This window comes from Glandiceps talaboti, chromosome 18, assembly GCF_964340395.1.
Source record: "Glandiceps talaboti chromosome 18, keGlaTala1.1, whole genome shotgun sequence".
Taxonomy (NCBI): domain Eukaryota; kingdom Metazoa; phylum Hemichordata; class Enteropneusta; family Spengelidae; genus Glandiceps; species Glandiceps talaboti.
In genome coordinates, this window is record NC_135566.1 from 14,889,791 (window position 1) to 14,942,025 (window position 52,235).

Sequence of the window (52,235 nt, forward strand, 5' to 3'; positions counted from 1 at the left end):
GTGAATGTTCGTTTGGGGGAGGGGAAGGGGGAGGGGGTTTTGCTTCTACTGTTTGCAGACTGAATAAGCCAAGACTAGATTCTAACACATCTTCCTTCTCCAATAGAAGGAAAGTTATACTTCTCTCTCAGAGAAACAAACAAAGGTTAGAACTTCATGAGTCCATATAGTTTGCTATCAAGTATTATTATTGTTGTGGTCATGCATAATTCAACATTTAGTGAGATATTACACAAATAGAGATGTCTAAATCTAAATATACAATAATTACATGTATATCATATCATATGTCTTTACCAAATATAGAAAAGACAACATACCCTTCATGTCACACATCACCACAACCTAACATTATAATTGCATAAAAATATATATATAATAAATATATACATGCATGCATGCATGCATGCATGCATGCATGCATGCATACATACATACATACATACACACACACACACATACATACATATATACATACATACATACATACATACATACATACATACATACATACATACATATGCTTTGCAATATTCGTAAATACCTATAAATAACGTACAAGTGTCTGTGCCCCCATGTGGGCTGGGCTGTTGTGAAAACTGGGATAATGAACAGCCCATGTAACGACTCCGTATCAAAATCAAACTGTGGTGGCAATATAGACTAGAAAATTGAATCTTGTCATTAGAGAGACCATGGATGTATTAGGGGATATATGTCTCCAATACATTGTAGCAATATACATATACCAGCACACACTCTAAATAACGTCTTCCCCGCTACGATTTCCTACTTCGTGTCCGTTAGCTGGAACATGGAAGTCCATTTTGTTTCAGTCGCAATATTATTACAGTGTTTCATCTCAGATCTGCGTTAAATTTCACCGTGCATACTCACCTATGATGTTTGGAATAAACAAAAATATATTTTCCGACATCTTGCTGCTCACTTTCGCTCTGTACGAAACGTTGTTATTCACAATCAAACCAGTTCTTACTGGAAAATAGCTCTACTTGTCGTTCGATCCAGCGTCATAATACAATCAATCAATGACCTCATATATCAACAGCGCCCTCTATCAGGTCATGATATATTTTTTCGTTTAAAAAAGGGACACCCTTCTGGCATGTCTGGAGACTGCCCGGCCGGGGAGACTGCCACATTTGTGACGTTGGTACATCGACGTCTGTTGGTGGTAACAAAAGAATGTAAATACTTTGTTATTGAATATTTTTATTTCTGGAGTGTGTTTTCTACAATATTTGTAACGGATAAAGCAAATATTCGTCTGATGAATATGTCTGATATAGTACGACAAAATGATTGCGTTATTTATAACAGTAGACAATGAAGGTAGTCGAATCTCTCACACTCACCGATCTTGAGATCGGAAACCACGAAAATCATCTAGACCGTAATATGAAAGACATGTTGAGCTGAAACAAATTTTCAATGCATGAGGATCTGAATTAATGCCAAAACCAAAGTTGAGAACATGTATTATGTACCAAAAAAATGTACATGAGAAAAGGCAATTATTTTACTATATTTCAACCACTCCGCGCAATAATAGAACAAGTTAAAACTTTCTATGGAGTTGAAAGGGAAACTGGTCCATTCTGTCATCTTGTTAAAGACACAAAACTTATATGAAACTTTTAAATGAAGATGGATAGCAGTTTATATTTTTTTTATTGTAACGTATGGAAAAATAGGAAAACTTGTGTTGTCCAAGCAAGGTAATACACGTGATAAAATTCTTAATTGACACTGCAAATTTTATTTCATATATAGTATGATTCATGTACTCAGAGGAAACACTTATATAAATATTATGACCATGCGACTGATTCATTGTTGAATCATATTTTTTTAATGTACGTATTTTTCTTTATCTTACAAGATCTTATAATTCTTGTCTTTTTATGGTGACTTTGCATCGTATATACTGCATTGTGTATCCTGTATGTGCAATATTTATTTATTCTGTATAAAATGCGAGCTTAGCTGGTTCCCTAACGGCCATGTAGAGAAATCTTTTCGTTTATAACAATCCCTCTTGTAAACTTTCGTCCTTTGTTTTTGTGTATAGTGTTAGATTCTTTCTCATTTAATTATAATTTGTTATCAATTATATTTGCATACTTAACTTTTTTGTTGATTTTAATTTCAAATTGTATAAATGTGACTCCTTTACTTTTGCAATAAGTGTTGGCGCCACTAATTATTCAAAATAGATTCCTAAAAAAAACATCTAAACGACAATAAGGTAATGTGCACTACTTCTTACGTCGTACGTTTTTTGAGTTTACACAGGTAAAGCAATCTGCATACCCAACAGGCCGGGTACATGCAAGTACACGCCCTCCGGCTCCAAGTCATAGCCTTGATTTCACCAACGAAACAATAAACAAACATACGCCATCTGCGTAACAACAAATTATTTATTCAAAATGGCGAGAAACCCTGTAGACGAAAAAGATGTGCGATTCTGTAGATTTACCGCCTGAAAACCACCGTCTTGCTCTGCTGCTTGCACGTGCACTTAGACAGGCGGATGCCGACAGTTTCCTTACAGTTTACGACGATATTATACCGACAGATTTACCCATAACACAGGTAATGTTTTGGCGAGTCTCATTCGCCCAATCTCTGTAACGTTAGCTGGTCGCCGCTATCGTTCACACACATTCCTGGATAACTCATGTTTCGTACAGAATATAAATGTCTGAATGTAGATTTTTTTTGAAATGTTAATAATTCTTTTTCACTAAGTTCTTGGCAGTGCTTGGCTTTAGATTGCTTGTCATAACTATGGAGATTTTCGTTAAATTCCAAGCGTGAATTTTGGCACTGTAATTTTGTAAGTTTTGTTTCGTCTTGTATGCATCTGCTCATCCCAGGGCCTTACAGCATAATATCTGCCATGCCTGTGCATGAACGTTATATTAATTTCAGTCCTTTGTGATAACGGTGTTTTGCATATTTACTTTTTTTAAGCAAAATATTGTTTGAATGGCGTGTCTCCGTTCTTGTAATAATATACAGCTCGCATCAGATGTTACTTATCACGAAAAAAACATCAAATCATGATGACAAACCGATGCCCTTTTGACCTTTGTTGAATCAGACAGCCGTTTGTTGCGCCTGCTCTGTTGAGGTCTGCATACTGCCCTGTTAACACGCACACACTTCGCTCTGACAACCGACCCGAACTTTCCAGTAAGAAATTTTCATCCTAATTGCATTTTTTGTAACGTTTATTTGTTTAAAATATTTTTTCGGTTTAGTAGAAATATTTTTTTTCAGTTCAAGTGGGCGTCTTTCAAGTTTCAATAGGTTTTACGTGAGCATAGCACATTACCGTTGCGTTACACATAGTTTTCCATATTGTTTGTCGCCAACATGGATGAATTTGATTATGTTACAGGTTACAGTCGTTATCTTACGCTTAATAGACATATTATTACTGACTGATATGGTGTATTGTTGTTGTCATTAGGGTACTCAAATACAGATAGCTGGTTTGAGTCAAACCAAATTAGCTCTCTAAAAACAGAAACCACTGTGTTAGTTGGGGAAAAAAACGAGAGAGAAAAAAATCGCAGAGAAAATGCTTTTCAACATGCCAGCTATGTACAGAGGTATTTGCAGCAGAGTTCCAAACTTGTTGTGGTATTGGATTTGAATTTCTTCAGATAGAGACATACAGATTACATACCATATACAACGGCTAATTAGTTTATAATTGCAGGCAAGTTTTCTATACCCTGTGATAATGTCACTAATATTTTTATAATGGTATTATTTAATTTAGACAATATCTGAGTGAAGTACCCCTGATAATACAAAATTAATCATATAGCATATTTTCTCCTTGTTTTGTTAAACGGATTTTACAACACAGATAATAATTTCCTTTTTGTCATTTTTTTTCAATTACGGGACACTTCAAAACATTTTTAAAAAAGGGGGGGGGGGTCCCCATTCATTTGATTGACCCCTGTTTGATAAATAATTTTCATCATATTATAAATGTATAACTTATGAGTTAAACCTGCTAAGTCATCTTTCGCTGTCCTGGTACACAGTAGTATCCATTGTATTCCAATATTTCCCACAATACACTGACCTTCCATAATGACAGGTTTCAACCAGCTATTCAGCAGTTAAAATTTATTTTACATGGATAATTTTATATCTGTGTGACACATGCATATATTGTGTAATGTTGTGGCCTTGGAATTATATGCTTAATGGTAGGTGTCATTGAAACTGCATACGTACTACAAGACTTCATACTGCATATAAATTATTGTCATTACTAAGGGAGATTTTCCAAATCCTCTTAACTGAGCTTTTGAAACCAGCCATTGCTGTATAACACCATGCATCATTACTGTCTTCCATGTCGGATACTTCAGTTTGTTCTCTGACGTTAAATTTATAGATTTTATGTTGTATGTTTTCGCTGTGATCTTTCTGTTGTCGTCATAAACCACTCAGACTTACAGTTGATAAATTGTTATCACTCGTACAAATGCCGAAATACAAAGAGAGGTTAGCACGACATGTGTACCTTCATTATTAATTATGGCTCTGTGTATACATATATGTAGAGCCTGTGGTATAAATATAGATACTAGTAAACACAGGTGACATTTATGATGACGACTATAAAGTACCAGGAGAAAGTGAAATTTTGTGTTACCGGTGTTACGGTAGTCAATGTTTCTATCTTTAATTTATAACATAGAACTCAATTACAAAAGAATTCATTGTAATACAGCAGACTGTTGTAAACTATATCACATGTTAAAATATAGAAATTTGTCTTGAATGTAATGTTTTTGACATGGTAAGTTGTTGAATGTGATTAACAGCAAGTTTGACAAATTACAGGGCAAGTTTATGAGCAATATTATGTGAAGTGTCATTGTGTGTCTTGCTTGAGGTGTTTCCGATAGCTTGTGCTCATATTGACTTAAAATAGAAGTTAAGTGTAACTTGATTTAAAACTTAGGGTATATTTTTTTGAATTCTCAATTAAGCTTCCATCATGTAGCACACTAACCTTTATATATGACACAGGAGTGAACCCTACGAGACACGAGTGCATTATTATGTAAGGAACTCTGTACTCAGGGTATTTGCATGAATGCCTGAGTGTGTTCTCTGATATGTTCTCTGTGACCATACTTTTACAAATGAAGCAAATGAATAATTCAGCCGTAAACACCATAAGCATGACCGCAAATACCCCTGCATATCCAAACTCGTGTTCATACGTCATGGGGTCACCATTTTGTTTCTATTACTTATGGTTATGTTTGTCTGTTCTTTTTAGTGCGTATGAATTTTAGAACTTTTTACACATATAACCGTCTATCTCAATCTCGCACGGTTGTCGTTCTATTCCATAACATTCAGATATAGTCAGGTTTATAACCAACTATGTCAAGCCTAGCATACCTTGAAAAATAATTTTTTTTCAAAACGTCGCATTGCATCGATTTATTTAGACTTTCTCACGCGTTCCTTTTCGAACACTATATGTTCAAGTGTTTTCATGTGCATGGAATGCTTATAATATGCTTATTTGTGTATAGGTATACAATCTATGTTAATTATAATTTCACAGTGCAAATACCAATACATGTAGTATCATGTGTACTATGAAAGGAAGTAAACTGGTACATACATGTAATGTAATGATGCATTTCGTAACAATATCAGTATATTTTAAAAAATCAGTCCTTCACTGACCAGATGGACATAATTGTGTTTAGAAAAGAACTCCAGTTTAATACTCACTGCATGACTTTGATCAGTTATGGGCCAACCCATGTCAGATGAAATCAGATTTTTTTTTTATTTGGAATCAATTTTTGATGTAGGTATTAAACATGATGATATAAAATGGCGATTATTTTCTGTGTCATGACATGTTTCTGACCTGCCAAATTGGCTCTCATAGTGAGCACTGTTTGAAAAAATTTTAACCTGTGTATTGGAATGTTCCCAGTGTTTTTCTAAATCCAAACAGTAGTCATCCATGTGACAGTTTTCATCATATAGAGTTAACTTACAGATCCAATTTAGTCATAAGTTCCATTTTCTTAAGGAGAAAATTTCCAACCTGCTAAATCCAGCAGATTCAAATTATATTACAATATATGTACATTACCAACATATCTGTTTGATGACCTGTAAGGTCAGTGTTTGTGGTCGGGGCGTGAATTTAACTCCTACGCTTGGTAGTCAGATTTAGCCAAGTGAATACTTTCATCTACAGTTTTCTATTGATATCCATTAATCTAAAACTACCACCATGTAAGGGATGATCGCACAATGTCACACAAGCTCAATAAACAAACTTCATTTGTCTTCATTCCTTTAAGGGGTATTGGGTCTGGCATCAAATTGATCAATGCTATCGTTGAACTGAATTTTCGCACTTCTAACCAAAATTTTGAAAACTTTCACACCTTCAATTATAACAGGTTCTGTATTTACTACCAAGATGTTGATAAGTTGATTAAAATTGACTTCAAATATGATATACAGTATTGGGTTTCCAGTAGTATTTTAATGTGTTTACCATCATGTTTTTACATCGCATCGACCGTAGTGGTGTGACCGCTACAATTTTCATCATGGTTTACATCATATACAAATGTGTCAATGTTGCACCTGTGAACGTTCATTCAGGGGGAGAAGGAGGGAATTTTACGGAGTTCGTTTATTGAACTTGTGCGACATTATGTGATTGTCCCAAAGTTTGGTTGTTTATCATGTGATGTTTATTAGTCTATATGTGCCCTGAGCTAACCCTAATTTTGAGTGGTGTTACGATTATAGTAGACTGTAAGATATGTCGTGACGTGGGTTGGCCGATGTGTGAGGGTGCCCCGTCACGGCGTACTTTACAGACTACAATTATAGTTGTTAAACCCCAAATGTCTGAATCCCACAGTCTTGGATTAGTACTATATCCTATCAGTATTGTGGAATTACAAGGGTTAATTTGGATCATTCCTTTGTCCAGGACCAGCTTTGTCTACTTTCTATCACTCTGCTAGTCTAATTCCTATACGGTATCGTTAATTGATTTATACCAGGGCCTCCACTCACAGTATAGTCAAAGTCATTACTCTAGAAGTCCTGAGATACATGAGATGCAGTTTAAAATTCATCCACAGCCACCCACACAGTCCCTCATAAAGGTCTAGTGTTTATTGGGGCAGTTACATAATGTCCACAGTTGGAATTCACTGATTGGATGAATAACTTTTTGTGCTGATTGAGGGGCTTTGACCAGACGTGGTTTAGTTGGAAACAATGTTGGCATCCAGACTATCACTCTGCCAGACTACTAGTTTTCAAAGTAAAATATTAATCCCAATTTGCCAACATTTTACTTTAACAACATTAATGTTAATCTAGTTTGCATTTTTAAGAGACACTACCACCAGTAATGCATATTTTCTGTGTCATAAATTTTCCTATTTTTAGTACTCTGAGTATAGCTGTTAAAATCAATTGTCATTCTATACCCACAAAGCTGGTCATATTTTGTTCTCGATTACAGGAAAACACTTTCAATGTATGAGGTGGCACCAGATGTTTTGTAACATTTGTTCAGGGATAGCCATATAATGTTGTCTCCAAATATGAATTCAAATGCAGAAAATATGAAATGTTTTTTTAATGTAACTTGGCATTTAAGGCAGGAAATGGTGCAGGTTTTCTTCTGTATTATAGCTGTAGAAAGTCATACGGTTGTAAGGAAATAGAAGGTGTATAAAATATTTCAATTATATTTAATAAAAGTGGTATGTTTCTTTCTAAAGGTATTGTTTGCAACACTTTTTTTTTTCCAGGTTGAAATTATAAAAGAAACAGCAAGGGAATTAGCTGACCTTCCACAGGAAGAATTCAGGGAAAAAGAACAATTTTACATCAGCATGAACTCTGTCACTGACCCTGTAGACAGTGGGCTTTGTAGTGTTAGTAGCACCAGTAGTATACACAGTCAGGACTATCTAACTGAAGAGAGTGACATATCCAGAAAGGGACTCAAACATTCAGACTCTGTAACCAAAGATGAAAACGATACATGGGAAGGTGAGCAAGAAGGTGCACCATTTGGATACCCACCGTCATTTCCGGCTGTGATGAAGTCAGCCGCTGGACTCCTAAATAACGGCAGTACCAGTGCAAGTATTACTTGTCCTCCAGCTGAACCCATCACTGAAGCAAACCTCATCCAACAAGTAGAACAGCAGTTGAGTACAGAGAAGTCTGTACAGCAGAGTGAGGAGGAGGAGAATAGAGGCTATAGATGTGAGGTGCAATCCAGCGAAGATATGCTACATTCTGGAGATGGGGAGGTCACAGGTGATACTGGAACCGCAAAGAAAAAGAGGAAAAAGAAGAAAAAGAAAAAGAAAGGTATGTGAGTTATGGATTACTCTAATCTTTGTGGTGGAAATATGTCTTTGTGGACTGTGGACTGTGGTTGCGAGAGAAGAACTCGATCTTAGAAGACATCTAAGTTGTATAGTCAAGTGCCGCAACACATTCAGAGATTTTCGTCAATACTTTGAGACAAAAATGTTTGGATGGAAAACTTGTATCATGCATGAGGTGCCATGAATCTTACTTTTACATGTAGTGTAGCTTTAATTTTGGTGAGATGAAAAAACATCTAACTTCAAATCTGAGGATTAATATTTTAAGACAATAGTTTTCAATGTAGTAGTATGCCTAGTCTACGTTTTGTAGTTCCAAACAGGGACAGTATTACATATTAAAAACGTCATCACTTTCCCAGTCTAGTCAAGGCCCTGACGAAAGGTGTTAATTGTGGTTCTACATTGTGGTTCTACCCCATAGTGAGCGAAGTGCGAACGGCGCATGTCAGTAGTAATCCATCACAAATTGACAAGCTGTCATCATCATTCTCATGTTTCTAGGAGCTAGGATGGTCCAACCAGGACTCCACCTCTGAATATGTAATACTGTCCCTGTCTGGAACTAGACTATAGTATGCCAAAATGTGGTACAGAAATTAGATTATGGACGTATTCTTTTCCTTAGTTAATACATATATAGCACATTTTATCCAATACATCATAGACCCTAGAGTTAAATGGTTCACTCCAAGGTCTATGAGTACACCATATACCAATAGCCAGTTTACAATCCAAACTCAAGATGCCAAGGATTGTGGGATCATTTGTAGTTTGAGTAATTTTGAATCTAGAGTGATCAGAATGATAATAACCTTCCTGCGAGGGGTGGGTAAACAAGACTAGACTATTTGTTTTTCAAAATATTGTGACAAAACTGTTTATAATTGTGATTGCTGTAATATTATTAAATGAATGAGAGTATGTTTCCCAGAATGCACCATTCTTGAATCATGATGTTCAAGATGGCAGGTTCATGACCTTGCAAACCCTCCATCTTGAATGGTGCATTATGGGAAATATGAATATGAATCAATCAGTGTTGTAAAAATATTGTCATATTCTGTGTAATCACAAATAATCTGGTCTTGGGACCCTTACAGGAGGACTATTCTATCGATCACCCCAGATTAGGTACTTATGATAAGGGTGAGGTTTTTTTTTTTTTTGTTTCTCATCTCCAATGGAATAGTCAGGCGGGGCGGGTGGGCGAAATAAAAAAAAAAGGGGGCAAGAAAAAAAAATCTATATTTTTTCAGTTCTATTCTCTCTCCTTTCTGTCCTGTCAGGCTCTCTACAACTTATTTTCTCTTCTCTTTATTGAATTCCTTGTTACAAGTCTCTTTCCTTCATTTTAGCAAGGTTGACAAGTCCGTATAACAACTTTGTAAGAAGATGATTGAATACTTATCATCCTGATGGGTGTATATCTGTAGCCATGAACTATTGTATGATATTATCAGGAGTACTAATACATTCGTCTTATTAATCAAAGTGGTATTGCCATCGTTAACAAGTTATTTTCAGATTTTCCAATTTGAACTTCAGTGTGTAACTTTTTGAAACACTTATTACATGATTGTCATCAGTGTGCGAGATGAATTTTTATTTATATAAATCATTACTTCTATGAAACATTTTTCTTCAGTGTGAACTTGTCAAAATAATCCACCAGATAACATGTAAACATTTCTAGAACTCAGAACTCCTTTGGGATTTACTGTTTAAAAGTAATTACAAGTAATAATGTAAACATCGGAATCATGCATGTCATGGGTCATGAAGTCGATCATTTCCCCGATGATACATTGTATAACTGATTTAAAGCTAAAAACTGGTCAAGAAATTAGGAATGCAGTATGACTTTTATCAATTTTAAGCATAATTTTGAAAATGATGGAAATATTCTGAGCTATTATTACATTGCAGCAAAATGTACTGCGCGACTGTATTAATTTCGAGCCCTGTCCCTCATCAAACCTCAACGGCTTCAGCCATGATGAAAGACACATGCTGCTCTGATGTAACAAAGGGGTGGGGGTGGGGGGGGGGGGGGGGTAGACGGCAGTGTTCTGCCAAGGTTTCCAACAAGTGGGGACAAAGGCCCCTTGTTGCAAAAAGTGGTGTCATTTGACAGGGAGTGGGGTCAATTATTATTGTCTATGAAATATTCATATAAATTATCCCAGACCACTAGAGATACTGTGGTCTGAGATATTCCATTACGTATAGACCGTTACCTAACTACATAAAAAATTCCATTCATAATAACAGTTCCCAGTAAGCTATTTTTTGAAAATTGTGTACTACACATTACACCTTAGAAAAAGAAGGCAATTAAGATTATGTAATTTTAAGTCATTTCTACAGAGTATATTATATATTGTTTAGAAAGATTGGACAGCCAGTTAGTCACAATTTTTAATCTGAATATCAATGAATAGCTGTGCTCAAATTTATAATTCCCTTTTTTTCAGACAAGGACAAAGAACAACTTCAAAATAAGTCACAGTGAACATACGATTGAATAAAAACTTTGAGAAATCCTAAACTTGTAACCACTTGTTTCATTTTTAAAATTGTTAGTACACTGCTGTGTTTATTATTCCCTCTTCAAATTCATGACATTTTGAAGAAAAAAAATCCCTGACTTTAAAAAGTACCAAATGTGAACGAAAAACTTACAAATAATAGTCAAACAAACTTTAAAATAATTTATTTTTTATTAATTAACCGTTACTGGCTGTGTATCATGATTTGGTCCTGCTATATCAAATGACAGCATAGCTAGTTACATACTGTAAACTTGATACGGAAAGCTGACATTAGGTGTCCTTGAAACTCAGAACTTGAATCTTTAACTAAAACTATCAACAACGTCAAAGTTGGGATGCTCTGTAAATACCACATTATTTTTTTTCTGATTTGCACAACAAGTTCGTTCTTCATGTGTGACCGGGCGCACATGCATCGGCCGTCTATAGTGGCCATGCCAGTGATCACGCATTGACGATTCAGTGCCCAACATTCACATGTCACTGTCAACATCATGCAACAAGATCCCCCAACACAACTTTTTCGGAATCAAAATACACATGTACTCATTTAATTTAACCCATCAACAAATGGAAATCACAACCTGTCCCATAAATTTGGTTTACTCAGGCTTCTGAGCTGTGGCAGATAGATGTTCCTCGTTCCGGTAGCAAGTTCAGTGTTTCGCACACGTCAGTGAGTAGGTCAGAGGTCACGACAGTGACGATAGACAAAACATGTGAGGAGAGACGTCCATTTCGACGTCTCATCTACTCCCTCTAATGTTTCAATTTGTAGATTAAGTTTATAAAAGTTGATCTTTTTGTGGCATTTTTTATGTTAACAATAGAACTGTGCGTTGTCACTGTATCTTATATGATGTCAACAAAACTTTCCCTTATGCAGTCAGTATACTTCTTGTGGGATTGACGTCGAGTCAGAGCCTGGCCTGGTCCGGCCGTGGACTTAGATAATTTTGATGTCTGCCGTAAAATGACGCAAGGTGGGAAAATTATTGCGTCATTTGTAATTTTAGGGGGCCAATGTCGCATGGTCGTGGCCTCGGCAGAACTGGTCTAAGATGCCATGAGGAACCTTACAATTTTGCTGTGCTCAGGGGTCGGTCGGAAATAAAAAAACTTTTTTTTTTTCTGATGTCGGAGCTGCAAATTAGGGTCGGTCGGGAGATGAGAAACAGAAAAATAAAAAGGGCCGCCCTAACTACAGATAATCCCATAGTTCGTTGCCTCTTTGAGCGTGCTCTGGTTGGAGTATGTAAATTAGAGGAAGAGGTGACACCAGATGACAACATATGTCCATAGCAAAAGTGCGCTATGACAGAAGCAACGGAGGTTTCGGCTTTCTGATATAGATGCAAATTAAAACTATCATTGTTACATGGTGATAAAAGTTATTGAATTAACAGTTTGTTTAATCACACTCACAGTAGGGTGGTGTTTCTGATGACTTCCATGATCTTGCACTGTATGTTTTGGGGACTTCCAGCGTTTACACTTATATCCACACAACAGGGGCTCATCTATCGCCCATTTGTGTAATCCATCATTTTGAACAACATTAGTTTTACTATGTGTTTTACTTTGTGTCTATCTTACCCCTGAGTATGTAAAGGTATCAAGGATAACGTTTAATTGCTTGTTTCTTGATAGTCATGGATGATATACTTGTAAATGTAATGAGTATGTTTGAACCACTCTCTAACTAAGACAATGGTTGCGTTTGCATTCCCCAGAAAAACACCAAGCAGGCTTTTATCCAGGCCTTTCTACCAGGGGCATTATGATTAGAAAATTATTAACATAACAATATAACACTTTGTTATGCTAATTTATCACTGCTCTATGATTACTTTCGGGGGGGGGGGGGGGGGGACGACACTGACCTACTAATTATATGGATGCCTTTAATTTTCTTTCCCCAGTGAAGGTGCTCAGGCCTCTATAGAATTTTATTTTTTGAAGACCATAACAATAATGTCAGCAAATGATTTTAATCATTTTCTTTCAGACTAATGCATATGCGCTGACCTTTACATGATGTGTTAGCCTCCAAGGGAGAATAAAAGCTTTAGACTTTAAAAAGAAAATGGGTTTATTTTGGTTTCTCATAATAGTTGATAGCTCGTCACAGGAAATGATCAATCCATCATTTGTCATATACCCTCGTTTTAAAAACATTGAATCAAAAGTCTCTGTGACATAGTTGTCAGAATACCTTGTTCCGTTTGATGAGGCCAAATGAAATTTGTCTGATTCCTGTAACCTAGCCTCACTGCATGAATATGATTGCAAAATGAAAATGTTGTCTGATTCGTACAACCTATATTGTGGACCTGCTTGCATGACCATGACTTCAACTTGATTCTAACTGTTGTTGCTTCATCCCAGCTTTGCAAATATATGTTGACGTTCAGAATTTTGGTGATATATAAAATACTGTATTAATTCAGTTTCTTACTTGTACTAGCAATGTGACTTCAGTTTTCCATTGAAAAAAATGCATAGATTACAATTTTGTAAATTTTTTTAAAAATTATCCAAAGTGCACATTTCATCCTTAAACACTGTACACAGGGACATTCAGCTCCCTTGACTATACTATGAACTGTTGTGAATGCAATATAGCTACAACAGTCTGAATGGAGTCACGGAAGCACAATCTGTCATACACTGGCAGACTAGCAACAACCCTACCTTCTTTTTCACTTCCAACCGTGATATGGTGTGTAAGGTGATTCTTTGACAATAACGAATTTGGCAAATATCATCACGTTACCTTTTTGGAATATAGTTTTGAAGGGACTACATAGCATTTGAAATTTTGGCAAAATTATTACCAAATCTAGTGTTTTATTTAAGGGCGGTAAGTAGGTAAAATCTACCGGGGTTCCCACATCATTTTACCGGGGTTCCCCACCAAAATTATGATACATTGCATGGGAAGCACTACCAGTTTTACCTCTTTCCCCCTTTCTGTTACCGGGGTTCCCAAACCTTAGCAAAACACTATATCGCATCACAATGATACTTTCTACTTTTGAATTTAATCAACTACACTTACAGAGGGACAAATGTCTATATTTTTCAAAATGAGACCATTGAATGGTCTCATTTTGAAAAATATAGACATTTGTCCCTCTGTAAGTGTAGTTGATTAAATTCAAAAGTAGAAAGTATCATTGTGATGCGATATACTACTAATAATAATGATAATAATAATGGTATATAAATACCCATCAAATGCCTTTAACAATGAATGTCATGATCATAGTGCTGTAAAAAATTTAAAACCTATTAAAAAAACCTGTCACCACAATGGCCCTTTATACTTTCCTCTACTCTCTTGAGAGCATACAGTCCATGTACACAGCCTCTGTAAAAGCATAGGGTAAAAGTATTCACCTTTACACATGAACTTCTGTTCTACCAGGTCCCATTTAATTAAACAGCTGTGTTGACTGGAGCACAGTCGTTCAAAACTTTACCAAAGGACTCTAGCTATTTATACAAACAAATAACAGCAGCAAGGCTCAAATCAGTAACCTGTAGATGTAGATTCCAAGCCCATAACTCTAATTATTAAATTAAATATGACTCGAATCCATCTAAATTATTGATGCAATACTATATTCATTGTAACAGTCAGAATATAGAAAGGATATTAAAAAAGACAATTTCTGTTTACTTACATGTTCACCGTACCTATGACTATGTACATGTACGAGTATCCCATTACACTGTACATTGTACTCATGCACTGCACTTGTTACCTATCTACTTACATACTTACCTACCTACCTGCTAACCAACACTGAACCCATGAGGGATGGCCCTACTTGTGCACTGCACTTGTTACCTATCTACCTACTTACTTACCTACCTACCTACCTGCCAACTAACACTGAACCCATTAGGGATGGCCCTCACTAGACATCTTGGGAGATATGTGTTTATATACTAGTATGTAAAGAACTAGCCAGTATAAATGAAGATTATTAACATACCTACCCACCCACCATAGTGTTCAAGGGCAGAGTAGATTCAGAATCACATCTGCAGGCAATCTGACTAAAATAAAATGTAGTAAACTTGGTGGGATTCATTTATTTATCTGTTAATTTTATTGTTGTTTGTTCTTTTTAGTTCTGTGAGCAGGACGGCACCTTGTACCTATATCTGACTCAATACCATAGGAGTTGTATTACTTAAATGTAGCCAACAAGAATCCATCTTACAATATAACACTTAGTGTTTGAAATTAAAACAAAGAAAATCACCAAACAATAATGAAAACGTCATTGTCTGTGCTCAAGCTCTTTTCGAACAGTGTTTTGAAATACTGTACTCGTATATTTTGGCACATTACGCGTTCTCATTCAAATAATTTTACTCAGCACTCCCGTTTTGTACGAGAACTCCTATGGTATTGTGTCAGATGTAGGTATAAGGCGCTCACAGAACAAAAAAAAAGAACAAATGACAATAGAAATAGGAACCGAGGTAAATTATCATGTCAAGTTCGTACATCAGATTGTAATCAGACTTCCCTGCATGCAAAGGATACGTTTACGTGTGGGTATTGTTATTTCTAAATTTATCTTATGCATATTTGACACAATTTTGAAATATGCAATTCCGGAAGTGTTTTTTTTTTTTACAACATGTATGTCCTATGGGAGGCATACAGCACAGGAATAGTAAATAAAACTGTGTTATGTATTACTGTATATATGCTGGTACACTTGATATTATTAGCTAGCCACTCCATACAGTCTCGCCATTTCACAAGGGTTCTTAATACAACATCACCAAGTGCAAGTAAAGAACATGTACAGACACCATTATTACAATTTATGGCTTTTTATTGATGTCATTTTATAGTGTAGTTAAGTACTACACTATAGGGACCTAATATATTTGTATTACACATCATTTATTATGAACAGTAATAAAGTCCAAGTCAGTCGTTCTAGTTATTGCCATCTGAATTTTACAAAACAAAACAGCCTGTTGTACCACACCCCTGATACTAAGAAACGCTGACGAGATGTCAGCAAAAATTTGGCGATTTATTTCCAATTTTTTGACGGAGTTGAAATTGTCATTTGATATTATGAATCCAGAATCCATGAACATTTATTCTCGAATTTGAATTCTGTCTTTTAAATTTTAATCAAAGATTAAGCAGTTGACATACTGAGCTTAAAGTGGTTTTCCAGATTTCTATCGTATCCTAAGTTATGTCATATGAAGAATCACTAATAATAATATGATTTTGTACATACTGACACATATTTTATCATTTCTAGTCACCAGGAAATCTGTATCACGCTAAGCAACCCACATGAACAGTTGGGTGCGTGTATAAGTTTTTATGACATCAGAAGGTGTTATTGACATTAAAAGTGAAGAATTACTCATCATGACTTTAAAAATGAATAACCACTAATATGTTATTCTTTATACTTCATCATTATAGTCACCAGGAAAGCTGTATCATGCTTATGCAATCTACATGAAAAATTAAATAATTTTGGGTGCACTTAAAAGGTGTTACGACATCATAAGTAGTTATGGCATCATGATCTCAGAAAAAACTACTGATAACAACATTAGGGTTAATCTGACCTCATTTCAATGTACAAATTAATATGAACATAAGTTTTATATATCATTGATTGCAATGTTAAAATGTTGCCAGGATATCATTAGATATCATTTCCCAATATTTTAGGTCCTTTAGCCAAGGGATATATGAGTGACCTAAGGGTCCGAGGTACTATTAAGTCACTAGATGAGTAGTGACAGACCCTTTAGGTCGTGAGTAATTTTTCCAGTCAAAAGAAGAAAAATATTGAAGAATAATATAATTTACCCCCTCAAGTATAATTATGAAAAAGTGATAGCGATTAGAACGTTTCAACTCATATTTGTACCACTGTAGAACCAGTGATGTAAGCACAGGTTGTCGTGACATAGAATTACCAGGGTGTATAATCTATATTTTAAGATGATATCCTGGCTTGTGCATGGTATAATTAGATGTTAATTATTCCCCAATATTTTTTCTTCATTCAGCCAAGGAAAATATGAGTGACCTAAGGGGCCTGGTCACCATGAGTTTGAGTTGTGACAAAATGAATATTTTCCAGTTGAATGAAGAAAAATATTGGAGGATAATGTAATTATACCAGTGCCAGTAATATAAATCGGGGAAAGCAATGGCAGTTTTGAACGTTTTGACTCATACTTCGAACACAGCAGAACCAATGACATAGTCACGCATTGCAGTGACATAGAATGATCAGAATATATATTCCATATTTTTTGTTCATCTTGGATTGTGCATAGTATAATACCATAATATACAAACAGTGCTAAACCTCAAATATGGGATATCTATCTGAGTCTTGGAATTCCTTTATCAAGACAACATGTGTTGTCATAAATATTTAATATAAGAACTTTATATTAACAGTTAATTTATTAGTATTTGTGTGCAAGGGACATAATTATTATTAATTTACTATGTACTACCTTAGTAATAGTAGTAATTTAATTCAGGGGACTTATAATTCCTGTATTAATACTCAGCTGGTCAAAGAAAAGTCTCAGCCATAGTTATGCCGTTCTATTGTTGTATGCTGTACAAATATCAGTATTGCTACATGTATTCAGTTGTTCAGTTTAATATGTATTGAATTTCAGAAACCTAGATATTGCTCACTATTTTACATGACAGGGCAATCCTTTAGCTGGAGATTGTTGGCTGATGAGTTATGTAAGAATTATTTATTAGGTAGAACGTTCTCTTCCCCTCCCCAAAATATATTTCCGTTAATCTTGTTCAAACCTTGTGAAGTGTTATAGAATGAAAGGAAAAGTCAGACTTATTTTTACCTCTAGTACATTTGTATTGATTACAGCTATCAACTTAGAGGAAAAGTCAGACTTATTTCTGTTTTTATTGATTACTGCTATCAACTTAAAGGAAAAGTCCAGTCAGACTTATTTCTACCTTTAGTACATTTGTATTGATTTATACTTCTATCAACTTAAAAAAACAAACGATTTGGATGATAAAATAGCATGTCACCCGGTCAGTAACTTCTTCAATTTTGAAATATTGTAAATTTAGTGAAAATAGAAAAATGTAATTGCCAGCTAACTATATCATGATGTTAATATATATATGATGTTAATAACATCAGCAATATTATTGTATTGAAGAAAACATTTACAGTCAAGATTAGATTGTACATGTATGCACAATCTGATTAAAATCCAATGGTAGAGTACATGTACATGATGCAGTTTCTTTTTGGCTGTTAACATTTACTGTCATTTGTACTTTTTTGAGCACCCATTACATACATCTGACACAATACCATAGGTTTTCCTTAACCTAATCTCATACTTTCGAGCAGCCAATCGGAATCTGTCTTACAATAATAAAACTCTATGTTCGAAATTGAAAGAAAGAGAACCACGGCATCAAACAATAATGATCACATTGTTGTCTGCGCTTTGTGCCCGTGTTCTTTTCGAACAGAGTGCTCTGAAGTACTGTACCCATATGTATTTTTGGTGCATTGCACTTTCTCATTCGTTGAGTGAATTCCCTCAGCACTCTCGTGTGGCTTGGGTGTGTCAGATGTATATAACAGGTGTTCACAAAAGAACAAATGTCAGATAGTAAACGTAACAGCCAAAAAGAACTCATACCATGTACACTACATCTGATTTTAATCAGATTGATGTATGTACATGACATTACTTATATGTATTTTACTTGTATCACAACACAACACAACACAACACAACACAACAGAACATTAATTCAGTTGTAGAAAATATATCATGCCATTGGACTATCATAGCTTCATGTCACAAAAAATGATACATGCTTGTTTTAAAATCTGGAACTACAGGTTGTGTACACATATCTTCATACCTTTTTTTGGTGGAAATGTCATTATTTCCATACAGACTGCTATAATTGATAATTTTACTCTTTCTGTGTATTATCTATAATACCACTCATAAGCCATGCTGAACATGTTCAAACACATAATATGGAATTTATACCCCAATCGTTCTACATCAGACAATGTGTGTATACATCATTTGTTTTCCAGTCCTTGAAATATAAGTCAAAGCATTAAAAAGAGTAACTATTATTCTTCCCAATATTTCATAAATTATGCTCGCACAGATATAATTACATTATTCCCCAATATTTTTCTTCATTCAGCTGGAAAATACTCATGACCTAAGGGTTTTGTCACTGCTCATCTTTCAACTCATAGAGACAAAGCCACATAGGTCACTTTTATATTCTTTGGCTGAACGAAACAAAATATTGGAGAATAGTATCAAAATACCCTGGAACCACGTCATGTGACGTCTTCTAGTCATGAAAGATGAGAGAGGTATAAGTAAAGGAGAAGACTCAGCTAATTATCTCATATACTAAAATTACATTCATAATTAATGTTTAGTGTCCTAGCGTTAGTTCAGATGTTAACAAACATTTATCAAGTGTGAATCAATACAAGGACATCAGTCACTAGTTGACATTTTCAACCCTTGTAATCCACAACATTCCAAGATATGGCTGTATTAAAGCGTGACCCTTTCTATTAGTTTTATGTTTCTCATCACAGTGGCCATATGGATGAGGGTTTGGTATTTATTTTGGATTTTTAATTCATAAAACAATATTACCAATATCTACTTGAAAAATCAATGTGAAACAACATATGCCAAGTCTTTGTTTGTAACTCAATAAATGGCTAAAAGATTAATAAAATATGTAAAATGTTTGTTATTGTACATACTCTGACAAACTTTTTACACATTTTTTAACTTTTTTGCAAAGTATTTAGATACAAACACAGACTTAGTCAATGTTGTTTCACATTGACTTTTCAAGTAGGAAGCCGTGATAAAATTGTTGTATAAATCAAAAATCAAAAATAAATACCCAATCCTCATCTATATGGCCAGTTTAACACCTTTAAAATAATGGTTGGTTGGTTGGTTGGTTGGTTGGTTGGTTGGTTGGTTGGTTGGATAAAAGAGGAAGAAAAAAATGGAAAAATTGTATGTGCGTGTGTATGTTGTGATGCTTTCAATTCTTTGTGTGTGACGTTGATGCCCTAGAAATGTCAATTAAATTTGAAGTCACTAAGAAAGTTAAGAAACATTTCCTTAAATTAATACTAATAGTCTCGAATTTCAGTGTTGCCATCAGTGACCCAATAATCTTTTTTACCCTGGCCATAGAGGATGTCAATCTTTTAAAATGATTTTGTTGAATCAAAGATATATAGGATCAGTTGGGTCATAGGAAACATAAAATAAAGAGAGGCCGCCCTAAGCTAACTTTGTAAGTCAGTTTAGTTTAGCTCACGCTTGTACACTGACGGACATGATGGAGATGTTTGTTTCAGGTACATGGTTGCCCTTTGACATTTCATTTGAAATGAATCATAGTTGTACACTTGTAAAGCAACTGCCTTCATGGTTACACGATACCTTTGACTGTAAAGATTACATTCAATACATTCAAACGCCCACTTGTCAGGACATAACGTCTTTAAATTCATAACAAGCCTTTGGGGAATTATGAGTGGTATTTCTAGAAAGGTTCCACTATGGCAAAAGAAAGTGGGCAGAAGGCTAGATGTTGTTACATGCGTTCATGTTATCATGTATGCAGATGTTGTTGGTAAAGTTCATTGGAATAGTCAATATATGTACTTTGAAGTAAATATATTTGTAGACTACTTTTGACAGACCATCAACTTGTATTACAAGAGGAAATACAATTAGATAGTCATCTCAGAAAAAAATTACTGGGTGCTGAAGGATTGACTTTTCACTATTTTGTATTCGGCAATGTGAACATTTCAAGGTGTCTTGTATGTATAGGAAATGTTGTCTAGACGCTCGTATAAACATCAACAATTGACTTCACAGCCAAAGAAAATAACCTTTATCAACACTCCTTCATATCTTTGCATACACACACACACATATCATGTGCATGCAGTCTCAAATACTAAATTAATTTTCCTCATATCATGCACGCAATCTCAAATACTAAATTAATTTTCCTGAAATTGTGTGCTTGTAGACCGTGAATTATACATGTATAGTGATATAAATACATTTAATGTTAGGGACGATCGCAAAATGTCACACAAGCTCAATAAGCGAACTTTGTTCAATTGTGTTTACCATCTGATCATCTCAGTAAATGGGTTCATAAGGTTGGAACTTCATGTTTACCATCATGATTTTACATAGCATCGATCATAGTAGTGTAACTGCTACAGTTTTCATCATGGTTTACATCATATATAAACATGTGATGTCGTTTAGGGCGAGAGAGGAAGGAGGATTTGTCTTAAACGAACGATGTTCATTTATTGAGCTTGTGTGACATTGTGCAATCGTCCCTTATGTTATGTTGATGATACATGTACATCTAGCAAGGTGGACAGACAGTGTTTACTTACAAATTAATTGGGCCATGTTCCCCCTCTCAGGCTTCACTGTCTAGTCTAGTATTAAAGAACAATGTTTTTTTGAGGACTACATTGTTAACAGTACCTTAGTTTAAATTTGAATTCATGTTCAAATATGCAGTAGATGTATGTTATGTGTGCTTCAAGGTCCAACATTTCACAGCTGTAAAATTTGCATACTTATTGAAGGTCACTAATCAATGAGTCTAGTATGTGTGTGGCTTTTGGATTGTCAGTAAAAACTCTGAAGTCTGTTGTCGTAAAAAACGCTAGGCCTGTTTGCAGCAATGATAGAACATGTTTTTTGTGTGTGGGCAATGTTTCTAAGGGAGGTCATCAGTCTATGTTTTGCTTAGTCATAAAAAAACTCTTTACTACATTGGTAGAACATATTTTACAAAAACCAAAAATGCACCAAAGCTGAATTCATAGTATGTTTCACAGTCTGTTTCGGAGGAAGTTCACTATTGGCAATGAGTCTATATTTTTCTCTGTACACGTAAAGCAAGAAGCTTCTGCCGGTATGTGGCAATGGTGGAACATGCTTTATAAATATAGGAAAACAGCTGGTGTGAAAATCACTCTGGATTTATTATAGTAATGTTGTTTCACATTCGCTCTCAGACACTACAGAAGGTCACCAGTGAGTCAGAGTATGTATAAAAACATTCGCTTTGTCATTAAAATGCTTTGTCATTAAAACCTATTGCGGCTCTGTAGAAGGTGTTTTCTGAAAGCAGAAAACTACTCAGACTGGCTGATTGTGATGATGTTTGGCAGTCTGCAGTTATCATTACTGAGTCTTATGTTTGGCTGTACTGGAAAACAAGAAGCTTCTTATATGGCAAGGTATATTCTAGATACTACACGTGGTATATATCGAGTAACCTCTTTACCAGAGAGCTCTTGAGATGCACGGATAGCACTAGACTGTGAGGGTACATTACAACGGTGTCTTATGAAAACAGCAAATTACTCACTCTGCACTGACTCGTAGAATGATGTTTTGCAGTCTGCTTCTGAGTAATTGTAAGGTCACTAGTAAGTCTGTATTTGGCAATTTTGTTAAACAAGAAGCCCTTTTATGGTAAAGGTAGAACATGTTTTAATGAAAGCAGAAAACTATTTATACTCAGGCTCATACTGACAGTCGATCTCTTAGCTGTGCTTTGAATCAGAGAATATGAAGGGAAATATTATTGAAACCTTTATATGTGAGCAATTACTGTATTTAAAAATCTAACTGCTGTCATATGATTTCTAAAGGTCAACTTTAAGTGGTGCACTAAATCTGTGTAATAAAATATGTGGTCATTGAACAGAATATAGTCATCAAATTTGTTTGATATGGGAAATTTAGTGTATAGAAATATTTTTCAGTCAAACTTTAACATCTCAATAAATCAAAAACAGTTTTTATGGCTCAAAAAATTTTTAAAAAAAACATTTGACTTAAAAAGAGGTGAAAGGATCCCCATTAATCATATATAATTGGTGATTCAATCATTACAAATTAAAGACATCGTATTAAAAAAGAATAAAATTGTCATTTAGTAGATAAATGGTAATAAAATAAACACATTTATCAGTACAACAAGATGAATTGGTGACAGATTTATAATGTAATGTAGTATTAAAAACAAATATCAATTCTATTTAGTTAAAGCCCCCTGTAACTTTGAATTGAATTATTTTTTCCCTAATTTTTGTTATATTTATGATGTTGTGCATCTTAAATTAAAAGCATGATCAATCACAATTAAGCTGTATTGTCATCTGACCAATTTATAATTCGTTGATGAATAAATGATCAGTCAGGACTTTTTATTCTATAAATGTCTGGCAGGAACCCTGAAAGTACTTGCTGTAATTCTTGGTACCTGCAATAGCATTTGACCTCAAAATAGAACAAGAAGGTTGACTTATTCTCATGCACGCCTATAGTAATGCATGTGAAGCGTGTGTTATGAGGTGGAAGTTATGGTTATGATGCACCTAGGCAGTAATATTTTATTGCAGGTATGGAGAATTGTTTCCAATAGTCATGTAAGTTTATATACTATTTCTGTAACAAGTTTGCTATGTTGAAGTGTATACTAATGAATTTGTAATATTTATTACATTCAGCTGAAACACCAATGGGCTATGTCCATCCATCCATCCATCTGTCCGTCTGTGCATGTGTGTGTGCATCTGTGTGTCTATGCGTCTATAATGCGTTATTTCTCAGACACGCAATACCCGATTTCTTTCAAACCGGCACAAAGGTGACATGTCATTTGGGACATGTGTATCACTTTGTTTCGTGACATATGCAAATTTGTTCGAAAGGCAGCCATATTGGGAGTTAAAAATGAAAATAAATATTTAAAGCATGACTCAAAAACTAATACATAGAGACTCCATTCAAGTGTCTCTCTGGTACAAGCTTTCCTTTCAAGACCTTGACCTTCAGAGTCAATTATCAAAATCCAGCTATTTCTTGACAGACACCTTGTCTTATATATTTGTTGGCAATTTCTTTTAAATGATGTGACATGTTGACAGGTAATGTAGGAGAAGAAAATAGACACAAGGTTTACTTTTAGTGCTCATCTCTTTTACTAAATGATGGCAAGCTATTTCTCGCATATTGCAGACATTCTAGCAGTCATGTGTGGCCAATTTCTTTTAAACAGATATCTGAAGGTAATGCAGAACAAGAAATATATATATGATATATCCTTACTTTTGGTACTCACATATACTTTTAACTGAATGGTGGCCATATTTGTAGTGGACAATCATTCAAGCGTCTATTCCTATATTATTTGGTGTAAACTGTCTTTCAATATCTTTACCTTTGACTATGATTTTTAACTTTCAGGGTCAATTATCAAAATCTGGCCATTTCTTGCATATCACAGACACTTTTTGGTTTTATTTGTTGCCACTTAAATCATATCTCCATTTAGTCAGATAAAAATAAAGTATTTGAGGGGACTGTGTCTTGTTAGTACATTTTTTCACTTTTTCAGTATAATGACAATAGAAAAGACACATCTATTTGTACGGATGTATATTCAGCCTGTTAACCTGTTGCATTAAAAAAACATATTTTATTTATCAAATATGTACATTATGCATAAAAGAATACCATATTTGAATAAAATGATATATATACATGTATATATAATTTACAGAGTACCGGTAAGATGAATTTTTCATAGAGATATAAATTTGACTTTGAATAAACTGGACTTGATTCCTACTTTAATTTTAGTTATTGTTCCTTTTTTTCAATTCAGTAATCATTTATACGGGTATAAAATATATTTATTTATTTAAATATACAAATGTACTTTGCCTTTGTACATAAAATTGTATGTTTAGGCCATATGATATTTGTCATGAATTCCTTTTTTTTTTCAAGCATTAAAAAGGGAGATACTGATATTTTTTGAGTGTTTACATTTTTTCGAGTCATGACATCTCTGTTAAGTGTGTTATTTTTGTAAAAATTGATTTTCACATCATTATTGCAATATTTTTCTGAAACTACGTAAACAAGGTCAAGGGTCAGGATGGAAAAAACTAAGGAGGCGCTAGAAATCAAACCACACAATTTATTTGTTTTATTTTGGCTGCAGTACAAGGTGCACAAGTTGTCGTATAGCATCGTGTATTCTCATCGAGAAATAAATTGAATTGCTGCTACCTTTTAATCTGACCATTTTATTGATATGCGTTCAGCCATGGTACATTTCTCTTGACGATGTTGAATAATTTGTACGGTCCACTTAATTCATGTATGAAATATACATGTACTATGTCGTTAAAAAAATATATGTAGAGGTTAGGCCAATTGAGCAGGTCACAGGGGTCAAGTATTAAAGCATGGGGGATTTTTAAACGAACTGATATTAGCAAATGTAATGAAGGGGTAGTCTGTGTGATAACATATCTTATAATCTCATCTGAGTCTGGTTTTTGAAGCGCAATATGCTAACGGCAGTCTGACCACATTACATTATTAAGTGCATAGCAAAGTACATTTATCTGATTCGTTTTCCCAAAATTTAATCAGAGATACAGTTGTGTGTGAGATTAAGGAATGGGCTAATGTTGTTAAATGATTTGATTATCCAATTAATATTGGTGTAAAATAATGATAGTTAGAATCTGTTTGGAATAGTTATTACCATTATGCATATATCCACAGCTGAGTTAATCCCCAAGGGTCCATTTATTTTCATGCAGCAGGCAACATCTGCATTCATCTGTACATGTTCTCTGTGTAATTATGCATACTATGTGTCGCTGCCTGTACTATATGCAAGGTCAAAGTTCAGGTAGTGTCGTTGTTTCCTTCTGTTGTGTACCACATGCTGGTGACTCAGACAGAAGAGGTCTTCACCATCAAGTTGGATATTAGAAGGTGGATACAAGAATGAAATGAGCCACTAATGTAACGATCAGGTTAATCAGTTATAGTATGAGGTAATATACGGATTTATTGGTGCTTATTGTTTTGACAGGCGTAGATTTACCTCGCAAATGAGGAAATGGCTGCTGCAGGGTGAAATGCCATGGACGTTGTCAGACTGAAAAATGTGATTTATTGTATCATGCAACATTCTGACATAACTGATTTGCATAAACACGCTGTACAGTTTTTGCAGTATGTTCCAGGGAACAAAAACCAGCCTGCTTTGCCCATTAGTCTTACGTCCTTGAGACAAGAGCCCCCAATGGAAGAAAGGTATGGTAAACATCTTGTGGAATTGTTCACATGGACCAACAATGTGTAGGCAGTGTCTGTGACCCACAGTCAATCTTATACTCTGTCAAGATTTTGAGGTTGCTGGTAAATTAAATTGATAGTACAATGCTACTCAGGGGGAATCTAAAACGGTCTGTGTTTATGAAAATTGAACGCTGTAGTCAGATATTCACAGGTGAATCTGTTGTGGGTTGTTCTGGGACCAACAATGTTGGCTCATCAACAGTCATTAATATACATGAAGATTTGAGGTAACGTTTTAAGTGGTTCAAGGGGAATTCTAGTCTCCGTTTGTGAAAATTGAATGTTGTAGTCGGATATTCAAGTGAATCTGTTGTGAGTTCATGAATATCATATGTGTATGTATGAAGGGTGTATAGAACTGTCATCTATGATATAGTGTCATGTGTGTATAGCCTGTATCAAGGGTCACAGATCGTAAGACTTAGTAATATCTCTGTTTCCACCATTTTGACAGTCTGCAAAAATAGAATGTGAATCCTGTAGGATCACATGTCGTAAGTAATTTATCTTTTTCACTGTGTTGAGAATCTACAATATAAAATGTGAATCCTAAAGAATCACACATCTTACAAATTGTAAGTATTATGTTTGTTATCACCAATTTGTCAGTAAAATGTTAATCCTAAGGATAAGAACAACAATAGTTTTATTTTCCTCTAACTTATAGGATTGCACATAACGTGTCTAGAATGTGCAAATTAATATAATAATAATAATGATATGATCAGACATCATAAGTAATATGTCTGTTTCTACTGTTTTGACAGTCTTGGATGTAAAAATACAAATCCTACATGTATAGGAACAGTGATGATGAGTTCAAAAAATGACAATTCTTCTCCTATATGTATTGTAATATGTGTAATGTGGTTTTGACAGGTCTAGAGTATGCAATTATAAGGGATCTCAAATGACGAGTTACGTTTCTGTCTCTACTTATAAAATATAGAGCCTACAAGATCACAGGTTGTAAAATGTCTTACTGCAGTTTTGACAGACTGTGGTATAAAATACAAGTCCTGCAGGAACACTAGAGCGTATAAGTAATCTACTGTTTGAGTCTACATTATATAAAAAATGCAACCCTATAGAATAACACATCATGATGCGCAATATGTCTATTTCGACTGTTTGAGTCTACAATATACATGTACGTGACAACCCTATATAGAATCACACCTCACAAGTACTGTACAGTACAATGTAATGTGTCTAACTCTCCAGTTTTGACACTCTTGAATATAAATACACAAATCCAGGTACTTCTCAAATCTCCGAGTCGTCTTATCCCTAGACCTTCACAAGAGAACTATGAATGAATTTGAAGTACTGCAGCAAGGTTTTTTTCAATGCATCGAGGAAACTAGGTCTGATTGCAAGTAGCTCTAGGCAATATATTGACATGCATTATCAACATTTGAGATCTTGATAATGGTGTGTAGTCATACACTGAAATGTGTACAAGAGCTTTAATTGTCATTAGATCTAGGTTGTCATGACAACAAGTATGCAAATTAGCTGGACTAATAAATTTGTTATACCAGTGGACGTTTACATCATGAAAAAATCATCATCACGTGTATCAGATCAGTCTTTATTATTATACTGTACAATAGTGTAACATACTATATTTTCGTACAGGAATGATTTACCTCACAGAGTGCAATTATCCTGGATTTGTATTTAGATTGAGGAGAGATATATTTTAGGGGTGCATTTAACTCACCTCAATAATTTGATCATAAACAGTAACATGTGACACAATATAATGAGAGTATTTAAAATGAGAACCTACTGGTTAATTTAGTACAACCCATACTGTGTTGATTAACCATTCCAATTAATCTTTGACTTCTTTCTCTTTTCTATTAACATTTAGAGTCCTGTTAATCATTTTCATGCTTGTGTGTATTCCAAGAGCTTATTCTTCAGGATAAGGCATCTATGTAGTCATTTCAGGAAAACAATGGGAATTCATTAATATGAAATGTAGTCCATTGTATGTTAATGAACCACCATGGTCCAAGAATAGTTTGAATATAATGGGAGTATTTGACATGACATGGATGTGGTTTATGTAGACTAAAGGCTATCTATGGCTTCAAATCTCTTCTCATGTCTAGCTTGTTGAGGTGCTGAGATGAAATTTCAAAGTTAAATGAAGCCATCCGCACAGTCATTAACATCATGTCTTTGTTAATTAATCACAGAATTATGTCCAATGATGAGTTAGTATTTATTGTGGACAGTTGCATCATGTCCAAATATGGTATATTTGTCAGTCCAGGCTGCTACTTATACATTGTTTACATCATTCTAACATTTGGGAGTTTATTTTGATATTTGCATGAACAACTTTTGGTTCATGCTTTTTCATTGAGCTAGACAAGGTGGAGAGAGATCTTGAGATTCAAAACCATGGATAGCTAGACAAATACGAAATTGATATGGTATGTTTGACTTTTCATACATTTTTGTACGAGATTTATTTGAGTTCCACCATATTGATTTGAACCTTCATAATGTAATTCTTGATTTAGCAACAACAGGCATTACAGAGAGGGCTATCAGGAATGAATGTGCCCATCTGTCTGTCTGTCGGTTGGCTGCCATCTTTTAGCCATGCAAATTTTAGTTTAGCTCAGAGACTTGGATATCTGGCTTGAAAAATGTTGTTTGCCAAAGCAAGCCAGGATGTCAAGTCAGATAGACAAGTGTCTAGGTAAAGTTTATTTATACTTCAATGGTTGAAAGGATGCACACTGTAGTGAGCATATGTGTACATATGTGCTGCATGCAAGTATAAGATACAACACTCATGCCACACCATCATCAGCCAGCTATTACTCGCATGTTTTAGAACCCTGATAGGGCTGAACAACACAACATATCTTACAGTCTACATGCAAGTCTTACTGTGACTTTGTTGAACCTGTTAAGAATTACAGAATGGCAGCCATTCTTGTGATGAAAATGCACACTTTTTGTAATATCTAAGTAACATATAATAACAGGGAGACTACTTAACGCATAATAACACAGGGAGACTACTTAATGCATAATAACACAGGGAGACTACCAGTACTTTTACTAGAAGTGTTTTCGCTATATCCATCATCCAGATTGAACAGTCTTTTGATAATAGCAAAATTGAACTTGAGCTTCAAGTTTAGGTAGGCATAATTACAAACACTACACTACATGTATGTGTTATTATTTGCGTCAGTATGTACGTGTGCATACTAGTGGTATTTTCACTGCAGTGAAATACTGCAAATATTATTGCATAACTCCATGCAAATGATATGCAAATGAGAATGCTATCTTTCTCTACACACAAAATTGCGTCATCGCGTTGTATAATTTTTATGGAAATTTGCCATTTCAGAGAAAATAAACATAATGTAATAATAACAGAACCTAATGTCATGTGAATAACTATAAATATGTGTTAAGTTTTTGCCATTTTTCTTCTATGAAATGTTGTATTTTGAATTTTTATATCAAAGTTCGGAGCATAACTGTAAACTAATTGTGTGGTTTTTCGTTTGGATATTTGCGGGGAAAAATGGCAAAAATACAATGTACTGATATGTATAGAAAAAAAAGTCGTGTGTATGTGTGTGGCCTTTTGGACAGAAGATTTCAACAGGTGCATGCACATTCCATTGTCTTTCACTTTTGTGTTCTAATGTGTAACTAAACACAACTTTGTACGCGTCATTTCGTGTATGCCTGCACAGTAATGCTCCTGTACACGTAGGCGTTCAAACGTGTGTCTAAACCTCTCGTGTCTCTAAACCACCAATATGGTCTCTAAACATGAGTGGAGGTATAAATCGTACCAATTTGATATAGACTTTTAGCTTCAAATCTCTTCCCACATCACGCATTGACATCAGCATAGAATAGTTTGATCAAGGTGTTATGCAAGAATTTTTACGTGACTATTAAAACACCTTATTTATAAAGTCAACCTGTGTCACAAAAGTCTATTTTATACTCATAGACCCATGCTGATAGTGTTGAGTGACTAATAGTTATATACTGCCCTAGGTGCACCATTGTAAATAACCTTGAATTTGAGGCTTGTAATAGTAAATGTCAGCATGAAGCCATTTCTGTCAAAACAACAACTGTAGTGTTAGTAATAAAATATATGGTTATTGAATGTAGTCCAGGGATTTGCCTGTTGTGTTCGCTGTCTTTAAGGCTATTCATTATCAGGTCAGACAGCCAGGTTTCAGAGCTGTACAGAGAGCTCCAACTTCTTTTTTGTCTAATTTTCGTAAAGCACTGATTTAAACTTTAAAGATCTCTCCAAATACCTATAAATTTGCTGTTCATGATCAATCAATCAATCAATCAAACAATTTATATAGCGCCTGAATCCATTACTCAGAATGTTCAAAGGCACTTTACAGGACACTAAAAAGAGTTCTTATCAAAATGCTCTCATAAAAAGACGAGCCTTAATATATATGGTTAATATTATAACCATATATATTACATTTGAGCCTATGACTTTGAGAGCCAGTGTTGGGATCTAGTGCTTGTACTGTTTTTTGCTGTTCTCACTATGCTTGTGAATGTATGGCTGTAGAGAATGCCACAATTACTAGAGAAAATACCCCGAGTATACCACACTTGCATAAATTTGGATAAATTATGTAAATATACCTTGGGGTTCTGTCATATCACTGTAATACCTATAGGGTTCACCTCAGAAATATGGTTCAGAGTATTGAAATATATGAAAAGATTACTGGATTTCCCCAATTGTGTTACAGGGGTTCTCAAACATTAGTAAAAACACTGAATATCGTTTTATGAATATTATAATTCAAGATTTGTTGTCAAAGTCTTTGATCACTGGTTTTGTTTTTCTCTGTTGACAGCTAAAGGAGAGGTATCATCAGGGCTTGTATCACCAGCAGAATCGGCCTCATCTGACCAAGCTACTAACCAAATAGAGACTCAAGAACACATACCAGGCAGCCCTAACAGGATATCCATCGTTAAAGTGGATGGGAAATATGTTACTGACGTTAATGTACAAGGAAAATATATGATTAAATCAAGAATGAGACCAGTTAAACAAACTGAAAGTGTGCAAGAAGCAACCACAGCCACTCTGAAGAGTGCTCAGGAAATTGAACTTGATAGACAATCATATAGGACTAAAAAAAAAGACACCAAGTTTGGTGATCATTCCGAGATTAAAAACACCAGAGAAGTCGAAAATGACACTGCCAAGGAAGAGGCAGGTAGACCTGTCTCTAAAATAAGACATAGCAATAATGTTATGCTGAAAGACAAAGATAGTAACGTCACGACTAAAACAGACGTGAAGAAAGAAACTACTGGGGGAAAGTGTGATGAAAATGTTGAACTTGAAAGTTTACAAAAAACAACCAATACTGGTGGCAACGCCAAGATAGGAAATGTAGACAAAAAGGAGGAAAACAGGGTATATGCAGACCCCCAGGTTGATTATTATGCTCTCAACGCTCAATGTACTGATACCTTTGGAAATGAACAAGGTATTGAAGACAGCTTTGAACTTGTTGAAAACAAGCGTAGTAAGAAACGTCAGAACAAGATGCAGTTGGAGCAAGTAGCCGAGTCGAAATTTGACCGACAAAAAGCAAAGGGAGTTAATTTACGATACAGGGCTAAGGGACCCTTAGGAGAATCAAAAAATAAACAAGCTTTAATGAAAGAAGGTGTGATGTCAGCATTGTATCAAAGTTCTCAGGTCGAAGGGCCGATCTCACCTGATATGGACGCTACTATGTCTCAGACCTATGCAAGGAGATCAAGACCGAACTCTGCAAAAGCCTCAGACCACAGACATAGTGAAAGTACGAGATCTTGTGAGCCACCAAGTGCAAACATCCACATATCAAGAAGTGCACCTCATTTACCTTTGAAACACTTGGAAGACAAGATAGGACAACTGAATGGATTAGTGGTACCCACTTCTCTAAAACAAAACTTAAACTTTCCTGACGAGAAATATGAAAGCAATGAAGTACTTCATTTTGATTGTGAAAGTAAAGAAAAACAAACCTTAACTAGAAGTGATAGCCTGCCAGAGATTCCTGTCTCCAAAGGGGACTTCCCAGTTTCCGCAAGTCAGTCGGCTAAGTTCTCTGTGGATGATACCTATGCAAGTCGTTTAAAGAAGAACCTAATGACTGGGCCTGGCACTCAGCTGCCATCTATAGAGAATACTACAGTGGCGGCTACTTGTGTGAAAGATTTGGAGAGGAGAACTCTGTATGACACTTCAATGGACAGTGTGCAGACCTCTAGTAGTGCAACAGCCACTCAAGTAGATCAAACTGCTAACCAGGAACCTTTACCTTCGCCAGTGAGTAACAAGTCTTCAGAGGACATTGACACTATCCAGTTTTTATCTGCCTTTGAAACAGAGGAGCTAGGCTGTGATAAAGCCAATGACAATGGACAAAGCAGTGCTGATTTCCCCTACCAGAAACTGCTTGATAAATCGTGTGCTGTCAATTCAGGAAAAGTGAAAAATAAAGGAATTTTGTTCCCACTGAGCGATCCCGATGCCTTCGCAGAAGACGAAGATTTAGGAATAAGTTTTGGCACAGTTGTTTTCAAGAGTGGACATCTAGTGCTGGAGCCAACAGACTTCTTAGAGAGTCTGAAACGAAAGGACGGTACAGAATTACTGAGAGAGAAACATGAATGTGCCAATAGTGAAGATTGTAAAATGTTCAACCACAAAGAGATCGCTCGCTTCTTAAACAGAGGTAAGAGGATGCTTATTACTTCTTGTGAACTCAGTATGATGGTTTTAACTCCTTGACATGCTGCTCAAGGTAGCTCCTTTTCTTTAGATGTATACAATGCTGTGCTTGAAAGCAGAGCTTGCATCTTTTCAAGTGTGCAGTATAGTTCAAGAGGTACTATGAAAAAAGATAGTTTTGATGTCATGTCTAGTTTCATTATAATATTTATGGACCAGCTATATTTGAATCATACCCTTTGTTCACATCCAATCAACATTGCACACACAGCTGTACATGGCTGTGGGAAAAAGCTCTGTAACAGTATTTCTCACATAGCTTGTTTTGTACATGGTTGTGGGGATATACCTATGTTACAGTAGTACTTACATAGCTGGTACATAGGTGTAGGAAATACCCCTGTTACAGTATTTCTCACATAGCTGGTACATAGGTGTGGGAAATACCTGTTACAGTACTGCTTACATAGCTGGTACATAGATATGGGAAAAAGCTGTTACAGTATTTCTCACATAGCTGGTACATGGGTGTGGGAAATACCTGTTACAGTATTTCTCACATAGCTGGTACATGAGTGTGGGAAATACCTGTTACAGTATTTCTCACATAGCTGGTACATGAGTGTGGGAAATACCTGTTACAGTATTTCTCACAGAGCTGGTACATGGGTGTGAGAAATACCTGTTACAATATTTCTCACATAGCTGGTACATGGGTGTGGGAAATACCTGTTACAGTATTTCTCACAGAGCTGGTACATAGGTGTGGGAAATACCTGTTACAGTATTTCTCACATAGCTGGTACATGGGTGTGGGAAATACCTGTTACAGTATTTCTCACATAGCTGGTACATGGGTGTGGGAAATACCTGTTACAGTATTTCTCACATAGCTGGTACATGGGTGTGGGAAATACCTGTTACAGTATTTCTCACATAGCTGGTACATGGGTGTGGGAAATACCTGTTACAGTATTTCTCACAGAGCTGGTACATAGGTGTGGGAAATACCTGTTACAGTATTTCTCACATAGCTGGTACATGGGTGTGGGAAATACCTGTTACAGTATTTCTCACATAGCTGGTACATGGGTGTGGGAAATACCTGTTACAGTATTTCTCACAGAGCTGGTACATGGGTGTGAGAAATACCTGTTACAGTATTTCTCACATAGCTGGTACATAGATATGGGAAAAAGCTCTTGTTATGAAAACCTAACTTGCATTGCTGTGTCTCGCTACCATGCTACATGGATGTTGGCATACCAGACTGACATCTGTCAAATGTAGGTATGGCACAGCCATATGCATTGTGCTGGCCAGATAGAGTTGTTGCGTGTATATTTTACACACAAAATGTAGCTCGTAAAGCCACTGTGGCTCTATAGGGCTGGTACAGTTATCTACACAACTCTATCCTAGGTACATAATATGTTATTGTTAGAGACGTGTAGGAGTTTGCTTACATGTACACTATGCCTTTAGAAACTGGCCCAGGAGCTAGCAGTGACATGTAAGTTTACTGAAAATGACACCAAAATTGATATGTGTTCGAACACGTTTATATTTTATAGTATACTTTGTAAAAAAAATTTGTCATAGAGCAGACTGAGCTACTTAGTTTAGAATACATACACAATGTATATTCATACAAATCCATTTTACCATGTGCAAATATGGGTTCATGTATGTCATTATAAAGGCTCTAATCTGCCCTTTAATTAACATACATAACATCAAAATAGAAAAAAATGTATTCATTGACAATTTTAATCATTCTGGCCTGGAGATTGCAATCAAAATAAGGATAAAGGAATGATATTATAAAATATCAATTAAAAAAATAATTGGATTGAAATGTCAGAAGTATAAATTATAAATAAAATAATTATGTTCATATCCTTTTCCCGTGATGGTTGAGTCAATAAGGTGAAGGAAAAAAAATAATTTTGTGTTTATGATAACATGGCCTCAGAAGACTTGGTTGGTTTGAATTTGTTTATTTTATTTTTATCTTTTTAAGTGTTTTTTTTTATTTTTTGGAAAATATTGCTTGTCTTTATTTTTGAAAAATATTGTTTCAACTCAAAACAGGAAAAGTTTTGGTCAGAAAACCTTTTCAATGATAGTTTGATGAAATATGTACAGACATCACTGGGGAAAGAAAACAGACATGTGTGAAGGTCAAGAAGACAAAGAATTTCTTATCTTTTTGTATTAAATGTTTAAAAAATATTTAGAGTCGGCGGCATATCGGAAACACTTAATTAATATATTATTTCTGCTGACGCATATCACACAATGACCCACAGCAAAGGTACCCTATAAAGGCACAAGATGAATTTGATGTTTCTCCGAAATCACAAGTAATTGTAGGTGATGTAAAATCATAAAATGATTCTCTACAGAATCCAGAGTTTATTAGTCTAGAATTCTAAACTGGTACAGTATTACGTTTTAAAAACTTCATTACTTATACCAGTCTAATCATGACGGTTACAAAAGGTGTTAAATTGTGGTGCTCCCCTGTGGTGAAAGGGCACATGTCAGAAGTAATCCATCATAAACTGACAGTTTTTTTATCTTTCTAATGTTTCTAGGACCACTGCTATGCAAATGTCCAACCAGGACTCCATCTTAGTCTGTTTATGCCAAAATTATGTGGGGACGTGACAACGTCAACCTGTTCATATGAACACGGTTGGAGGGAGCACAGATTTCCGTGTTCGAACAACTGTCTTCACTAGACTGGTATTAGTAATGAAGTTTTTAAAATGTAATACTGTACCAGTTTAGAATTCTGGACTAATAGTTTATGAAAATGTCTGTTTCCTGGAGTGGTGTTCCCCTTTTAACATAAAGTTTTTGCAAACCTTGTATTTCCACAGCCTGGAAAGCTTTCACCAAAGAGGAAAACAGTGACCCTGGAAAAGTTGTGTACTACAGTACTGATGGATGAAGACGAAAACTTTGCATGTAAGAACTACTAGTTCTTTGAACAATTTACATCCTCAAGTTGTTTAAGCTGAGGAAGAAAAAAAAGCAAGTGCAATGTTAGGGCTGTACCTTGCAAAAGAAATTGCGAACTATACATATATATATATACAGCTCAGCAAACTTGGTGCATACTAAACACAAACATATGTGTGTATTTGTTACAATGAAATCAACCGAACACATATAAACTTGCCTTTTGAATCAAAATGCAACTTGAAAAATGGAAAAAAAGAGAAAAAATAAAAGAGGAAAAAAAAAACGGGGAGGGGGGGGGGGCATCGTAGAATAGGCTAAATTAGTTTTATAGTCACTGATGTGGACAAGTTGTTTAAAAAAAAAGGAAAAAAATTGTACAGGAAAGAATTTCAGAAACAAACTCCGTCCACCTTGACATTTTTGAAAAGTAATCCAAAAAAGAAAAAAGAGCAAGGATAAAAAAAAAATTGGAAAGATAAAAAGTTGAAAATGCTGTTTTATGTACAGCAGCAGTTGACTTATCCCACCACCACCACTATCTAAACTATCCTATCGATAGTTGTGCCATTAATGTGTGAAATTAGGTGGTGATTTATCAGACACTTTCTGTAACCATGGTAACAGTAGTGAACTGTATTATGTATTCCAGACACTAGAGGGCGCTATGTTGCTGCCATTTGGGGGGGGGGTATAAACCTTGTGCGGATACAATTCAACCCCCCAAAAATATCCACCTTGTGCGTATAAAAGTCTCATAGAACTACATATGTATTGGGACTATGTGATCTTATTCATTCTTGCTTTTAGCCACAGGAAAAGTTCTCAAAAAGAACGATACAACCCCAAAGAATGTATGGGGTACCCCCGAACAATGCTACCAGAGAAGGCAGAAGCTGCATTTCAAACATGGCCAGTGATATAATTATCCGTAAGGGGCCAGTTGATTTTATACCCTGCCATACAAAAAACAAATAGAAGCTTATGATACACTTTTAAACAAAAGAGCAAGTATTTGGGTTCTTATGACAACTTGATTCAAGTCAAGATAGGGTGTGTTTTTTTATCAGTTTTGCAGAATCTCAACATATCTTAACACTTTGAAATTCATAATGATGACATGCGAAAGTATAGCCTAGGCCCCAGAAGTGGCAGCAAGTCAAAATCCATCCACAGTATGGCCTCCCACTTAATGAAATAAATACGTAGCTATACTACCAAAGAACACACTTAAAAGAAACATGTTTCCGAGTGTTAGCAAGATCTGCAATATTATCACCTGCATGAAATGGCCAAAGTAAAGTAGATCATTAGATACATGAGTTTTAAAAAGAAAATGTTGAAAACAACAAATTTATGGGCATTGGAACTTATCTACATCTTGAACAATTCAGTTTCATTGACCCCACTATTTTTATCAAAATAGAAGGGTAATTTTAAAACCATATGTTGAAACTTACCGACCAGTGCAGATGTATTTCTTGGGCATAGAAACATAGTATTCAAATGCAGTATTCAAATCTGTTTAAATCCATTATGGCAACGATTTCATCAATTCATTGTTAATATTTCCCGTAATGTTATGCTTTCTATACATAGGAGGGGGCTATGTGTATCCTGGATGTGTCACCTACCTGTACGGTCAATTTACATGTAAAAATTATTTATTTTGCTGCGAAGTTTTTTTTTTTAATCTGATTAAACAAGTCTGATCAGTATCTCTTTTCCTTCAATTAATTTATGAAATTATAATTTAAAATGCAATGAAAAAAATTGCAATATGAGAAAGAATTCCCCTCTATTCATTACATCGTGGCATCTACATAAGTCCGCTATGGATTTAAATTTGAATATTGCATATATATATATTGCATGAATATTGCAAACCGTAATCCAAGAAATTCCCCATTCGGATTCTGGTTTAGACTGACAGTTCAGCCGTTGTGGGCGTGGTCTAATCTCCCTTGCCCCTATTAGGACAGGCTGATAAGCCTGAACCGATGGTGTCATTACAGTCTAGATTCTGGTTATACACCATTCAACCAAACCCCTTGCAATGTAGTGATCAAAATCAAACCAAAATCAATCGAATGAAATTTGATGAAATCAAAGAATACAAAAAATTCTGTACATATGACTTGACTTAACTTTATTATACTAACCTTAAAATAGTTTGTTAAAAGAGTTGGATTGTTTTACAAGCTTTTAACATATTGCCATATTTTCGTAATCATCAAAGTCAACGGTAATTTTTTTCTGTAAATATCTTACGGCAGTACTTTCATATCACCAACTTAGTTAGTACGATACATCATATGACATGCATCAAATGTTATGAGAGAGAGAAAATGAAAATAATGCCAGCAATGCAACTGCTCTAGAGATGTAACATATTTTTGCTGTAACCGTATGTAATCAATTTGAGCATCTAATCTCAAATTAGTTTTTACCAGATTATTCAAAGATACGACGACGTTTTTTCTCATGACATTATCACACTTTCAACTTGTATTTTCACAGAATTCAAAAAAAGGAGCTACGTTTGTTTTTGTTTTTACATTGGGTTACATCCGTCCTTGCGTTCACCACCATATCTCTGACATACACCAACTGATTTCAACCAAACCTGGCACAAAGGTAACATGCTGTGTGAGACATATGTACTTCATGTTATTTTGCGACTGAATCAAATATGGCCAAATGGTCGCCATATTTGTTGTTAAATTTCACAATCTGCATCTTAAATTCAAGTGGCTACACCCATATTATCACGTATGAGCTTTCTTTTAAGCCCTCAATACTTATGGACACCTTTCAAGTGTCTACCCTTACATTATCAATGATGAGCTTCTTGTAAGACTTTGACCTTGAAACACATTTTCAAGGTGAAATGTCATAAATATTTCTTCCTACACTAACCTATAGAAGTTGAATACAGGACTCTATTTAAATATCTATACCACAAAGGTCAGCTTTCATTTTTATACCTTGACCATTGACTTTGACCTCCAGTTTCAAAGTCAAATAGCATTGCAAAGTGGTCAATAACTTATGAAGTTTTGTATCTAGTGACATCTTTCAAACTTGCACAATGATTTTGCCATAAAACAGACAAGTTGGAGCTATGTCTTCAATGAAGGCTTGTTTATTTTTGTGTTTGCACTTAAATCAGTGTTCTTTATTTTTCCAGAAAGCTTAAAACAGTGCTTGTAAAGTTTCTTCAGTGATTAGAAAATTGGTATATTGTTAAGTGGAAGAGAAAAATTGTTATTTTCATATCAACACCACTATCATTGCTTTTTGTACTCGTTTGTGTTTGAAATTCATTTCCTAAATATAAATTTGACTGTTCTTAGTTGGAAAAGATAAGTCATTTTATCTTAATGGATAAACTTCAGTTCTGTCCCATTTTGTTTATTTTCTTCTAAGACAGGTTTAAGTGGAAAAAAACTCGGCTATTTTACTTTGTATGTAATTGTTCGTATTTTTCTTTCATAAAAAAATTAAGATTTTTGTACAATTTTGTACAATTTCTGAGGAGAAGGGTAAAGGAGTCCTATGTTGTGCATGTTCATGTGTACATATCACTAGTCATTCATAAAAAAAAAAAACGTAGCAACAGCCTATGTTGTGTTTCTGTCCAAAAAAGAAACCATGGCAATGGCCTGTGTTGTGTTTCTGTAACATATATTACCATTGCTGATCAAATGTAATGAAATAACTGCCAAGTTGAATTCTATTATTCTGATCAACAGATCAACATGTTCAATTGTACTCTCATTGAAAACCTGAGTGACATATTTTGCTAGCGGTTACTTCAATTTTTACCACTTTATTGGGCATTATTAGCCGTGATGCAATCAGAATTTGTTACATCTGTTGCGTCATCCCTTGTGATAAACAATACGTACAAACACCACAGATACCATACCATACCGCCTAGTGGTAAAGCCAGTAAACGGACAGTTTGACAAATCCTGTTGACCTGAACAGGTGAAATGTTACTCATAAGTACAGTAATAAGAACCATTGGTCATAGTACAGGAAAAACGTATTATTACTATGTTTTACTGACCACATGAACGTGTTTAGGACCACAGATACTAGTTTCAACAAATATCTGTAAGCTTATATTTTTGTTACTGTTGTTCCCATTAATTTTGCTCTGTTTCATGATTATATCATAGTGGTGCATCACGTCCCTCTGAGTGAAACCCCTGAAAAACCCAAACATTTTTTTTTTAATAATCTGAACCAGAAATGTGAACATAACTAGAAGAATTGAACAATTGGTTTTAGAAATTGCAGTTTTTCACTTTCACGTAAGAGTACACGAACACACAGGAAAAGTTTCTGATTCATTCATTTTGTCAAAATTTCCAATAGTTCAATAGGACCTGAATATCAAACAATCATATCAAAATTAGGGCCGAATTTTCTTTTATGAAATGTTTGTTGGAGTATATTTTGAAAAATTTGTTGTTGTTGTTGCTGTTTATGCCACTCTGTACATGATTGTAGTGTGCTCAAAATAAACGTACCAGGGTATGTTAAGTTAAACTGTGGTAGGATCCCAGTAACCATATAATAAATTGTCTTCTTGCTGGATTGGTGACTCTACTACAGTCGGGTGCTATCTAGCTTGTCCTGGGAATAATTTCAACGTGTTATTGAGTTTTGAAAATATCCACTTAATCTGATTGGTTGCAATTGGGATTATATCAGACTGCTTGATTATTCAAATGAAGTCATTATGTAAACGAACACTTAATCTGATTGGTTGCAATGTGAAGCGATTATATTACATCAGACTTTGATTATTCAAATGAAGTCATTATGTAAATGTACGCATAATCTGATTGGTTGCACTGTTGAAGGATTATATTACATGACTTTGATTATTCAAATGAAGTCATTATGTAAATGTACACACAATCTGATTGGTTGCAATGTGAAGTGATTACATTACATCAGATTTTGATTATTCAAATGAAGTCATGTGCAATTGCAACTCTAATGAACACAGGAATTACGAAGAACAAGTATGATAATTTACATGTACTGCTAATATTATGTAAATGTGTACATATATGGACATTTGAAGAATGGCTTCTGGCGGTGCAGCTAAAACGATTGGCTTCCAGGATGAGCTGGATAGAGAACAAGTGTAGTTGAGTCACAGATCCAGAATGGCTACCCATGTAGGGATATTAAAAGAAACCTGTGTGCAATCATGATTTGTGATACAAAGCTGGGTTAAGATAGGGGGTTGCAGCCTATTTGTAACCTAACCTGAACTCCCTAGTTTGATTACAATTGAAGTCATTCCAGTGTCCATTATTCTTGCCCCTATTTGAAGCAATCATACATGAACTATAAACAAAGCATTAGGTAGTTACTTTGCCATGACTGTTTTTGTATTATTCAGTGCTTCATCTAGGCATAGCTTTCCATCCATAAGTGGCCAACACAAGGGAGCTAAGAGACCATCACACAATGCTGCACAAGCTCAATAAATGAACATCGCTCAGTTAGGACAAAACCTCCTCCCTAAAGGAACGTTCACAAATGCAACATCACATATTTATATATGATGTAAACCACGGTGAAAACTATAGCACTATGATCGATGCAGTGTAAAAAGATGATGGTAAACATGAAGTTCCAACCTTATGAACCTGTTTACTAAGATGATGGTAAATACATCAAAATACTACCGTAACACAGCACTGTATCTCACATTAGAAGTCAATTTTTATCAACATCTCAGTAGTAAATACAGAAGCTGTTATCATTGAAGACATGAAAGTTTTCGAAATTTGGTTAGAAGTGTGAACAATTAAGTTCAGCAATCGCATTGACGCCAGACCCCCTCCTTCCTAAACGATTGAATTTCGCTTATTGAGCTTGTGTGACACTGTGCAATCGTCCCTAACTGGACTGAAAACAGGGAGTCATCATATCTTTTTAAAGAGAAAAAAAATGAGAATTTTGAAGTAAGCAATGAAGATAATGAAATTTAATGCTTTTTGAGCACAGCCAAGTTAATTGCCTCTCTTAACAGTATCAACAATGGACTTAATTTCAGTAACGTCTGCTATGCCATTGGCAGTATTTTTCCAGTGTTTGTTATTTTTTATTTATCATACTGGTGTTGATCAGAGAGAGTACATTGTAAATAGATTTTTCAGTAAGTTGTTCATGCAACTCAAAAATTGAAGAGTTCATTAATTGGACTTAAATTTACTTGAAGCTAGGCTTAGAGGATAACGCACTTTGTTCTTCAGTGTCCCAAAAATAATTCACATGACATTACACAATTATTGTGCAGAAATGAAAATTTTGCACATGAACATGGTGTTTGATAAGAATATTTGCACTTTTAGTGGTGTCATTTATTAACACTATGCACGTGGTTGATCATAGACAAAATTTATTTTGCATTACCTGTAGACTGGACTAGTATAAGTGTCATGTGATGGTCGTGTGACTTGTTGCATGTGAGAGTCATGTGACATCTCCCATGTGTAGGACATGTAGAGGGCAGCATTCAACTAAACATTTTTGAGGTGTCTTTGGTCTAGGGATTAATTAATTCAGGTCACCAAATACAGCTAAAGCAACATTAAAAACATTGCAAAAAGACTTAGCTCACGTTTTATTTCAACTAACATGAATTGATGAAATAAAAACTAAAAACATTCGTGTCCCTAGGAAATTACAAAAAAAAAAAGAACCTCACACTTGTACCTTTCCATGTTCTTACATACGAGTTTAACATTTTAGAAAAAGCAGTGTCATCACTTGTGATTTTCATATACTGCAATCTTGTCACGTACTAGTGTCCAGCATTTTGTTTTGTGTTTATGTAACATTTTAAGTGTTTGTGTACATAGATACATTTGAAATCCAGTTTGTAATTATATCAAATTTGTAGTGACACATTCATATGATAGCATTTCATTTATTTATGATGTTAGATCCCCAATTATTGTCAAATACAAGAATTGGTGTCTTGTGTTTGTATTGCGCAAATTGATTTGGGGACTCGAGACATTTTGACATCAAACGGTGTACCAGTATCACTGTGCCTTCACCACCAAGCAAACATTGTAAATGAAAACACAAGAAATGCTTTGTATAAAGAAAGTTTAGAAGTTTTGTATGTGTGTGTGAATGAGAGAGAGAGAGAGAGAGAGAGAGAGAGAGAGAGAGAGAGAGAGAGAGAGAGAGAGAGAGAGAGAGAGAGAGAGAGAGAGAGAGAGAGAGAGAGAGAGAGAGAGAGAGTGTCTGAAAGAAAGCAACAGTGAGTGACTTTAATGAAATTACTGAGTACCTTTTTTTTGTTTTTTGAAATTTCATTTTGTTGTGTTGGAGATTTTATTATAGTTTTTGTCCCATCAAATGATTTGTCCATTTCAAGGATTTGATGGTCAGTGGATGTGAAATCTTACTGTAATGCAGACTCAGAATAGTGGTTTTTTGAGGCTTTACTGAATTTCACAGAGATGAGAGAAAATGATGGGAAAGAAAACTGTAGCAATAGAAATTTGCTTTGAAGACTTCTTTATTCATGTACACTTGTAAATTCTGATGTAGTGTTGTCACGTTCACTTTGGTAAAAGTTTGTTTTACGTGGTATTCTAAATCATCCAGTGCCAGTTTACTCATTTGTGCTGTTCAAAAAAATACAGAAGCAGGACACAACATTACATCTTCATTTTATTTTGCTTGGTGAAATATTTCCATTCCTTGAAGCAACACTAACTGCAACAGACACTCGTCCGTTACGGAATCACTTGTCAGTTCAATGTTTGCGTGAAGTTGCTTATCATTTCATGAAAAATGTCTTGGTCTGTGTATAAAAATAATTAATATTTTTGATACAGCATTCTTGCGATTGCACAAATGAATTATTTTGATCTTGGCTATTAAAGTATGTGCAAAAAAATAATGAAAAAAAATAAGTTTAAAAAAAAAGTTTGCAGATTTACATCGAAATGATGTGTTCAAGGGAACAGAAACTCCGAGTCGATACCTGTTGTAATTAGAACCTCATTGTTCATAGAATTATAAAAACACAACTCTCTCCCCGTGTAGACATTATCTCTGTACACCAAAGTCCATCACATGGAGTAACGTGCATGTCCTGTCAAAGCAAAGCAGAAGATCAATAGATAAAGTATTCCAGGTTCTATGTGGTAACTAAGTTGCCATATTTGGAAAGACAAAAGTTTTCTGTAGAATGAAATCTTGTGTAGTCCTGTTTTAGTTAAACACTGTGATCGCTTGTATTAGACCTATTGAAATTCAGCCGAGGTGCTCGATATATTCTTTTAACTCATCAGCCCCTGAATAGATAAAACAGTGGCGAATTAGTAAAAAAGGGAAGATGAGACATGCAAATTGAGTCTGACTGCCATCAAAATTTTGGTCGTATCATTTTGTACTTGTGTTTCCCAGTATTCAAAGATTACCACATGCATATTTTTTCGTTTGCTTTCTAAACTCTTAAAAAGTTTTACCTGCAAAAACTGCTTGATACAGCAAGGGTATGTTGTGTTTATTGTGTTGTCTCCCTTTTATGTGAATGTTAAAATGTGTAATATTTTAGCATATGAAGTTTACATGTTATTTTTTTTCCAGTTTTATATTTTACATTATTGATAAGGGGGATTGACATATTTATATGCCACAGTGCTGTGAAGGAATTGATGTATGTTTTATATGTACGTAGGTAAACTACCCAAACTATGTAAAATAAAAATAACCCCCCACCCCGAGAAAAGTTAGTAGAACCACTTTCTGAGTTTTACAAATACCACCACAATCTCAGTATTTGTTCAAATCTTATGAATTTCTCTTAATTTGGATAAATGATGCAAGTCACACCAAGCAGGAAATAAAAAACCAACAACTAGGCACTGCTGTGTTACTTCTTCAGTGACCTATGCTATGATGATGGACACTCAAAAAAAATATGTGAAAGATTTAGCGCCATCTTCAGACAAGTTTGCTAGTGGTTGTATAGCCAAGCATTAGTGATGTATTTAGAACATAGCCAGATTTACCGAACTGCACCACAAACATTGTGAATAGTCTGCTTGTAAAAATAAGGCAAACTGAGAACAAGTTTACTCAGCACTCTCCTGTTCACACTTTGCGTGAACGAACAGTGACACTTGAATATACTAGAAGTATGTACTGTAATATGTGGACTTTGATGACATCATTTGCAACATATTCAAGTCCTTAATTTCATCTGTAACATTCTCCATGTCACTTTTGTTTGTGTTTTTTTTCTTTCTTCTTTTTTTTTTCTTGACTCCAAGAAGTGAGATCAAGCAGTCCTTTGCAAAGACAGTTGCTAATTGTGTAGTCTCTTCAAGCTCTGGCCTGTGTGTGCAAAAGAAATAAAAATGATTGCTTAAAAAACAAATTGTGTTTGTGTGTTTATTATTTGGTATGGGCATGTTTGTGTGAGTGTAATTTTTTTTTAGCATGACTGAACTGAGGTTGTGTATTATTTATAATGGGCATCAAGTTTCTTGTGTGTGTGTGTGTGTGTGTGTGTGTGTGTGAACAACTTAAAGTGAGAAACTACTGGCTCAGTTGATTTCAAATTTGGTGGGGACATTCCTTTTGGTGTTTAGATGAAAAATTGTTCAATTGAAAGTGACTCAATCAGGGTTTTTTTTCAAGAAAACACGAAATGCAAAAACTCTTTCAGTGATGCACACTGAATATTCATGAAGGAAATAATCTCTTTGAACAGTAGGCGTCATGAATATTCAGTGTGCATCAATAAATATTCACATCTGCTCGTCCCATGAGGCAATGGGCTATTTGTCTCCACCACCATAGCGCTATGTAACAATTTAATTTTGTACATACAATTCTGATTCTCGCAATTTACCACATAACAGCAAAATATATACCTAGCCAGCAAAACTGTACACGTGTTTGTTCCCATTTGTGAATTTTACATTGAACTAATGTACCATATATTTATTATTACTGGCCGAGTACTCTTGCTTGCTGACTTCTTGTGATACCATATGGTGTAATTATGAGGAAAACTGGTATCACTCATAGAGGTATAAACGTTATAGGGTATTATATGAATAGGGATACGATATGGATAAAAATATGAAATTGACAACTAGAGGGGATTGAACTAGAGTTCAATTTAACTAGGTCTGCATGTAAGAAGGGTGATGCTCAGTTTGACCCTGCCGAACAACGCAGGTTTTCCCCGGGCACTCCGGTTTCCTCCTGCTTCTTCAACACTAGGGCACTAGGGCGCTGCTCTGCGGCGACCATTCAACAAATTTCCGAATTTATTTGGACAAATAAAGATTATTATTATTATTATTATAACTAGCAGTTAATGACCGTAATCAAAATATGCAAATTTCATGTTCATTTCATGCTTCAAATTTGCTCCTACATATTTAACAAAAATAAAATAAAAAAAAAATAAAAAAAAATTCATGTTTCATTCGATGTAAATCATAGCCATGTTATGTAACGTAAAATCACAGCTTGCCATACTACCGTGGCTAAGCTGAGTCAATCTGTCACAAATAACATATTTGGTAACAATCAAAGGACCTCGTTAATATCGTCTATTTATGAAACAGTTAGTATTCCATCCCTGTAACGTTTGCAATGTTTCAGACTAACTCGAAGGGATATTCGATCCAACGTCGATCCGACTGTATAGTCATGTTGGAGCAGAATTTCATTACCATAGGATTTACCAGTCATTTTCGAATCTTGTTCTTCTTTACGTCCCTCATGACGTCATTTCTTATTGTGATCTATCTACTGTATGGAGAATCAGACTTTGCCTTGTTGCCAATGAACAGATTTCAGGTTGGCTCGGATGACAACTCGTCTATCACACAGGTAGGGATTGGTTTGTTTTTGCGATACTGGGAGCATGGGGATGGGGAGGGACTAAGGGATAACGGCTTAATGAGAGAGAGAGAGATGGGGGGGGCATGGGGAGGGGGACGGACGGACAGACAAGCCAAGTGAAGGAGATAGTTAGAAAACAGTGAAGGAGAGAGAGATATATATATACCAGAAGTCGTAACGACCACAAGACCCAAATTCATAGTATATAAGCTACATATTAGAAATATTAGTAAACCATCAACAATATTGACAATTCTATTTGTCTATTTCATGTTTTACCGCCGTGGTGACCACGTTTTAGTGACAGTTTTTCATTTAAAGGTATTTTAAAATTGATATGAAATCGACTCATTTGTGGGTGTTTGTAACACGTTTGATGAAATGAACATCTGGATGACGTGGTGCGTATAACAATAAACAGGTTAAAAAGACAAAACATACAACGGTGCACAGCCTGAGCAGTGATGTCTATAAAAAGGTCGACGAGTCATCCACTGTGTGTTTTTCAATGATGAGTGACATGGCCTGGGTTTGTTGTCATGTGTGATGGGTGTTGTTTTAGTTACAAATAGAATCACGTGATAATACCAAAACTGTGTATAATTAATATGATATATGCATAATTATATATCATTTTAAAAGCAATTTCACAAAGACTGATCGAAAGTAATTTTAAAGAAAAAATGTTAAATTTACATTATGGACATACATCATAGACAACTCTATGTTGTTATCAACCCACCCCATCCCACCCCTTGCACGCACACGCACGCACGCACACACACACGCACGCACACACACACACACACACACACACACACACACACACACACACACACACACACACACACACACACACACACACACACACTCACTCGCTCACTCGCTCGCTCACAAAAGTACATCGCCATCGGCAGGTGGGAATTGTTTCCCTCCCACCCGTTTAAACTTTAATTTCAAAACCACAGACAAGCTTGTCTGTGTGAGGACCAAAAACGAAGTAAATTAATTCATAAAGTCAAACTTACAGTTTTGTCACACCAGTGCTGGGACAAAATATTTCGACTCTCAGACTGGTCAAGTTCGTTTCGACTAACCATTTGTAATTCTATACAAACAGTTCCAAACTATTGTATGTTAACATCAACAATACAATTTACTCGAAATTCACATAATACATGCATACTGCATAAGAAAACGATCGGAATTTTTGATAACCGGGAGTTGACTGATCTTAAAACAAAGGTTCGATAGTTGGAGACACAACGAAAAGCAATTATGGAAATTAATTTATACAATGCTTCAAACAAATTCACTGTGGTGGTAGTAGTGGGAAACAATCAATGCCATTAAAATTATCGATGTGGTGGCAGCTGTGGGATCGAATCCTTACCATTTATTTTAGTGTCCGTTTTACGTCTGACAACATTTAAACTCAATGTTTGGGGTTTTTTAAAATAAAAACGGTGTGATGAGGTGGGGGTTCATATTTTGAGAAAGAAAATTGAGGGAAATTAACTTTTTTTATTTAAAAAAATCGAATCTGTGGAAGGTCACGTTTTATGCTGCAGACGTCGATCATGCTTGATTTCCCTTGGGCCTTCCCTTTGTGTTTTCCCAAGGAATATTTGAAACAACCAAATGATTTTAGGATACGTTTCTCTCTTGATTACTATCATAATTGAAAGGGCAAGGTGAACAATGATATTATAGTCCCCGTTGTCAGTCTGGGTATATAATACATCAATTGAAGTGAATTTAATTAGCATCTGTTTGGGCTACATTCAATACAAGGTCGATAATTTATTCCTACAATACTTCTTATACCCCACTGTCTGAAAATGGGAACTTCCGTTGAAATAATGGACAGACCTTTAGGGGATAGCAAAAAAAATGTTTTAACTAATTCCTCCCAGGACCCCATCTATACAAACGAAAGCTATGCAATTTACGAAATTACTGAGGAAAGAGTGGTTGGGTTCCAGGGGGATACTTCCAATGATTTGTGAATATGCTGCGCCATATGTTATGGTCACTCCTGGTTATCCATTGCAATCATTCTATTTTTGAAAGTACAAACAAAACACTCCTGTCAAACGTAATCTGTGAGGTACGCCGTGATGGAGCGCCCTCACACATCGGTAAAATATAATGATGCGAAAGGTTAATATTCCTTTGTCTCGAAATCTATGGAGTTGTAATATTTTCTTTGACATGTTATCACAGAATGATACCAAGTCTGTGTTGCCTTGACAACAAGGAACATAATGATCGACATTATATACGAACTACACAGCTGACTGACAACAATGTTTGTTTTTGGAGATATATGTTTTATCTTTCTGGGTTTACTCAAAAATATACGAGGAAAAGCTCTTTAAAAAAAAGAATGCCACAATTATTACAGCAAACTCACGGTCTAAAAACCAACATTCATTTGGAGCCCGTTACACAGTGTACTTTTAGTATTAATTTGCTTCATTCGATTTTTTAAAAATTATATTTTCCATTTGCCTCAGTTTGAGTTAGAATTATCGAACATCAATATCACATTTCTGGAGGACGACGAACTGGCTTTCATGCAAGTGTCCACCGATGCCGATTCCTCTGAAATCCGATATCACTTACCGATCATTGCAGAGTTTGTTGGCGAGAATGACGTCCTCTCGTACCAATCCATCGAGCATGCTGTATGGACCAGTTACCATAGCAACCTAGTATTTGTCATGGCACCTCTCTTCTTTCAAGAGAATTCTCAGGAACATGACGTCACTCCCGATACTGTAAAATCTTTTGAGTCAACCTTCGATATCGATAAACTGAAGGGGGTGTTGCCATTAGCAACCGTGGATGAATTCAATGCTAATTGTCACGGAAAGAACATAAGTGTTATTCTGAACAAAGGAGAATCTATGGAAACGTATGAGAACATGAAAACTGTGTTTTTTGACTCTTTTGGGGTTAAACTTCCAGAAAAAGATGGGATATACACAAGACTTGACGATATCGAATCTACTGATGGTACACAGAATGATGTGTCGTGTGTCGCTATACTGTATGAACTTGAACATTTTGAAGAAAGTTCGGAATCTTTGAATTTAACTGCAAAGTACCTTCAGAGGGCGCCCCACATTCAAGAAGCAGCAGGAAGGTACATGAATGAGATGTGTGAGGGTGAAGCTGTCGTTGCCTTGGACTTGACCGGTAGTGAGCTTGTAAGGTAAGTTAATACTGTTGTTATTACCAGGTGATAAATTTTACCGCAAATTACAGGGTTTGTTTAATGATAATATTAGTATTACTAGTAATGGAAAATTGGACAACTTAAATGCCAAAAAACACGATAAAATATAATTCAATGTCAAAACTAAAAGTCACAAACTGTTTTGTAGGGCCGAGACAGTAAAACAAAATAAGTGTAGTTTTTCAAGTGTGTCCATGTTGTGTTTTATTTTTACTAGTTGTTTGAGCTCAGACACTGAATGCGAGGAAACTACCAATGGTGACGTCATCAGTGATCTGGAAGGTCTACTAGAAAGCAATAACATCAGTTGTATGTATGTGGTAGCTTCACAATCTAAGGTAAGACTATTGATTTGTTGTTGGTTTTTTGTACCATTAGGTAATATTCCCATATTATTTGTTCCTAAAAGGAAAAATACAAATGACCTTTAGGGACTTGTCACTACAAGGTGAAAAGCAAGCAGTGATAAATTGTTTGTTGGGTAAATATAGATCTTATTACCACACTCAAAGTAGACTCTGTAAAATCCGTCGTGTTGTTCAGCCCTGTCAAGCTTCTAAGTTCTATTGAAAGCCCAATCCGTGACGTAGCGAAAATATTACACCAGGTGTTAAATTTAAATATTCATAAAGTACGTAAAGGAAAAAGTAGGGCACGCGAAGACACTTTGTACAGACAGGGCGCCGACAACTGTGACCTCCGAGATGGCTTAAAGTTAAACTTGCAGACCTTGCAAGTGTCACAGTATTCATCACTATACCGAAGAAAAACATCATTTTGGCAGCCCAGGAGGCCGCAGCCGAGAAGACCCAGCCACTCAAACATCGACACATCACGTCCAGACAGCCTTAATGTTATTCGTCGTCATCCGGGGAGAACGGCTTCAACCCAGCCACCCACAGCACCTGCAACCACACCTGATCAACCACCTGTTTTGTCCAGACCATGGAATATTCACGAAAACAAACAAACAAACAAACAAACAAACATGAATAAATAGAAACACTGACAAACATCAGCAACAGAGTAATTACAAATTAGTATCAACAATGTTTCTTTGAACAAGAATAACTGTGTTTTCAGAAATACGAAATGGTCACAATACATATACAATTGTCACCATTTCGCATATACATGCCGTTCTACAGTCTTAAAAGTTGAGATAATCATAGGGTTGGTGCTTTGTTTCTGAACAATAGTTATATGTGATGGATTCATTTCCAAATTCGTGTATTCTACTACCGTTGGATGATGTGGCTTTAATAACTCCCGACTTCATAATCCGACAGATTCATAATTAGTGAACCTGTGTAGTCACGAGGGACTATGGAAGTAGACGATAGTTTGTTGGTTGGTCAGTCAGTTGTCTGCACAAATGACATGGCGCTAAAATCTACTAATATATCAAGGCTATCGTCATTCGATGATGCAGTTATGTGCCGTAACACCAAAGCCATGATATATAGATGGCGCCCTCATCATGTCTTTATTTTATGCCCTTGTTTTTATTACTATTCATGTATGCATTCCACTGCAAGTTATCAACCAATCATATGTACCCCATCCACCTGTACGAGTATCTTAAAAGTCTAATTTGCAGCTGCAGATTGCAACGTGGTAGGCAGTCATTCTTTTCATTTCGGTCGTTCAAGTAGTCAGTCAGCTTAGGGCAGTCTTGTATCGTAGCTACAATCAGTCTCGTGGAGTGTGGTAAATGTTAGCAGTTCGTGACTTCGAAGTATGTGAGAGATTCCTCCAGGCCGCCTGTAGTCAACATTGCCGTAGTATTATGCATGGTAAAAAGTCGTCGACCCAAAAATATAACGATTCCTCGGGAAGAAGCAGAAGACGCCGTCCGAATAGGAGCCATTTTATAACAAAACCGTGAGTTCTACACAACTTTATCATATTCCCAATTGCTCATTCAATTACGATGTAAATGACCTACTCCGCCGGTGCTGTCGTTT

The 52,235-nt window shown here is 35.4% G+C and overlaps 2 protein-coding genes across 2 annotated transcripts in view; one reads left to right on the plus strand and one right to left on the minus strand.

Moving 5' to 3' along the window:
• The window catches only part of LOC144448994 (CDP-diacylglycerol--inositol 3-phosphatidyltransferase-like), a 9,615-nt gene extending 8,578 nt beyond the window's left edge, over positions 1–1,037 (minus strand). The window contains exon 1 of the mRNA XM_078139389.1: positions 898–1,037. Coding sequence (XP_077995515.1) covers positions 898–937 — 40 coding nt within the window. The 5' untranslated portion in view covers positions 938–1,037. The remainder of the gene's footprint in view (positions 1–897) is intronic.
• A 2,132-nt stretch (positions 1,038–3,169) lies between these two features.
• On the plus strand, positions 3,170–36,371 carry LOC144449729 (uncharacterized). Its single transcript, XM_078140307.1, has 4 exons — positions 3,170–3,222; positions 7,884–8,454; positions 31,249–33,135; positions 36,020–36,371. Exons 2-4 carry the CDS (start codon positions 7,968–7,970, stop codon positions 36,088–36,090), a joined length of 2,445 nt encoding a protein of 814 aa, XP_077996433.1. The 5' UTR covers positions 3,170–3,222; positions 7,884–7,967; the 3' UTR covers positions 36,091–36,371.
• Positions 36,372–52,235: the final 15,864 nt, after the last annotated feature.

Excerpts from the sequence above, each read along its gene's own strand:
- LOC144449729 (XM_078140307.1), top strand. The coding sequence starts at position 7,968 with ATGAACTCTGTCACTGACCCTGTAGACAGTGGGCTTTGTAGTGTTAGT. Across the intron at positions 8,455-31,248 it reads GAAGAAAAAGAAAAAGAAAG|CTAAAGGAGAGGTATCATCA; the intron begins GTATGTGAGTTA and ends CTCTGTTGACAG. Across the intron at positions 33,136-36,019 it reads CGCTCGCTTCTTAAACAGAG|CCTGGAAAGCTTTCACCAAA; the intron begins GTAAGAGGATGC and ends GTATTTCCACAG.